We start from the raw sequence: 72,089 nt of genomic DNA, 5'->3' as shown, positions 1-72,089 counted from the left end.
TGATCTGGTGCTGCTGTCTCCCACTAAAGAGGGTCTACAGCAGCATCTAGACCTCCTGCTCAACTTCTGTCAGTCATGGGCCCTGGCAATTAACCCCAAAAAGACTAAAATTATGATTTTCCAAAAAAGACCCAGCCGCCAAGACCAACATCATAGTTTTAAATTGGACAACATGCTCATCGAACACACCCAGGACTACACTTACCTTGGCATAAATATTAGCAACACAGGAAATTTTAAAAAAGCTGTTAACAACTTGAGAGACAAGGCACGGAGAGCTTTTTATGCTATCAAGAGAAATATCCAAATTGACATCCCAATTCGAATCTGGCTAAAAATAATCAAAACCGTAATAGAGCCCATCGCGCTGTACGGGTGTGAAGTCTGGGGTCCACTCACAGACCAAGAGTTTACTAAATGGGACAAACACCCAATAGAGACTCTGCAGACCGAGCTGTGCAAAATCTTGCTACATGTTCAGCGCAAAACCCCAAATAATGCCTGTAGAGCAGAATTAGGATTATACCCTCTTATAATTACCATTCAAAAAAGAGCCATTAAATTCCATGCCCACTTAAAAAATAGCGATGAACAGACCCTCCATCACAAAGCCCTGACCTACCAAGAGCTGAAGCCAGAGAAGAACGCCCTAGGCCGATTGGTCTTAGAGCTCACGTCACAAACGGACAGTAAAAACATAGTAACCCCAAACCAAATAACTAAAACACAAAAAGAAAAATACTTCAAACATTGGACAGATGCAACAGCCAGACAAAGTAAACTGGAATGCTATTTGGCCCTAAACAGAACATATGAATTGGCAGGATACCTGAGTACAGTGAGCGACCCAAAACTGAGGAAAGTCCTGAGCATGTACAGACTCAGTGAACACAGTCTGAGCATCGAGACAGGCAGACACAGGCAGACCTGGCTGCCGAAGGAAGAGCGACTGTGCCCTCACTGCACAGAGAACCAAGTGGAGACAGAGCTTCACTTTTTGACATCCTGCCCCAAATATGCAAACATTAGAAACACTTTCTATCCCCTTTTCACAACCTACCAGAAAGACTTCCATCAGAAATGTAATATGGATAAACTCCCACTCCTACTAGGAGAAAGCCCAGCGAGCTCTAACCTGGCTGCCAGATACGTGAAGTCCTGTCACGAAGAAAGAGCCTCCAGCAGGATAGAGACTACAAACTACACACCTAGAGACACTGTGTAAATATTAGTAGATTGAACTTTTTATTGCAATGTTTATCTCCACGAAGAAAAAAAAAAAAAAAAAAAAAAACTTTACTTTATTTTTATTATTTTTTTATTTAACTATTTACTTATTTATATTCTATAGTGTTCTGAATGCTTTGGCAATGTAAAGATTTCTTTAACCATGCCAATAAAGCTATTTGAATCTTGAATCTTGAGAGAGAGAGAGAGAGAGAGAGAGAGAGAGAGAGAGAGAGAGAGAGAGAGAGAGAGAGAGAGAGAGAGAGAGAGAGAGAGAGAGAGAGAGAGAGAGAGAGAGAGAGAGAGAGAGAGAGAGATGGCTACAGATGGGCCACAGACAGTGGAGACAAACTCATCATGGCCTTCAAATCACCTGATCTGATGAATGACATCTCCATATATGACCAAACTCAATATGTCCCTACCAAAAACGGTGTAAACAAGGCGACTGATGACATCAACACGATATTCCATAAGGCAGCCATCAGAGCTGACCTCATAAAACAGAAACATAAGCCTATTAGAAGACAAAATGTTGAGAAATGGTTTGATAAAGAATGCAAGACCATCAGAAAAGACCTTAGAAATATAGCAAATGAAAAACACCGCCAACCAAACAACCCGGCCTTACGCATTCGATACAATGACATTTTAAATAAATACAAATGTACAATTAGGAACAAAAAACAAAATTATACCCACAGGAAACTTGAAGACATTGAAAACGCCATTAATCAAGATCAATTCTGGAATATGTGGAACAAGTTCAACACAAAACCACAACAAGCATTACCCATTCAAAATGGTGATATCTGGAAAACACATTTTGAAAACCTTTACAAATACATACCAATTAAACAAATTAGACCAGAACAAAATTTTGTAAAAGAAAAACTCCAAATATTAGAACAGACAATTAAAGACAACCAAAACCCTCTCGATTCTCCAATTACTTGGGAAGAATTGATCACACAGACAAAATCTCTCCAGCCGAGGAAAGCTTGTGGTCCAGACAACATTAAAAACGAGATGCTGAAATGCAGCACCCCAGAGATGCAGGCTGCAATGTTAAAGCTGTTCAATATTGTTCTACAGTCAGGATGTTTTCCTGACATCTGGTGCAAAGGGCTCATTTCCCCCATTCATAAGAGTGGGGACAAATCAGACCCTAATAACTACCGTGGCATCTCTGTCAGCAGCTGTCTAGGCAAATTATTCTGCAGCATTCTCAATAAAAGAATGCTAGATTTCATTGAGGAACACTCCATCTTAAGTAAAAGCCAGATTGGTTTCCTCCCAAAACACCGCACCACTGATCATATATATACCTTACACACATTAATTAATAAACATGTACACCAAACTAAAAATGGTAAAATATTCTCTTGTTTCATTGATTTCAGAAAAGCTTTTGATTCTATTTGGCATGAAGGTCTCTTTTACAGACTTCTAAAATGTGGTATAGGGGGCAAAATGTATGATCTAGTTAAATCTATGTATTTAGAAAATATGTGCGCTATTAAAATTGGCAACAAACAAACTGATTTCTTCACCCAAAGAAGAGGTGTTCGGCAGGGTTGCAATTTAAGTCCAACATTATTTAATATATACATCAATGAGCTTGCTGTTGAGTTAGATCAATGTGCTGCTCCTGGCCTCACCCTTCTAGATCGAGAGGTGAAGTCTCTGTTTTATGCTGACGATCTCGTTCTACTGTCTCCTACTAAACAAGGATTACAGCAACAGCTAGACATCGTAGAAAAGTACTGTCAGAACTGGGCTCTGGCTGTAAATATGAAGAAAACTAATATCATGATCTTCCAAAAACGCCCAAGATGTCAGAACAAACATCAATTCACCATCAATAATGATGTCATTGAACACAGCATGAGCTATACCTACCTTGGTATAACCATATCAGCATCAGGGAGTTTCAACATGGCAGTGAATGAACTAAAAGAAAAAGCTCGAAGAGCTATACATGCAATTAAGAGAAAATTCTATAACTTCCAAATTCCAATCAAAATCTGGCTTAAAATATTTGACAGTGTCATCCAGCCCATTGCGCTATATGGTAGTGAAATATGGGGTCCACTCAGTCATCAGAGCTATACCCGTTGGGACAAACACCCAACAGAATCTCTTCATGCAGAATTTTGCAGATACATTCTACATGTACACAGAAACACACCAACAAATGCATGCAGAGCAGAATTAGGCAGATACCCCCTGATAATTAACATCCAAAAGAGAACACTCAACTTTTTTAACCACCTGAAATCCAGCCCCCAAAACACACTTCACTCCAAGGCCCTCCGAACCCAGGAGCTGAGCCCAGAAAAGAGTCCCCTATGTCAACTGGTACTAAGACAAACTGCCCCACATCAGAGACAGTCTGAGCAGCCTCAGAACAACACTGCCGTCCAAACACCAATCAGAGTCAAGCAAATCATAGCACAATGCAAAGAAACCTATCTGGAACATTGGCAAGAAGAAACTAAAAGCCAAAGTAGACTAGAATGTTATCTGACCCTAAAAAGAGAATATAAATTAGCAGAATATCTCTCTACTGTCAGAGATAGAAAGCAGAGACAGATCCTAACCAGGTACAGGCTCAGTGATCACAAACTGGCAATTGAAACAGGAAGACACAAAAAATTGTGGCAACCAAAAGAAAACAGAACGTGTGATCACTGTTTGACAGGTGAGGTTGAGACGGAGATGCACTTTCTCCTAAAATGTGAAGCGTTCAAAGACACAAGGGACCTTTACTTTAACAAATTTAACTATATAATCCCAAATTTCATAGACCTGGATGACATTTCTAAGTTAAACTTTCTCCTGGGAGAAGGAGACAAAACTTATCTTGCTGCCCAATATATTCAAACATGCCACAACCTGAGGGGCAGTGAATGAGTGATCGACGCGCACGCGCGCACGCACACGCAAATATATCCAAATATTGTGTTAAGTGTTTATGTATGTGTGTGTGCATGTGTGTGTGTGTGTGTGTGTGTGTGTGTATATGTATATATATGTGTGTATAGAGTATTTGTATATGTTGTATATGCTTTGGCAACATTGTTTGAAAAACTTTCATGCCAATAAAGCCCCTTTGAATTGAAAAAATTGAAATTGAATTGAGAGAGAGAGAGAGAGAGAGAGAGAGAGAGAGAGAGAGAGAGAGAGAGAGAGAGAGAGAGAGAGAGAGAGAGAGAGAGAGAGAGAGAGAGAGAGAGAGAGAGCAGAAAGCAGAAGTTAAAACAGAAAAATGAAACAAGGCTACACTGCTTCAACAGATGACTTTAATCCTGTTTATTAAATTATAAAGAATCCGTGAGGATCAGGAATAGAGAGTCAAGGATTTAAGCGATTTGTGGATTTTTTTGCAGAGTTATTTGATGAAATGGGATTGTAGTGAAGTAGGGGAGCTTTATGAGTGTGTGACAGCAGACGTGAACTGGGATAAATCGCTTGAGAAACAGAGCACAAACGACAGGATCAGACGCAGGCGTTTATTTGTTCCAAATTCATGAAGTATTAAAGGGAATAATTCACTCACTCTCACACAGAGAGAGGCAGACCCTAGACGCCCTATAAGCAAACAACAAAAATAGCAATAATCAAATCAGAAATCTGCAGCAGGCTACATTTATAATTGAAAATAACACAGGAATCTAAGATTTATTAATGAAAGTCTATGTTTATTAAAAAATAAACTCAGATTTCAAAGTGCAAGCTTAGCACAGGGATGTGCTGAATTACAGAGTCTCATTTAAATGGCTAATTTTCTTGCCACTGATTATAGGAGCACTCAGTTATTCTTTGAGACTTTATATCTCATTGACACGCATTTAGCAACAATAGCGGAGGCAATTTGTGACCCCAGAATAATCTTCAGAGCGCTCTTTGTGATGTCTTTTAAGAGATACTCAGAGGTTGCGATTTGGGAAGATTAGAGCGAATGAGAATTAGCTGGGCGGATTCGCCCGTCACCGTGGCTCTTGGGGACCTCTATGTCACTGATAACTTCTACTGAGCTGTTTGCTAAGAGGATAGAGCGTGCTAATCCAAGTCATAAGACATACCATGTGAATTACATCTCCAAACAGATTACTCCACACAGATTAGGATGAAAGCAATAAATCTTGTCATATCATTCATCATTCTGGTATACGCAGGAATTCAAACTTGCAGATGAAGTTGAAATAAGTGAACATATTCAATTCAACACTAAGCAAAGAGCCATGAGAAAATCATCACATGCAGGTGTGAAAATTTGATTAGTATTCTGAAGGGCAGTAATGTTGGAGTCTCTATGCATAGTAGGCATACTATGGTGGTCAATGGGGAATGAGATCTGTTTGATTAAAACATTCTTCCAAATATCTTCCTTTGTGTTCAGCAGAACAAATAAACACATAGAGGTTTGGAACAACATGATGGTGAGTAAATACTGACAGAATTTTTGGGTGAACTAACCCTGTAAAGGGGTCATTGGATGCAAAATTCACTTTTATATGGTGTTTGCATATAAATGTGTCTTTGCAGTGTGTGGATAGAACCACCATACAATGAAAAAAATCCATTCACTCCTTTTCGTTTGGATTTTGTCATAATATTGATTAGGGCTGGGTAATAAATATCGATTTCTCGATATTAACCGATTCTCATTTTTACGAACCGATATCGATTCTTAAATCTCAAGAATCGATTAGTCATCCTGTTTCATTTGAATGAATGGAACATTGTATCGCGGCTGCGCGCATCCAAAAAAAAAAAAAAATTCGCAATAATCTTTGTCCTTTGTTACTATTGATATGAAACAAAGTCTCAAATTTCAAATTACGTCCATTTTCTTTAGAAATTCAAAAACATAAATAACGTTTTGGCGCTGTGGCGTGAGATCACTCTGGCTCAGCTCAAGAGAAGCAGCAAGCGCTGATCTCTCTTCCGGCTTCGAAATCGAATCGAATTCCAAGCCTGTGAATCGAAATCGAATCGAATTAATATTGCCCTAATTCTGATGATGTCATATTGCTCATGCTCCGCCCAAGACCACTGATGCACTGATCCCATATTAGCATTTTCCACCCTCAGCCATTTGTATACTGTCCACCAAGGCAGGTTGCCAAGGCAGCACTTTATGTGTCTTGTGTGACACACCCCATGGAAGAGAGGGGTTGGGTGTGCAGTTGCTCATTATCATTTAAAGAGAAATGCACCAAAACAGGTTGCTGTAAAAATAGCTGTTTTTGAGGAGGTAAAAGGGTGTTGTTTTACACAAACAATGAGGAATTTTAACCAAAGTATGTTTCAAACTATTCTGTAAGCAGTAGCATCCTCAACAGAAATTTAGAGTCGCCTATAAATGGGGCACAGAACGTAATTATCTTTAGCCTCTTGTCTTCTAACACTCCCGCTCCCCCTTGCCCTTGAGGGTTTGAATCAAGTGAGAAAGAAGAAAAAGGTGTAAGACAGGTGTGTGGTATTGTCTGCCTTGAGCATTTGAAACAGTGGCACCCAGGGAGTTCCCGGTGCACACACTGGCATAGATGAACACAACACATACCCACAATGCATGGGGTCACCTAACACCCCACCCAAAATATAGCTTCACTATTAGATAAACACTCTTTCTTTTCCACCTGTGAATGTGAGGAAGACAAAAGGGGAAGGACAAAGAGAGGAGTGAGAGGAGGTGTCAGATAGGCATGCTATAGGTCATCAAGATTCTCAAAGGCATTTCATCTCAGTCACACCTGGGTCACGCGTGCTGGCATTCTGGGACTGCGGGGAGCAGGTGTGTGCGTATGACTGCTTATGTGTGTTTGTGCAACCACATTGAGCAGATGGCGAGAGCAATAACTGACAAACCCGGAGAGGGAACTGAAAGCACCTAATAATTATCCCAGTGTTTTCTGCCACAAACACGACAATTAGAATACCAGCAACACCTTGCCAACACATATGTTTGTATGTCTGACACTGAAACCATGTGTACAAGGATATACTAAACATGCTATTTTGAACAAAGGGCTATTGTTTACACTATAAGGGACTGTTCTTACTTTCCTTTCTTTTCAGCGTGTTTCGGTCTCTCACTCTCTCGGGTCTCTAGGGGGTTAAAAGCAGAGATGTAGCTGTAGATCCCAACAGATGGAACACTTGTTAGAACAAGAAGTGCACATACAGGACCCACTGGGCTCCCTAGAGATCCTGCTTCTCAGACTCAACATTCAGATTCAGATAACAGCAAAGTTCACACTGCTTGGTTGAATTTAAAGCGGTCAGTATTTTAACATGCATAATTGAAATCTGTTTTTTGTGCGGTCAAGCAGTCATTACACAACGCATAATCAAATATTTGAAATATTGGTTATAATGGCCTCAAGACAACCAATGTCAAAAACCAACCACATGACAGTTTAATGTAATGTTATGTTAACCCATGAAGTTAAGTGGTTTCTTAAGTTTGATACTTAATCTGCTGTCATGTTTTTGACATATTCATGTCATGACAATGTATGTTGTCTTGGTAATGTCAAGTTGTCATAGCCAAGACACTGATGGGTTATGATGTATTGGTTTATGTCAAGTTATCAAAACAAAGACATCTCAAACATATGTCATATTTGCATTAAAAGTGACATAATTAAGTGAATGACACTTAATGACAAAGGTCAAAAACCTCCATAAAACCGCCTTTATAATCATAACATGTGTAATGTCATGATTTTAAAAGCGTCATGTCAGTCTTATGCACACCCTTTCAAGTAAAGTGTTACCAATGTATTACTACAAACTACTACACTACTGTTTTAGTCCAGCTAAGATCAAACTTTGAGGATCCAGCTCAGCTTTTGAAAAGCATTTTAGACCAATGGCCCACTGAGGATAGTACAATATGTTTTTAGTTCTTTTTTGTTATTGTAATAAATCACATATTTAAGCAAATTTAAAAACAGTGAGATTATGTAGTACTTGAAGAAATTTTAGAAGCAACTGATCGATACTTAGTCAATTGAGGCATATAGCAGGAAAACAGCTAGGATAACAGGACTGGAACAGCATTATGGAAAGGAAAATTGAATTATTTACAGACCAATATTGCGGGCAGAGTTATTAAAGATCTGGACTGGTAACATGGACAGTGAACGGCCAGAATGTGTGATAAATATAATAAATAAAAATAATAAAGTCTAAAGTTTCCCATTTATTTCTGGAGTCACACACACACAGACCACCGGTTTTAACCACAACCGCTTAAAAAACCACTTTAAAGTACTTTTTAAATAATTACAAATGCTCTCAGACATTGACACCCACTTAAACAGCACAATCAGATTAAATGACCTTTCAATATTTGGTTTAGTCCTCATCCAACTGAGAATACAGAAATTGTGAGGGGAAATGAACGCTTATTTTAAAAACACTTACTTACAAAATATATTTCAAAACTTTTCTTTGCCCTAAAAACCTCGATTCTTAGTAGATTTAACTTGCATGTGTCTTCTGCGAGGGATTGTTCGAGATTTAAGCTCGCATTAAAAAAAATACTACATGAGTCTGATAGATATAGGCCTACATAGGCCTGACGTTACAAGCTTTTCACTTTTTGTAACGGGCTTAAACCAATGAGGAAATTTAATATAATAGACCTAGAAACGGAAAAAAACACAAACAAGGTTATCGAAGTGGGACACAAGTTACCTGAAGGACGGAGTGACGGAGAATCTCTGCATGTTTCGCTTCGCTTGCCTGCAGAACGTGCAGAACCCCAGCGCCAGAACCGGAAGTGAGGGAGGGGCGGAATTATTATTATTGCATTATACTAGTTATTTTAGCAAGAATGTAAGGACAAAATGGGCCTGAGAGTGAGTTCGTCATATGATGGGCTACATTGTAAGTTAAATTTATACAAGATTGCAGTGATAAAACAGGCCTGCTAGGGTTGAATTGGTCATTTTGTATACATTTTTATTGTTTCGTTTAAAACAATGCCTTTTTTAGATTTTGACATTATTATTTTACACGAAAAAAATGCTGCACATGTTCTTGTGAAATAAAGTATATTTTATAAAAAAAAAATACTTTTATAAATACGTTTATTTTATTTATTTCTTTATTTATTTTATTAGGCTAAACAATCAAAATCATCTTACAAATACATATCTTCAATATCAAAACAATTTAAGATTTTTGTAAACACAATAAATCAATAAATAGAACGTAAAATATCACAGAGGTCTAATCAGTTTGTGAATTTGTATAATTTTGAAAACCTCCAATGCTTGTCTTGTTTTATATCTTTCAAAGCTTTATTAAAAAAAGTTAACTCCTTCACAAAAAACAAAAAACAAAGGTCTTACCTTCATAAATCTACACGAATGTATAAACTGCTTAACTAAAATTATTAAACTGTTATTAAAATACCCATAAGTTTCAAGTATTATTTTTTCACCATCATGATCAGAGAGTAACTCATAATACAACGAAACGGATAACTTAAACTATATACAATTATATTACAGAAAATTAATGTTTTAAAATGCTTATTGTACTATAATGTAGCATATAACATACATACGTAGAGAGTAGGACATTTCATGTTCAATAAAAGCTATTTCATGTGTAAAATACCCTCCAAATTAAGTTAGGTGGCGTTATTAGGTTTCGAACCTAAGCTCCGCCCCTCACTTACGACCCAAGGGGGTAATCCTTCACTTGCATTAGCATTCCCATTGACTCCCATTCATTTTGGCGTCACTTTGACGGCGAATAACTTTACATCTGAGGCGTTTGAAGACCCCATTTGACCTTTATTTATTTCTAAAGAAACACAACAATGAGTAAAATGCTCCATCATGTTGTAGCTTATGTTATGGCCCCGTAGAAGCAGCTTTAGTAAAAGTAAGCTAACGATTGCGTCATACCCACGCGACTCTCTGTCGCACAGTAGAGAGATTACCGTATAGATAGGAGAAGAAGCTCGCGCGCAATCGGGGAAACGTGAAGACAAAATGACAAAATAATTAATCAGAATACCCAGCAAAAGTTTCTCCTGCTCCTAGTTCATGGACAGCTCCTACTCACACTCTCCGCCTCTGCATGTTTGGGAAGGGAATGATTCAGATTTCTCATACCACAGCACCAGAAGACAGACGGGTCGCTCACGTCACATCTACGTCGTCAAGCTCTGTTTGAGTCGGGGGCTGCGTCCGAAACCGCATACTTCCCTACTATATAGTATGGAAAAAGCAGTAGGCGAGCGAATAAGTATGTCCAAATCCTTAGTATCCATAAAAGAGTAGGCGAGAATTACCAGAGTGACGTACTAATTATCGCGAGATTCGGGCATACGTATACTTATAGTACGTCCGAATATTCCTACTTTCGTACTATATAGTAGGGGGAAACAGTATTTGAAAGGAGTAGTATGTCCGAAACCTCAGTACTCATAAAAGAGTAGGCGAGAAGTTCCCGGATGATCTCCTGCTTTCGCCCCGATTTTTGAGTGTTCATCCGATGGATACTCTTCTATCCCAGGAGGCCACGGGAGAGCATACGTCATTATCAACATCGGAGATCAGCAGGGGTTTTCAAATGTGAGTAAACACGGTTTCTTGTGTTTAAATCGTATGTGTTAAACTACTATAGAGTAAACGTTTTAACTGTTGAAGGTCTAAAGGACTTAGACAGTATAGTATAGTTGTGATTTTGCTGTAAACACATGTTTTATTAGTTAGTTAAACTGGGGAGCTCCAGTAAGTACGCTACACGTAAGTTTCTAAAATGGATTTACATAACCATATAACGTTACATCTTAAATACGCTTATTTAAAATGTCTATTTACATCTGAAATGAAAATATTGTTTAAGTATTGCAGATGAGCACATCCCAACATGAAAAATACATCTGAGTGATGTAACGTTATGTGTGCTATTAATATGAAGGATAATTCACTGTTGTCAACACTACTTACATTACACAAATGTACTGTAAATAAGGTAAATAAACAAATCTATAAAGTAACTAAATATGTTATATTTAATTTGTCCCTTATTAGTGTTGATATATTGAGGAACATTTAAGTTGGATTAAAAGTGAGTTAACACATCAACCTCAGCATGTAAATTCAGTGTTGAGCTCGTAATGTGAATCTTGTCTGTATGTTACAGGGACAGAAGAACACGCGTGTGTTTATCCGGTGGAGAGAGGCTCATGATGCTGAATGCTGTCATGAAAGGCTCTGAGTGAGTATACTACAGAAATGGATAACAAAATCTATTCAATCTTAAATTGTAGTTTATTTGAATTATTGTACAAATTTCAAGTAGAGAAATTACAACACTTTTCTGATTCTTGATTTCTGTGCATTTGCTGCATAGCTTTTGTGGTGGAGCAAGACCTGCAAGGAAAGATTATGGCAGCATTTGTTTTAGGGATTTTACTCAAATATAAAGTAAGGTTATTTTTAATACATAAATCAAATGACATTGTGTTAAAATTACTGCTTTTTTATAATGTTTGTGCATTTTTGTAGGATCTGAAATGTCTGCAGACTGGTGTGAGCACTGAGGATGAGGAGCCTAGAGCTGCATCCTGGAAGTGGTGCCATGGATGAGACGCTCCATCTCTCCACCTGCCCTTATGAGTCCCTCCATCTGTCCACCTGCCTTTACGAGACCCTCCATCTCTCCACCTGCCCTTACAAGACCCTCTATCTCTCCACCTGCCCTTATTGCCTCAGATTGTGAAGCGCAGCGCAGCAACAAGCTCTGGGACGAAGGCACAGTCCCCTCTGGTGAATTCATCAGAATAAAGACGCAGAATGGGAACCGCTGTGTTGAGACGGCATTAGGATGTGGTGTTCAGCCCTGTAAATACATGCTTGTAGTTTGAATAAAGCTTTGTTTTATGTGTTGTTGACTTGTATAATGCATTTGTTTATTGTGATGGTTACTTTTATTTGTTCTTTTACTCATTTATTCATTTTTATTATTGTTGTCAGTATATAAAATTGAATTATTTAATTAATGTATCCATTAATTCATCGATTGACTGATAATTGAGATGTTTCACTGCATTTATGAATATAAATTTATTCATGCATAACTGTCATATGACAAAACAAATTACATTTTGCTTGTTATATTAAATTATATTTTTAGTATATAAAAAAGTTATATAATTAAGTATTGGTCAGCATTTAATATTATTATTTTGTTTAAGTTTTGGGGTGGGCTAACAATGCAATTCATTCTGAGGTAATATTAATTTTTAAGGAGTGATACTTACATTTTTCGAGTATAAAATCAACAGTTTTCTCCAAAAGAGATCTTCGAGCAGCTGCCCGTCTCCTTTGTGCAGACATTACAAACGCAGAGGAAAACTGTTCTAGGTTGTGCTGTCGAGTCACTGATGTTATGAAGTGTTAGTACACCTGTCACTCATAATTTAAACTTATAAACGTATTACATACAAGATCATGGAAAGATACCATAATAGTCATAATGACAAAACAGAAAACATAAAGATCATTGGTTTGTTTACATCATAATACAGGAAAAAGGAACAATAACAAGGCTAAATATCTTTAAATAGTTCTTCATAATACATGAAAAATGTTGTTGTTTTGTTGTTATAGGTCTGAGGGATGAAACGAGGTAAATTCATCAAGAAAAGGAGGAAAACTTAAAGGAGAAACGTTTTGGGTATAAAATAAAGAAATTAACAACATATATTCAAGAGGTGACGATTTGGGGGTTTCTTAATAAAAAAAATATCAGCTGTTTCTTCAACAATACCACAACAAAATGAGAAAGTTTCATCAATGTCAAGATATTTATAGATAGAAGAATTAAACGTGTCGCTGTTCATTTCTTTGCGCTTGTGATATGATGATAACGCGTCGTAGTAGGTCACATGATAACGTCAACATGGCAGATGTCCGGTTCTCATTCATACTCAACGAGATTTGGCTATAAAGTACCTACTCTTTTAGCGCTCGTTGAGTAAGTACTTATTGAAATTAAGTACCTACTCATTGAGTATGCGGTTTTGGACGCAGCCTGCGTGTCAGGGACGGAAGTGCTAAAAAAATTCGCCAAAAATGGGCTTCAATCGTCTCAATGGAGTTCCAATGAGATCGCTCTGTCCATTTCTTATACTGTCTATGTTACGACCCTGGCGCTGGTGTTGGTTAGAACCTAAGCTCCGCCCCTTACTTCCGGTTCTGGTGCTGGGGTTCTGGCGTTGGGGTTCTGAAACTAGTGTGCTGCGGGTCTGCACCTGGATACTATTGGGTTCGCATGCCTCAGGTACTAGTCTTGATGTCCATCCTCTTTTAACCTTAAGCAACAAACTCTTTCCCGGCCCTGGATTTGCGGCCGCTACACAGACTGCTACACGTGGCCAAACTCACATACACACACATTTATATTCATACATTTGATTTTTTTTATTTTTCTTTTGGGTTGTTTTCCATTTATTTTCTTTTGGTTAGAATTGACCACGAAGGACTGAGTTTGAAAAAAAAATAATAAACTTAAGACAGTGAATCAAGGACTCTCGTGACTTTGTTGTTATGTTTGTGAAATCTTGAATTGAACTCGAAGCAATCTTCTTACTGTTTTGTCATGTGAGGCAAAGAAAAAAATACAAAGTCTGTGTGATCTGTGAATTCAAGTCAATCTGTGAAAGCCCCATCTTATTGTGGGTAGGCTATTGGAAGCGATTCATTTTTGTCTAACAGTCGTTTGAGCCATCTTATATGTATATTCTTTGACAAGTTTTGACTTGTCTGGCGCCCGAACAATTGAAATTAAATTTACGTGTATTAAAAAAACCCAAAACTTGATTTGGGACAGCCACCGTTACAAGTATGATCTGTAAGAATGGCTTCCCACCACCTAATCAACCCGAGGCCTTTGCGCTGTCTGGGTGCCTTGGCTTTGTTGCTCCCTGAATAGAGGCTAAATATCCTCCCAATCTCCTTCCTGGCTCTGGCTGAGCTCTCAGGACCCAGGCTATTCACATGCTAATGCAGACAGGCTTGATTCCTTAATCACAATCCTGCTGAAATCCAGGAACAAGGAGATGTAATAGGGAACCATTTCCTCATTGTTATTTCATTTTTTTTCCTCTCTGTAATTCTCTTACCTTCTCAGTTTTGCCATGAATTGCAAAGCAGGGCGATGAGAATGGAAAAAGTTGAAGTCTAAGATGAGCCGTTCTTTATTGAAGCATTGGATGCTTAGTGGCAGCTACTCTCCGCATCAATTCAGTGGAGGATTTGATTTGTTTCTGTTGACGAGCTCTGTTAATTTCCTCTCCCGCCTCATTAAGCTCTAACTGCCAATTAATGTCTTTTGTTCTCGGTAATGGCTGCCTCCCAAACAGAGCTACATGCGTGCGCACACACACACACACGGACACAGGCTTACACAACAATAGGGGAAAAGTATCAGTAGTACACCCCTACAGACGGGAAAAGAGAGCGAGAGAGGGAGTCGTTGATTAATTGGGAGCTCAGTGGAACAGCAGGCAGACAGGATCTCTCATTAGCTCCTCTCCAAACTCCACCAACACTCAGACACCACTCATAGCCCCTCAGGACATGAGGTCACGATCTCCCATGGCAACAGTTGGACAGAATAACAACGCCCTAATTGCAAAGACCTAAACAATAACACCATAACTTTATAAGTTTGCACACATAGATAAACACTTTGGACTATAAAAGCTTTGGGGAACAACGCTACACGTAGACATGGTTCAAGACAAAAAATAAATGGTTTGTGTAGTTTGTTTGTCTATGAGAATATTTGTGCACCGCAGCACTTATCTCTGCGTTGAGAATCTCAACTACGGTCCCATTATTAGCAAAGAGTTTTTTGAAACACAAGGCTCTTAGATTGAGTGTGGGGTAGAACCACGCTTCACCCTTCAGTCCATTAAGAAAGAATGGCTGTTTTTGTTCCGGCCAGGGAATAGAGAGAGATACTTTCTGCTAGCGCTCCTATCGGGGCTTTTACGGGAAAATATGATTGTTGTGATTCGGTTTTCAAATCCATCTGAAAGGTTTTTGAACCTTGCATTTTCAAGATGACCTTAATGAACTTTGGTCAGCCCAACTTCTGAAGTATACTGAGAACAGTCATCCACTTTTTATTTGAGTCTGAGGGGGAGAGAGAGAGAGCGGGAAAGAAAGAGAGACAGAGAGAGATCAAAAGAGAGATCATACATTTTTAGAGCATTTTTTATGGACCTCTAAGAACGAAGGCAGTGGTGAATGCGTGCGCATATGTGTGTGTGTGTGTGTGTGTGCACGTAAGTACACTGCTGAAATCTCATTCGTAACATGCTCTCATCTAACTCAACATTCACAAACCATGTTCTTGACAACAACGCTGTAAAATACTGCATAGCCTTGCATGACATTTTATAGCTATACTACTGCATAAGCACCAGCCAAAATGCCTGTATCAATCTTTCCACTATATTGGCCACTTTGACACACACAGTCACAGACAGTCCAGGAGAAGGACTACTTATTAAAAAAATAATGGGAGAAAGAAACATAACGTTCAAAATGGCGGCTGTTTTCCCACATTAACTGGACCAGCTAACAAAAATACAGGTTTATATCGCACCTATTTGCACCCCATTGGGGGTAGCTGAAGAGAGACCCCTGATATGATTGTAGAGCGCTTTGGGTGTAAAAAAAAACATATGGAGTAAATGTGCTTTGATACCACGTGTCAAATATAGTGTCAATGCATCTCCTCACTGGCCTCATTTGATACTATTGGAGACATTAATGAGGCAGAAGTGAGTGAGGCTTCATGTCACTAAGCAGCTGTTGCTGTGTTTACATATCAAACTGCTGTATCATTAAACCCCTCCAAAGCACTCCACGGAGAGACACTTACTGGGAGAGAGGAAGCTTTAAAACAGCCAGTACAGAAGCTTGCATTGGAAATCAAATAAAGGATTTAAGGAAAAAGAAAAAAAAACATGCAGCTGTACGCAAGATGATGTGTGTAAATTTGTGAGAGAGCAATGCAATGTTAATGAATGCTTTGGCAATTATTAAAGAGATAGAATTTCATCATAATTTACTTAAGCTTATGTGATTCCAAACCTGTATGACTGATTTCTCCTGTGGAACTGAAAGAAGATAGTTTAAAAAATGTCTCAGTGTTTTTTGATTGTACAATATTGGGATCCAATTGTTCTGGACACACATTTTTTATATGGATAAAAAAAATATCTTTTAAAAAAAGTCAGATTTGGAACACATGAGAAAATAATACATGGAAAATAGAGACAAATCATTTATGTATAGGCTAACACATACTTTACCACATTTAAATAAAGAAGTTTCTTGGAGTTTTATGGAAAATAAATGGAAGCTATAGCTGCCGAAAGCAAAGCAAAGCCTGCAACTAAATAATCTCAGGCACAAGCATTCTCACATCCAGATATCCCTCTCTCCCATTTCTACCACCGATCAGTGGATTACACTGATCAAATGAGACAGACAATATGCCCAACATGGTGGCAAAGTAGGCATCCTGCTGTGCCATGGACTGACAGAACCCACTCACTCGCCTCTGCCAACCCATAGAGGACATGCAGTCTGGGGCTGGCACAGGTTCTGTGGCCTGACCACTGCAGCTTCACGCTCATTATCTCTTCCTGGGATTCCCTGTTAACACACATGCATGAAGCAAAATGACACTTGCACACTGCTAGCATTAGCAAGAAACTACTTCGGCCTGCTAACAGAGTGTCAACAGGGCAGAAACAGAAATATCCATCCCTCACTTTGTGGAACACACATTTCTCACTTGTTGTACCTGGCTTTATTTACATACAATCTGCACACTCCATAGCACTACTTACGATACAATAAAGCCAGCAAATATTTTGAAACTTTAAAAAATAAAAGTAAAAATTGGTAATTATTAATATAAATATAATATAATTAATTAAAATAATAACATAAAATCATTAAACCTTATTTAAATTGACATTTGGCTTGCGTTCAACTCTGCCAACATTCTCGAAACAGTTATTTTATTCACATAATTCCGTTTGGTGGGATTAACTGCTGTCATCAGATCTAAAGAACGGTCTCCCATCTGTTTTCCATTATTGAAATCAAACAATTAAACTATGCAGTTAAACATTTATTAATTTTGTGGTCCATTACAAATCGGTTCCCTGTGTTACCACTTAAACTAGATAGGTAAAATGCATCTGACAGCATATAATTGTTTTCTGGACATATTTTTTTTTTGCTTGTGTGCAGGTATTTTAAAGGAAAATAATTCATTTTTATTCACATTTGGCTTGGCCTGTACAGTATACTATCATCATACATTACATGTTTGCATAAAGGTAAAGTGCTGGATACACAAAAACAATTCTCTGCCCTTGCAGCCAAATTTGAGATGTAAAGCAGCAGTACTGAAGATAAGCAATTATTCAAGTATCAAGTCTTCATTTGCATCCTCACCTGACAGAGCAAAAGTTCAACCAGAACACAATCAAAAATCTCCTTTTCTCTACACACTCAGAAAAGAGAAGCACTTATCCCAGCGGGTTGCCAACGATCAGTTTATTCTCTTTCTACCACTTTCACTTTGCCTCGTTCACCCTTTCAATCTCTCTCATTCCTCTCTCTGCCCTCTCCTCCCTGTCCTGTTGGTAATGGTGTTCTAGGGATGGAAAGATGTCATACTGTGCAATAGGCACAACAAGTCAAGCAATGGGATATTAAAGCTAAACATATTGCATGATTTCCTTGGCTTGTCTCCAAGGTGATAGATTTCACAGAACACAGGCTTGGTTAAACAAAGGCAAGCTGACTGTACAGAGACATGTTTTATAAGACATGTATGGTTTCGTCTATATGTTAGCATATAATTAGTGAATGTACCAGTGACTCTGTTGGCCATAAATATGCTATTCAAATCAGCAGAAGAGGGATGCACTTCTCTTTCATAGCTTTCACGGATAAGCAACACTGTCACAAAAAAAGGTACGAAAGCTGTCACTGGGGCGGTGCCTTTTCAAAAAGGTACACTTTTCTACCTAAAGGGTGCATATTGGTACCTTCATGGCACATATTTGAACAATTATGGTACCAATATGCACCCTTTAGGTACAAAAGTGTACCTTTTTGAAAAGGTACCGCCCCAGAGACAGCTTTCGTACCTTTTTTTCTGACAGTAAACGTCTTCGAGAGAATTCAGGCGAATTATGTATTTGAGAATTCTCTTGTAAAGACTGTACCCCCAGATATGATATTCCCATTGGGAGGGACTATCTTACAAAAATATAAAGGCTGTGTAAAGACCTATTTATACTGTGTGACAAAAAGATTCAATTTCAACCAGTGTTGTGGACTCGAGACTCGGACTTCAGTTTGCATATTAGAGCCACACAGAATTCGTGAACAGTAATGTTCTGTGAAAGAGCACTTACTGATTGTAACAATTGTGTGGCCTTTTTTACCATTACAGTGCACATGATTCCATGGTATATTTGGTTTACTGTTTGAGTATGGTGGCAATTTTATTGTTACCACCAAATATTTAACATATTCTTGAAGATATCTTTAAGTCTGGTTTGAGACCCAACCTTAGGTTATCCAACCTCTATGATCTTGGTCTCGACTTGGACTCGATTGTCTTTGGTCTCGGCCTCGACTCGGACACGACTCTCTTTGGTCTCGGTCTCGACTCGGACTCGAGTGAGCTGGTCTCGATTACAACACTGATTTCAACCTTTAATATTGTTGCTGTAACAGAGAAGGCTAATGATTAAAATAATGTTATATCTAAGCCTAAACATTTTCATTTCAATTCAAAATAACCTATATACAGTAGTTCTCACAATAAATAATAAATATGGTTTCAATTTTACTGTAGGGTTTATTGTTTCTCTTGTGGTCCTTTAGGGACACTAGACCCCAGTTTAAAAACCCTAACATAAAATGAATGCAACATATAAATATAAACACTTTACTCAACTTGCTGTACGGAGCATGTCATTTAGGCTTCGCATTCATCTGCATGTAAACCTGCGAAATCAAAAGACACACAGTCAAGCTTATGAATGGCATGAAGGTGGAGAGTATATTTACAGACAGAAGCAGTTGTGCACCAACCACCAACTGTGTCTCTCACACACACTAACATCACCATCTGCTCCTGTGCACGCTGTTAGCCTGTTAACATATTAGCATTGTGAAATGTGTGTGTAGGTGGGTCAGCTCAGTCACGGCAGAGATCAGGGACAGAGGCGGTAAAAAAACATCTCATCAGATTAGGAAGAAAAAGGCTTATAGTGTCAAGAGGCATGAATAACAACCAGCCCCATCTGTTATCACTCTCTCAATGTCATTATCATCAACTCTCTAATTATTCTCATTACGACTATTTATTTAGAGTCACAGTAGTCTATCTCACATAGCAGCGTCATTCACAACATAGTTCAAGATCACAACCACTGATGCCCCAATGGGTCTGACATTCATCAATCAGAGCTAGCGTGAGACAAACAGGTCATTCTTTATTTGGACTACTGATGAATTTCATGAACAACACTGAGAAGATGCCCACACTCAGGAAAAAAGGTACGAAAGCTGTCACTTTCAAAAGGTAAATTATTGTCCATTTCAGGTGCTAATATGTACATTTTAAGTGTTAATATGTACAATTTAGGTGCTAATATTTACATTTTAGGTGCTAATATGTACATTTCAGGTGTTAACATGTACATTTTAGGTGCTAATGTACATTTTAAATGTTAATATGTACATTTTAGGTGCTAATATGTACATTTTAGGTGCTAATATGTCAATTTGAGCTAATATGTCCATTTTAAGTGTTAATATGTACATTTTAGGTACTAATATGTACATTTTAAATGTTAATATGTACATTTCATGAGCTAATATGTCCATTTTAGGTGCTAATATGTACATTTCAGGTGTTAACATGTACATTTTAGGTGCTAATATGTACATTTTAGGTGCTAATATGTCAATTTGAGCTAATATGTCCATTTTAAGTGTTAATATGTACATTTTAGGTACTAATATATACATTTTAAATGTTAATATGTACATTTTAGGTGCTAATATGTTCATTTCATGAGCTAATATGTCCATTTTAGGTGGTTATATGTACATTTTAGGTGGTAATATGTACGTTTTAGGTGCTAATATGTCCATTTCATGAGCTAATATGTCCAGTTTAGGTGGTAATATGTACATTTTAGGTACTAATATGTACATTTTAGGTGCTAATATGTACCACTAAGGTACCAATATGCAGCCTTTGGGTACAAAAGTGTACCTTTTGAAAAGGTAAAGTCCAAGTGACAGCTTTTGTACAGCTTTTTTCTGAGAGTGCATGAACATAAAAACATCACCCTTTCAGGATTAAATGACATTTTTGAGGAAGCACTGGCATCCACCCTCAGCGCACCAGTAACCACAGGAAATCATTAGCAGTGAGAGCTCATTTCAGTCCTGCTCCGTCTGATTGAGGAGCTAGAGGAAAACTTCATAATCATGTTAAATTAAAGGTCCTTTCGATTTAATCTCACCCATTCCAATCTCTTAATTACTTATTTGTCCCAATTATTTGCTTTACTGAGCCCATTAACGGCCCTTCTCACCTCAGAATTAACCAGTAGCAGCTGCAATCATGCCAGTGTGAAGTCCTCTTCATTAGAACACACACACACACACACATACACAGAGGAAGCCCTCACACTCTTCTGATGAAAACAGCATTAAAGTCACTTCAGGTGGCGTTTCAGAGGAAGAACCCAACTGTGCTGAGATGATCTGTAGCTGTCACACTCACCTACACAACACAGACACTCATCACAGAATATAAATCATCATCCAATGCTCATGTTCCACTCTTTGTGTGATGTATCACTGCATATGTAATGTAATTTATGTGCAAATCAAATATTTTCTCAACAGTCACCTTCTCAGCATGGTGCAAATCTTTCATGTCTGCTGTGAATCATTCTAAAGATGGCTGCCCCGCTCGCTCTGCCAAAACAGGATATTAACAATTAAAGCAGCACCAATACATCATCATTTCTCAACACCCTAAAATGTTGGTACATGATAGACATTTATCATTGTAAGTATAAAGATATGAACTGCATGTGCAGCAATGATAAATCATTGGCAAAATGTGTGATGATAGCGTAAGCTCTGCAGCGTTAAAAACCAAAGAAAAAGAGGATTAATGTCATAGCGTAGCACAAAACCACTTCCAAAACATTGTCTGAATGAGGATTAAGGGGAAACCTTCCCAACTTTATCGGTCCATCTGTGCAGAACAGCGTGCACTGGCCTCCTGTGGTTATTACATCTGATTTTGTCAGAGAGATGAGCCACAAAATTGTTAAGGGCAGGCCGTTCAAGAATGAACGGTTTGTTGGCACTGCTGCTAAATGACCTTAGCAGAAAGACTGAGCTCTGCTTGTAATGACCACTGCAGGAAGTGTTCCCTTAATCCTGTCTGATTGCTAACGTTATACATTTCCACAACAGGTTCAAAGTTAATGACCGTTATGGACTTACCTGATAATTAACCTCATAGTAGTCACTTCCTGCTTCTGTCCAGTTCCATGATAGATGTAACTGTAGGGTACAACAACTGGATTTAAGCACATGATCCATCAATGAAATGGCAGAAACAAAATTGTGATGTGAAAAGTAGTCACATTTTATTTCCCAACTGACCAAATATGTGCAGGCTTGGTGAACAAAGGCTTCTTCATGAATCTTAATGAAGTGGTCTGTCTCAGACTCAATAAACATAACACTGAACTGAAAAGAGAGGTGGGGAGATTGCCATGTTTAAGTTTTCATCACACATTAACTACTTCCGCCTCCAACTGCAGATGACAGCAAGAAATTCACATACGTGAACATCACATACACACTAAATTGCCCTCTCAGTTCAGTGTCTAATCAGACGGATGAAACTAATCTTCTCACACGGAGTTCTCCTCCAGTTCAGTAGGAGTCTCCTGAAGAGCCGCAGGAGAGATTCCTGAGCACGCTCGTCACGAGAAGGAAAGAGAGAGAGAGACTTACTGTTTCATCTGGCTCAGTAAGCCTGGACTAATTTGAGGCCTGAGTGGAGAGGGCACTTGTGTGCAGGCCTGATGAAAGCTCTTCAGTGGAGAGAAAAGAGTGGAGGATTGTATCAAATCGCTGATCGCTCTCATAGAGAAGTCCTTCTCTCTCTCTCTCTCTCTCTCAACAGAGCCTCTTTTCTCTCTCTCTCTTCCTCTTCAGCAGTGCCACTCAAAAGGACAGCCCTTTAATCTCCACCTATTCGGCTGCTCCCTTATTAAGAATGAACCTAGGAAGAAACAAAAAGAAAAAGAGAAAATAAAAACACACCTTGTCTATGTACAGCTTTTTCACATCAGAGCAAAAGAAATGAAAGAGATGAGAGTGAGCGAGAGCCTGCAGGAAAATCAGTATGCTGGGATTTGGAGTGCACCCCTCCTTCATCCTCTGAAGCACTCTTTCTGAGGAGAACATCAAACTCAGCCAGCTAAGAAAGATATGGTTTAGAAAGACCCAAGGAGGAAACCGAACAAGCAACCAAGAGAGAAGAAAAGAACTGGCTTCTCAAATGCAAAAAGGCACTCCGCCAGTCAAGTTTAAACAGCATTCACAGGAACTGAATTAGTTCTGGGTTTGGGAAATTCTAAAAGGGCTTTTGGACAGTGTGGATAATAAAGACACCCGACTCTAGAAATAGAGCTGGTCAGTCTGTCATCGTCTGAGGTAGACAAACAGAGATTAGTGCAAATCAATAACTCTCATTTGATTAACTGCCATAATGCACAAAGCCGGCGGCTCATTTAACAGCCTGGTACATCAGTCCAGAACTGATTCACGAAATCTGCTGCTTTGCCTACAGCAAGACCAAGTTCATCATCCAGCATGGTTTATTCAGACAAGAGAGCCCATATTAGGAGCTCATGTTCAAAAAAGCATTTCAAAAGCTGCTTGTGAGAGAAGACAAGGTGTAAGGAAAGCATAACAGGGGTCTTTAAGCTACACCGTGTGACTCTTTTAGTTTATTCTTAGCTAAAAACACTTAGTTCTTTCAAAAATATGTGCTCATTAATCTATATTTACTTAGTTCAAGTAATAAAGTATTCTCGTGAGTGTATAATATGCCATTGAAAATACATACGGGTAAGGGGTTCTAATGTCGGTCGCCATGTTGCCCCTCCATCTTGAAAGTACATTAGCCAAAGAGGGACATAACCGTTAATTCAAGCTTCGCCTTTCACGTTTACATTTGAGTTAACACTCATGGACGGGGTCGAACTGGAAGCCGTGTTAATCTTGGACTACACTGGCCACCGTAAGAGTTAAAACGAAATCGGAATTGAGAGGAACAGAAACTAATATTCACTGGATGGTCATATACCCTTTCACTGCTAGATGGGGGTAAAAAAATCACACACACTGTAAAAAAAAATATTTTCAAGATTTGTTATCACAACATTTTTTCTTTTGTCAAATCAACTTAAATAATTTATTTAGTTGAGATAACTTATTATTTTGAGTTTCTTATGATTAAATTAATATCCTTCATTGTATTAACTCACTTTTTCCAGTTCAATCAACTTAAAATTTTAAGGCAACCAGGTTACTTACTTTTTTAAGTTGAACCAACAATATTTTTTTACAGTGCAGTAGCTTTAACACTTCTCTGACACCTGTGGATAATCAGAAGTGGCATCATATAGATGACTTATGCCAACCTATGCTAATTTGTATTTAAAGGTTATTTTTCTGTTTTGACGGCGGGGCACACTGTAAAAAAATATTGTTGGTTTAACTTAAAAAATTAAGTAACATGTTTGCCTTAAAATTTTAAGTTCATTGAGTTAATCATTAGAAACTCAAAATATTATGTTATCTGAACCACATAAATTATTTAAGTTGATTTGACAAAAGAAAAAAAATGTTGTGATTACAAATCATGAACATATGTTTTTTACAGTGCAGTAATAACCATAAAATTGTATGAGAATTGTGAGCACACCAGAGTTATAACGATAATGACACATTAGAATAATATCAATGCAATCACTTTTAGAATGATTTTTTTCCCAGATGAAAAAACAAAATAAAACATTGACAGCCAATCAGGATCCAGCTCGGACATTAAAAGCAGCAGATGACATGATGTTATCGTACACTGGTGTGGATGGACATTAAGAGAGGATCAACAGAGGGAAGAGGTGGAATGCAATTAAAAGCTGGAGTCAAACTCGCATTGCCCAAATGAGCATCACCGCGTAATGTTTTGGAGCACATGCACTGACCACCACATAGACCCACGTGGTTTTATGACCATAGAAAGTGCCACACATGTCTACAGAATTACAACAATATTTTATACTTGCAAGTTAATATATATTCAGCCTAATTTGGGTTATTCTACCAGTTGGCAATAGGCATAAGCAAAGCAATAACATGCCACAAATGAATTACTAGGAGTGCTACTTGGGTGTTACGAGGTGTGTTCCTTTGGTGCTCTTCAGTTTGGAGATCCAAAGTGTTTCCCAGATAAACAGTAATTCTGAGGCACTCAAATAAATATAAAAAGCCTTTATTTAAACTTGGCTATCCATTAAAAACATATGCCAACATGTTTCGGCCTCATTGGCCTTCTTCAGGGCAATAACATGCCACATTTACTAGAGTTAGCATGGGCAAACATTAATAGCCAAGATCATGGGCAGAGGAAGAGTATCAGAGTGCAGGAGCAGGTGAGACAGAGACACATGCTGAAATCACACCCTTAATGAAACCAGTTCAAACCACCGGAATAAATCAATTTACACGAACATGCATCCTGGCCGATAATCCACTTGAGGTGAAGAAATCAAAAAGGTGCATTGTGTATGTCACCAGCTGTGGTTGGGGGACCGCAGGGCATATTTGAGTCAGCTCGGCCTGTGGTTACAACAGATAGCTGAGACAGCAGAAACTACGTCTCTTTTACACACACACACACACACACACACACACACGCATCTCAACACTTCCATCAGCCTCTCATCAGCTTGACACCATGTGGGTGGGTGTCAAGACTAGATGACATATCCAGTGTTGCTGACCTCTGTCATTAATCTCCATACTTTAGACATGTGACTCAAACCAGACAATGGCATTTATGATAAACCAGCATTGACAAATTTTACAAAAAAAAAAAGTTTATTGAATTATTCACAACTGTACATGATCAGTGCTGACACAGTTTGCTACATACTTTGGTGTGAAGTTGAGAGGTTGTGAAAGGCAGGCGGGTTCCGGGTTTGTATTGTAAAGACGGAGTTCGCAGCAACCGGTTCTGCTGTGGCCCCATGAAGCAAACTCCCGTTACAGTTAAAACAGTCCACATTTACACAAAAAGGTTTAAAAGAGCTGCTCTCTTCTCTCTCGTTCGCACACACTTTCACACTGAAGCTTCCACCAAAGTCAAGTGCAGGCAATGAATATATTCATTAGAAAACTGGCTCAACTGGTACAGAAGAGAATCCCCCAAAGACTCCGATCACTCACAAAGAAGGTTTACATCAATCTGAGTGAAAACAGGGCTGCAGGCTCATTAGGGTGGGGCTCTACAGCAGAAGTAAGCTGTCAATCACTGGAGTGAGTCATATCCCGTTTCAACAACAGTGAAGCATAGTGGGGCCGCTTCTGAGATCAGTTGGCAAGTTACTCATCGCAGCGTGCAATCCAGTCAGCATGTTACAAATCACACTTCATTATCTGATTTCCTCTTTCCAACAAGATGCCACACAATGCAAAGGGCACAGAAAAGTAGTACAGTTAGTCATTCTCCAAGTTTAATATCGCTTTCAATTTACAAACGACTCTTCCCTCTCCTCTGGGCTGTTTCCATTATATTCCAACTTCCACAGGATTCCAGTCTGATCCAGTTTCCACTCACAGCACACAGGCTCAAAAAGCAAAAAAATTAAAAGAAAATACTAAGATTATTCTGGAAGGGATTTTCCAAGTGAGCCTTTTAGCAAATGCCCAGCCCAGAGAGTGTGCTTACAAAATTCAAAATGAAAAAGTGTGTCCTAATCTACATTCATCAAGCATTAAGGACATGAGGACAAAGAAACCCATCACAAGTATATCAGGACATGGAAATATATATAATTATATATATTTATAAAACGTCTTTATTACTCCATATATACACTTTTTAACAAATTGTCCAGGGAGCAGGAGGCTAAATTTGAAGCACTGCTTCATATTACATCACATCTTGTTCACTTTTTGTTTGAAGGAAGGTAGGCGAGGGAAAACAAAACTAAGGAAGGAATAGGCACACATAATCCCATGAGCAGACTGAAAGCAAAGGCAAGACAAAATTTACTACATTAGTGCCGTCAGGGAGTCCTTGGGACAGTTTAACACGTTTCTGCTTGGATCTGTAGGGCCGCTCCACTTCTGTAACAATCCAGGCGTGTTAAAAATGAAACCACCTTGGAATCCGATCCCAGTGGACCAACCAATTCCAAACCTGGGTCCCAACTATAAAAGGAGGACAAAGTGATCCCTTGAATCTGTTCAAACTCAGGCCCAAAGCTCCATCCATAGGTCTTTACATGTGGTGAACCAGTGAATTTAGTAGATCACTTCATACACGGTGGCCTTCTTGTCTCCAGATCCCGTCACGATGTACTTATCATCAGCCGAGATGTCACAGCTCAGGACAGACGAAGACTCCTTGGACTGTGGAGGGAGGACAGCAGAAAAACCATTAGGATGACATAACCAAACAGAGACTCGGTGATATCCAAAACCACAGAGAAATGTCAACATCACTCCCTTCTAAATATTAACTGAAGAAAATACACCACTCCAAGAGGCAAATAGGTGTGCCGTTAACAGTTTCAAGTTTAAAAGACAAGTGGCAACGTATGCGAGTGGTGCAGAGTTGCAAGATTAGTGCCTGGAGCAGGGAGACTTAAAACAATTTTCCAGGCTATTATATTAATATTTTGAATTAGCTTGTATTTTTATATTTTGCATTCATTTTAAATTGCATTTTGTATGTTTCTTTATCTATTTACACAGTGCTATTAATTTTTATTTTTTATTCCAGTTTTTATTCCAGTTTATGCATTTCTGGTTTGACGATGTGCTTGAATGGAAGTCAATGGAACAAAAAGTGCAGTGTGACGCCCCTTTAAACATTCTGATCACATAATTAGTTCAAGATCACTTGTGCATTCACGTCATTTTGTGAAGACACAGTCAGTTAGTCATATTTATTTATAGAGCACATTTAAAAACAACAGCTGTTGGCCAAAATGCTGTTCAAAGTGTAAACAAGTATCAATAAAACTACGAATAAACAATGCAATACCACTATTGCCGCTTATGACCATAAGCAGAAGTAAATAAGTGGGTTTTAAGCAACAATTTAAAATCAATTTATGAAGGTGCCTTCTTTATATAAGATGGCAGATGTTCCAAAGCTGTGGAGTGGCCACTGAAAAGGCACAATCTCCTAATTTTAGACATGTCCTCGGAACAGTCGGCTGTAGATTACTGGTTGACCTGAGATTTCTAACATTATGGTGGGCTGAAAGGAGATCAGAGATGTATGGAAGACCCAGTCCATGCAATCCTTTATTAACAAACAACAGTGTTTTGACCTCAATGCAATGTTTAACTGGAAGCCAATGGAGAGAGAACAATACTGGTACTCAGGAACATAATACTGAGTATCATCTGTGTAGCAGTGGTATGATACATTATACTTGGTAAAAATAACATACAACAAAAGCATGTATAAGCAAAAATTAAACAGGACCCAGGATCGAGCCCAGCGGAACCCCATATGAAACTGGTGTACATAAATAATTGCTCTCCTGAGAAGGTTTGATCCATTAAATATGAAGCAAACCAATTCAAAACACAACCTTGGATCCTGATTTGCTGTAAACGATTTAAAAGTATATCATAATACAAGTTATAATATGTTTATCTTGCATAATTAGCTGATTAATCTCATACAGATTTGGTAGAGTTAATTAACCCACTAACAAAGGACTTTTTTTTACTGGTGTTCATTCACAGCTCAAACACCAATGCTGTTATTTGAAATAGTAATATTAATTTAAGATGTTTTTTTTTTAACAAACATACATTAATGCATTATTAATACTAATATGTTAATGCATAATATGGTTAAACAATTTTTTTTTATATACGTTGTCCAATAACTTGTTTAAAGTTCTTGGACTTTTGATTTTGACATGATTTTGTAATCAGGCTTTAAAAAAATTATATCAACATTTTGATTTAGATATATATCGGCCAATATAGTGGTTATAGGCTTTCAAATATAAAGATTTATCCGTATACTGGTTTTCATATTGGTGCATCCCTACATTAACTATCACTCAATGACTATCATGATAGGGATTAAAGTCCCATTGAAAGCCAGAAGAGAGAAATCAATCAAATTCCCACTACAACTCACACAAACAAACATTCATTTCCAATGTAATATGGACATTTGGAGCACCTTTGTAGCAAGGGGGAGGGAATGAGGTATTGACTGACATACTTGGAAAATGCTGGCACCATAGGGAGTCCTCCAGGCATTCAAGAGATTGTCCTTCCCAGTGCTCACAAACCATTTACCTTTAGGAAATGGAACAAATACACACAGACTAATGGGTACAGAGTCAAGGTTGATCTAAATGACCTGATTCACGACAGCTCAACTTATTTGGAAGTAGAATGGCAGTAGAGGTAGAGTGAGAGGTAGAGGTAGAGGGCGAGAGAGAGAGAGAGGTACAAAGTGCAACCTGGCCCCACTAAAATGGAAAAACACCACTGAATGCTAAACTAATTTTTTTTTTCCCCATGTCAGGTCTCAAACATACTTAACAGTAGGTCTAATGCTGCTGCCTAAGCCCACCCGCCCCAAATAACTTTCAGGTGCAAGATGTCCGCACTGCATTTAAGGTAAAGTAACAGTGTCTTACCACAGTAGGCAAATTTGAGGGAGAGGACACAGCTCTCGTGCAGATGCAGCTGGTACTTGTCAGGCTTGGTATGATGAAGCACCTCCACATTACTACTCTCCATTCCCACAGCCAGCCACTCGCCCGTCGGACAGTAGCCCAAAGAGAAGATCTGCATCAGATAGATCATTTAGCATAGATAGACCATTAGCCCTAATCTTTAAAGCAAGTCAAGAAAATACATTTTAAAACATTGTGGCATGATGCTAGGGTGTATGGGTGTATATCACCTTTATATTATTTTATTCAATTAGCACACAACATGAATCAGTTCTTCAAGGGTTCAAACCTACAACGATTGAGTACTTGCCTAGTTATTCCTCTCCATTTATTACATAAAATAACTTGGGCAACATTTGACATTACATGTGCTCATGTATCACAGGGAAACTTAGTCACGTGAGTGTGTGAGAATTTTACCTGTGAAGTGAAGTCATGCTGCTGGAGCTGTCGTCCCTCTCTCAGGTCCCAGGATCGTACTGTGTTGTCCAGTCCACCTGTCCATAGTTTGGTGCCATCATGAGAGATGTCTATACAACTTGCCCCATCTGTGTGGCCCTGGAACTGCCTACATGGACATATACGCATTGTCTTTAAATGCATCAGTACAGTGTACCCATCTTTATCCACAAAGAGACACCATTCAATGTGGCCACCTCAGGAGTCCTTCCTACCTGACAAGGGTTTGGTTATGAAGGTCCCACACAGCAATATTTCCATCACTGCAGCAGGAGAAGCAGACCTTAGCGTCAGGGCTGATCGCCAGCGCATAGCAGGCTGGGGCAGAAGAGGTGAGCTCGGCTTTGATACGGGGAGTCTGAGAGGCTAAATCCCATATGGTCAGAGTGCTGGCTTCTCCTCCAACAATAAGAGTACGGCCATCCGGAAGCAGCTTACAGGAACGGATGTAGTTATCCCTGTTCTGAAGAGAGAGAGAAGAGGGCCACTCATGTTGAGAGACAGACATTTTTGAAATGCTGCCTTAAAATAAATATTTTTTTTTTTTAAAATAGTATAAAATTAAATTTCTTCTTTTGTATTTCACAAGAATGTGTATAAATATCACTCTCTAGCCCCTTAATAATCAGGCTGAAGAGGTAAACCAAAACCAATCAAAATGGCAGAGCTAAAAGGCAGTCGTTCAGCTCCCTGTTATTTGCTCTGACTCTCTAAATCTTGTCTAACCTGTGTTTATGAAGGTTAATAGAGGAGAAGAGGCAGGCGATAAGAGGGCCCAGAATGGTAAGTGGGTAGGGAAAAGCTTTTAAGGGTTTTTAGTTGCAGCACCAGGATGAAGCACATTTTCCAATTAGCAGGAGAATTCTAGATCTGTTCCTGAGGGAGATCAATAACTCCAGGCTTTCAGACAAATTAAATCACTTTATAATGGCCAAACAGCTCATCAAATACACAGCTTTCTGCACTATGGAGCAAGCGCAGGGAGATGCGCACACACACAAAAAGTTACTCTGACTGAGGGGGAGAATGGAGAACCATCATGGTATTTCCTTTAAAATAACTACACGAAGCCTTTAGATTTGGTTCTTTATTTGGCAGGGGGATTAAAAGGGAGGATAATGATTAAAATAGTAATGTTTGAAAAAAATTAAACAGTGGATTTGTACTTCAAAAAGGTTAATTCAGAAAATAAGCCTGGTAATTTGTTTGGACTGATTAGACATCAATTCTTACCAGGCAGTCGAGTTGCGAAACAGGGCTCTTGCTGCCAGGCTGACTGATGTCCCAGATCTTCACGCAGCCCTTGCCACCAGTGTAGACGTGCCGCGTGGGATTGCTGATAGTTACGGCACACACCACCTCACCATGGCTGAGTGTGTTGATCTGGCGGGCATGACGGGGAATTCCTGGTCCAATAAGAGCGTCTGGAGGAAAGGGTACTGGTTGCATCTGGCCATCTGCACTAACATGGAAGGAGTAGGCCCTATTTACCAGGACATGAAAGAATGAGATAAAAGAATAAGAATGATCAAAAATTAATAAGAAATTCTCTTACAGTAATGCTCAAGATTTTGTACGATTTTTAATGTTTTCAAAAGCCTGTTAAACTCTGCCAGGCTGCATTCATTTGATTAAAAATACAGTAAAACATTAATATTAGGGCTGTGCAAAGATTCATTGTGATTAATTGCATCCAAAATAAAAGTTTGTGTTTACATAATATATTTGTGTGCTTTGTATAATTATTTTGTATATATATAAATACATATGCATGCATGTATATATTTAAGAATTATTTGCACATACTGCATGTATATATATATATAAATTAATGCTGTCAAACGATTAAAATATTTAAATCGCAATTAATCGCATTAATGTCAAATTTAACTCGCGATTAATCGCACATTTTAATCTGTTCTATATCTTTTTATCCCATTATTTTTTCTCAATTTAATGCTCTTATCAGGAAAAGTGGATCCGCGTGCTTTGTGCAATTGTATTTTATTGAAAACAACGTTGGCATATACAGTGTTAAATTTCACAATAACATTCTCATTTGGAGCAAATAATCTCTCACACAATGTAACACTGTCCATCAATAAAAGAGTTCGCATAAGGTGGTATTTCAGACTGACGTGTTGCAATGATAATAGCTCGGTTCACAACGACAAAACACAGATAACTTTGGTTGTCAGTGGAATTTGACAAATTTTAAAAGTAAAATTTCCATTAAGAATCTTATTGAATTCTACATCCGAAATGGATATAGAATCTTACATCCATTTCGCCGTCTCGCGCTCGTCATCCACCTAACGTAACGTTAACCAACTATTTGTCCGTCTCGCAAGCCTAAACAAGTGTGTGAGGCGGCATGCCTGTTGTTTTGTTTCCAGTCTAGCTAAATCCGCACACACAAATATATTATGTAAACAAACTTTTATTTTGTATGCGATTAATCGCAATTGATCTTTGTACAGCCCTAAATACTACTGTGAAATATTATAATAATGTAACTCATTTCTGACAGATATATTAAAACATAAGTTGTTTTTTTTTACATTCTAATATGCAGATCTGGAGTTCAAAGAACATTACTTGGTAATGTTAAAAATAGTTAATAATCTTGTGGAAACTGATACTTTATTCAGAATTATTTGATGAATACAAAATTCAAAGAGAACAGCTTTTATTCTAAATTTAAATCTTTCCTTACAATATAAAATGTCACAAGCAATAAGTCAGTAAGTTTTTTTTTTTTATAAACTAATATATTTATTCAGCAAGGATGCATTAAATGCTCGCTGAATAAATGTACTAGTTTCTTAAAAAAAACACAACAAAACAAAAAAACAACAACTTACTGACTTCAAACTTTCTAACAGTAGTTTGTTATACATAGTTATAGACGGCTCAATAACAGCACTTACGGTTTCCCTCCAGGTATAGAGGTCAGACTTGCTGGCAGACCGGGAGCACGCATGTGTGGATGAGGATCAAAGCCCATCTGCAACACAGACATCTTAGCATAAAAAAAAATAAAAATGTAAAAAATACATAAGCCACAAGCCAAACTGAAACTGATTTGACAGTCTAATTTCTCCTGCATCAGCTCTTTTGTAATACATTTTTAATATTCTAGTTGAGCACTTTGTTTCTTTACTTTTGCGCTTTATCTCTCCCCTCAAGCCTTTTTTAGAGACCCCCAGAAACTGTTTTACTTCCCATGCAATCAGCACAAATATAGAGATGCAGAACAAATCATTACTCATTACAAACACAAAAGGCAATATTTACCCAAAATGCTATCCTAACAGGGTATGCAAGCTAAGTTAGACTCTAGATCCTGGGGACCCACCTACCAGAATGTTTTAGATGTCTCACTAATTAAAACACCTGATTCAACATATCAGCTTCCTAGTGTTGATTAGAGAGACATCAAACGTGGTTTTCAAACTTTTTCAAGAGGAACCCTTATTTTTTTTAACCGACCCATAGGCTTGAGCGCAGAAAAAAAAAAAAAAAATCAGCTTAGCACTTTTTTTAATCACTTTTGATGATGCACATGCACTTGAAAAATTACACACAGTTTAAAAGCAAACATATTTATAATTCAAATGAAAATAAAGTTAGTGTTAATTACAATTTTAAGGAAAACAAATATATTAATCTGAAATGTGTATGTAGGAACGACGAGTGTTTGTGTGTTGCTGCTGATGGAGTGAACCTGTGTGCGTTACGGATGGAGCGAATGAGTATGTGTTTTGTGTATATATAAATATATTAATGAGAAGGGTGGGCCTGCTTATTCAGCATAACCATAAATGCTTTTTGACTTTGGTTTGCTTATGTTCAGCATAAAATAAATCCATTACGGGCTACTAATGTCACGTTACAGAATATTTTCATTATCTCATGGGGAAAACAAAATAAAATGGCTGCATTTCAACAACACTGTTTTGGTTTTTGTGTTGCCTAGGGCTACGAGTAGGTCAGTCAGCCGGTCAGGTGACATGTGGATTATTTATTTTGTATTTATTTGATTTTTTTTTTTTAGTGTACTTAATGTAATCAAAGCTATTACATTTTAACAAAATACTTTTTTTCTTTTTTTTTTTTAATCACCGGTGACCCATTTTTTAATGCTCGCGACCCACCCGAGGGTCTGACCCAGGGTTTGAAAACCGTTTGAAAACCTCTGTCCTAGATTATCAGAACAACAGGAGTTGGAGAAAATAAAAACTACAACCATTTAGAAAGGTTTATGTAGTCAAAAAATAATGACATGGGAGTCTAACCATTGGTGAGCGTCCATAGGCCGCAGCGGCTGCAGCGCTCATCTGAGGCGAGATGTGAAGGCCAGGGTAAACACCTGGACTGGTCAATGAGCCGTTCATCTCTGGATGGTGTCCCATCATGGCAAACGGAGCCCCATACGGAGCCGCAATCGATAATGGCGTGCGTAGGGCAGGTGCTGATGGGAATATATGGACAGAAGAAAAGCCAAAGTTGAAAAGCAATAAATAAACACTCACACTTACAAGTTTGGCTGGTTAGAATAGATTAGCTCTATTGGCTCAAAAAGTTGTCCCATGATTAAAAATAGTCACAATCTTTAGGTTTAGAAAAATGGGAATGCTTGATGTACAGATAGCATTATAATCTGCACATTTACTACTTACCCAGCGCTTCCATACCAGGTGGTTTTCCGGGTATGGGCCTGAGACCAGGGGTGTTGCTGGTTCCTGGGGTGGGAGCGTCACTGCGTGGGGTGGGGGTGTTGGACTTTAAACCTGGGGTGGAGGACTTGTCGTTCTGGAAGATGAAGGAACAGAGATGGAATTAACGAAGCTAAAGCTACATAGCACAAATTCTCAAATCCAGTGCGCTCTCTCGCACTAATCCAGTCAAACACTGACAGCTCATTATTGCTGAGGAGGATAAAGCTAAACTTCAGACCGAACCCTTCCCCAAGACCTCATCCTCTCACTCATCTTTAATCACTCGCTCTGCTCTCTTTTCTCCTCTTCCCCTCTGAGGCTAGCTAAGCGCATTGAGATATTAGCCAAGGCTAGCAGCTAAGCCGCTGTTTGTCTGACAGAAGCTGATGTATTCATGTTACGCTTCAAACTGACATTTATGCTGCAGCTATAAAACTGCTGAGAGGAAGAGGGCTTGCAAATGTGCAGAGACTTGACAGCACAAACACCCATCCTCGAGTCCCTAACGCTTACATGTGGGTGGTCCTTCACTTTAGAAGAGGGGGTGCTCCCAGAGGAGGCCACAGAAGCTGGGCTGTTGGGGGCATCTTTCTTCAGTGCTCTGGCCTTATCAAGTCCATTCTCAGGAGGAGAGTGAGATGGGCTGACCCTTGGAGTGGCTGGATCCTACAGAGGGAAAGAGAAAAGTCAGTCACATTCAAAAGAGATGATGTTCTCCAAACAAAAAAGGAAAAGACTGTAAGCTTTTACCTCGTTAGACACATCCACGACTAGATCATCACTTTTGTCGCCATCACTGTCCTGTAGTGTATTTAAGACATTTAAGACAGTTATGAATTTTATACGGTTCAATAATACATTTACAGCAAATAATACAAAAATAAATAAAATGCATACTACAGTTTAAAAGTTTGGAGTCGGTGAGATATTTTATGATTTTTAAGTTTATTATGCTCATCAAGTCTTCATTTATTTGACCAAAATACAGTAAAAACTCAAATTCTGAAATATTATAAATAAAATTAAAATATCCATTTTAAGACAATATACGGTAGGCATTTCACTGGTCAATTTTGAGATTTTGGGATATTTGTCTTTCAGACTTGTGGTGAAAAAAAGTCCGAAATACACATTTAGGTCTTTATTTTACTACACTTTGACTGTTTGTGTGTGTAGATTTCTTAAATTCATCAAAAGTTGGCGATCTAAATCATCCTGCTGCTCCGCGATCGCTGTCTACACCCTATCATCACATTCACCGTTAGAAAGCTTTCTCTCCTGTACAATACTGTCGGATCCAAATATGGTCATTTACTTTTTATCAGCAACCAATCGTGAAAGTAAAAGGGGGGATTGAACTCTAAATGCACTTTAAATCTCATTGGCTGATGCAAAATCTTTAAAGCCCATTTTCTCAAACTGACTTTTCTCTCATACACCAAGTCTGAAATCTCCACTTCAGTAGCACCACACCAAACCTTGTGTTGTCCAAGTTATATTATGAAGACATTTGCAGAGGGATGTGTAAATATATTATTTATAGCCTGATTTATAGCCTGACTTTATTCCAAAAGAACATGGCGAAAATCAGTTTTAAGGCTATTGACAGTATATTCTGATTTACAGGATAACAAAAGTAGATATTCATAAATCCCTATGTAATATTTTTTCTATCTAATATGTTAACACAATGAAAAATGTTTTTTTTTTTTAAACATATGCAAATTAGTACAAATTCAATTAGATAATGCCTAATTTGCATATTTAAATATTAAATTGCAGAAAACTTGTAATCATTTTTTTCTCACCTTAATATAGGTAATCAACTGGGAAAGTTTCATGGTGATATCTGCTAGTTATTACTCCAATCTTCAGTTCAGAAATTGTTCTAATATGCTAATTGGTGCTCACGAAACATGAATTAATATTGACAATGTTGGAAACAGTTGTGCTGCTTCATATTGTTGTGGAAATTGTGATGCATTTTTTCTGGACTTTTTGATTGACAGAAAGTTCAAAAGAACAGCATTTACTTGAAACAAAAAAATCTTTTGTAACAATGTAAATGTCTTTACGGTCCCTTTTGATCAATTGAATACAATTGATTGAAGTGATACCTTGCTGAAGTGTTAATTTCTTTAATAAAAGATTAAAAAAAAATCTTACTGACTACAAACTTTTGAACAGTATTATATGTTTTTGCCAGAAAATTAATTAGGGATCCACAATGTATTAGTATCATTGTAAGACAATTTATTGTAGATTACATTTGCAATCAGGTAAATGAATTGATACAGATTACATTCAGCAGTGTTAAATTACTGTTTTAAAAAGGAATGTATACTGTACGACTGGGGTTGTAAAAGACAAACACTTACATATCGGCTCATGTTGTCCTTCTCCTCCACTCTGCGTTTCTTTGAGTCCAAACTGTATTCAGACGAGCCTCTGTGTTTCTCACTGGCTCTCAGACTGTCTGATGGTGATACTGAATTATTCTATTGAGATAGAAAGAAACAAAATTTGATCAGAAATTTGTTCAGAAGAAGCACAAATAAAGAGCTTTTCCCTGTACACTTGTTGACAAAACAAACTCTTAAATGTCCCCTTGAAATAGCATTACATATTTAAAGAATATTTACATTTCCCACTAGCACATAATCAACATTTCCAGATCCTCCCTTAAAGGTGTCATCTAGAAAAACTCAAATTGAGATATATACAGTAGTCAAAATATGAAGTGAAATCATATATGAATTTTTAACCATAACCATTCTTGTTTTCAGACAACTTTGATCAACTTTTTTTGATCCACATCAAATGTTGACTACTTTATATACAAACACTCCAAGTAAAGAACTTCTTTCTCAGTATAATGTAACAGGCACTTTAGGTTCAGCTCATTAGCTGTAGACAGTCAGCTATGCTGAGAATGGCCCAGGCTCTCAGCAGCACAAATACAAATATCAGAGGCGTCATGGGGCCACTGGTGGCTTTGAGCGAGCAATGTGTGTAAATTCCTCCCTCGTACAAGGTAAACACGGAAAAGCGAGGGGGTTAAGCCCCAGGCCCTGTTAGATCACCCCGTACTCCCTGGCAATGAGGAAGGGAGAGAGCGTGGGGCCTGCCAAGCAAGCCCAGGCCCCATGAAGCGAAGCAGGCGGGACAGCTGAGCAAACTATCCCTGAAGAGTGAAGCCTCTAAACCAGCCTGACCACACCACACTTCAAACATTCTGGGCTAACCCCGCAGCCCTGGGCAACCTGCACCGAGCATTACACAACGCGAATGCGCCAAACTGGACAGCAGGGTCAAGCGAAAACTGATCCCTGCAGCACGGAAATGGGGAGAGAGAAAATAACACGGTGAAATGAACACACTAAACCAGAATAAACGGACCCTCAACCTGAGAGTTAACAAGCCAGACGACAGCTTGTTTTCCTAGCCTCCCGCACATGCCCATCCCAACTAAAACACAGCAAACAGCCACCCTTTCACCACAACTAGTGGGCCTTAAATGAGGCCGAAGCAGAGAGAGCGAGTCCATGCGTGGCCCTCTGCCAAGACCACTCACTATCTTTATTGTAGGGTTGCACGAAAACACAATACGGCTTAGTGTGATTATCAGACTGCAAATGCTGCCATTTAATTAAATACATGCCCTGTGTGTTTCAGAGTGAAGCATGGCACATGACCTGGTGTCAGAGCAGCTTGGTTCGCGGTGAATGCTGCTCCTTACGAAAACATTCTCTGTATAAGCTTTGAGTTTCTGCATTTCAAAACACAACACGTCAACCATCTACTTAAACTTGTGAAGGACTACTAAATCGGCCAATAAAAAAGAATTTAGGGGTCCCTTCAGTTTACCACTAAACAACTTAATTGTATAATATTTAAAAATTAAGAAATAGACAGCCATAAATTTAAGTTAATAATTCTGTAAAACAGAATTATTTTTTATCATTTTCTTCTTAAAAACACGTATTTTACAGTGAAATTTTACAATAGTAATTTATCTTGTTTAACATTTTTAAATGGTAACAACAAACTAATAATATTCACAATATTAATAATAAATAATTATTGTTATTATAGTCACATTGATATATAAATCCCAGTTTTTGAACAAATTGTGAAGCTCACCAAATAAGCACAGCAAATCTGCCTAAATAAGAGTGTTCTTAAAATGAGAAAGTGTGTGCAGATACAGTACAGTAGGAGAAAGTGGAAGCAGAAAGGAAAGGAAAAAGGGAGAGAGCATCTGGAGTTTCATTGCCCAGAATGCACTGAGAATGGCAGCGGCTGACTGGCACTCCCGATGTGAGCACAGCTGGGCAGACGGGCACCATCTCTGGGCCAGAGAGTACGGCCCTGCCAGGGCATGATCTCGGTGCCAAGCCCACACTCTCAGTCTGACTGACAAACCTCTATTCATGCAGAGAGCGAAGGGGAGATAGATGAAAAGGAGGATGTGGCTGGGCCAAAGGAAGTGATCTCGAAGGCAGAAGGAACTCCATGCTCTCCTGGAGATGACACAAAGGAATCCCAGGAGCTTAAATCCCACTCACAAACACTCTACAACAATCTCAGTGTTGCTTTTGTCAGCATTAAGCAGCCAATTTCTCTCCCCCCACCCCCTTCTTCTGCTAATCCAAAAGTAATAAATAGACCTAGACTGCTCTCTCAGGCTGACAGGGAGAAAGCGAGCAACTGAGCGTGTATGTGTGCATCTCAGCTGCGGGTTTAATAGGCTGACCTTTTAAGACAGGCTTAACGTGACTCAATAAGCAAAGTCAGAGCGGTGCTATCAGATGACCCGTGACAACAGGAAGTCCTGGCGGGCAGAGAGCAGGATGGCCACTGCTGCACGAAGCGCTAATCAGCAGCAGAGTCTGATTTTTGCAGGCATGACTGCACTCATTCACACTGCTGCCCATTCACACACACACACGCACACTTGCCCCTTTTCTGCATCTCTAGTTTAAGAGGTGAAATGGGGCAATCCAGCATTTGGGAGATAGAGAGAATTTAAGTGGTTACATGAAAACCTCAAATAAACAGCAAGTGGTATGCACAGAGGGAGAGAACCAGAGCTGTGGAGGCAAAGAGCCAAAGGAACGAATGAAAGAGCAGTTAACAAAACTGTAGAAAAGAGGCACAAGAAGAAACAAAGGAGGAGGTTATGAGATATGGTTGAATGAGTAAGGTTTATCTGAGCCAAGAGCTGCAGACAGCAAGAGTGGGTGAGGACAAATCCTTTAAGATAAGAGAGTCAAAGTCTTTTTTAATTGTGATGAAATTATAGCGCTGCTAATCTCTGGTCTGTGCTTTTGCGCATTTTTTACCTGGATTAAAAGCAGGATTATACAGCAGGCTCCCCTCTCGGTCTCTCTCGCTCTCTTTTTTTTTTTTTTCAAAGCTTAGTGTATCCTAAAGCTGCCTGCTTGGCTCTCTACACGCTGTTAACAAACCACTGACTCCCTTCTTTATCAAACGTCATGACTTACAGTAAAAATAGTTCAATGAATAAAACAAATTTTGCCATGACATACTTCCTCCTTATTCCAAACCACATTATTTATTTTCTTTAGGTTTGGTGATAATTTAAAAAGTTTCACATATTAAGTAATCAATCACGTTTTTGTAAAGAGTCATCTGAATGGTATGAAGACTGTTCTCATAATAGTTTTCTGTAAAAAGCATTTTAATTTTGTATTGTGCAGGTGTTTCACTAAACTTCAAAGAGAATCCTTGCCATCTATGTAGATATGCTAGCAGCATAGTGTTGTTTGGTGTTGCGAAGAATGGAAAATAGTCTCATTCGCATTAAAATTAGCACGTATTATCATGCTTGAACAGCAGAGACAGCAGGAAATCTGACATCTAGCACAGTCAGAATAAAGTCACATGTAACCATGTCCTTTGGAATACATTTGTCAAATCAGGTGAAAATCTCATTTGGATTGAAAGGGGTGGTTTAAACTTTTTCTAATCCAATCAAGAGGACATGTAAACAGTTGATCGGATTGAAAACCGAAACTGAAAAGGACTGTGGATGTGCAATTATGCAGAAATGGCGAAGAACGAGCGGTTGTTGTTAAATGAACAAAGTGACAAAATCTTATCATTCTTAAGTTTTCCTTCCACTCAGCATCTGTGAAGTGGAGCACGACAATGTCCTATCAGTCCTTGTTTCAGACTTTCATCCAAAGAGGCCTTGTTTTGGGAGCAGGAACAGGTGTTTTTACTGCTTGATTAATATAAGCAGCATGGCACAACGGTTGATGTGCTCACCGTCTTCTAATTAGAACCCGAAATGGATGCATATCAAGTCTGCTCTTTAAAACAAAGAAAGCAATGTAGGAGAATAATGCGCAAACAGCAGGAAACTCTGTATACTTGTGTAGTGTACGCATGTTTAAAAAAAAAATCCAATTTGAAGCTTGTGGCAAACGCCCAGATCACTTTACTTTGCATTTAAGTAAACACTACGTTCGGATTCATCAATCGGAATGAATTTATTCCAATTGAGTAAACATAGCTACCGTAATTTACATCAAACTCAAAGATGATTACGCTGATCCGCTTCGACAGATGGCAGTGCAGTGTCTAACGCCATTGTGGCATCGGTACTTAACGGACATGAACAGCAACGTAAACGCTAGCAAAAAGCAACTGAATGCACATTTAAAAAGGACACAAAAGTACCACTAAAATTAAATGATTCATTTGTAAAGCCTTCTGCACTTTTGTTTGAGGAACAAATTACAATTGAAAAAAAATAAAGGCACAGAAATTGACAAAACTCACCGTGCTAGACTCTCGCTCTTTATCCAAGGCAGAACGATGAAGGAGATAAAAGAAACAGAAAGAAAAACATCAAGTCAGCATTTACATTTATTTTCTTACCAAAGCTCGAGCGTACTGCTTCAGGACATTTGTTGTGTTTTTCGCTTGAGTGCATGCACGAGTTACCTCTGTGCTCCAGGTCATGGTGGTTCTTCTCATCTTTGACTGGCAGGTGTGCCTGGCTTCCCAGAGCCCCCAGCGCCAGCAGACCTGATCCTGAGCCTGTGACTGGAGGGATGCCTGGGGGCTGCAGCCCCGAGGGGTGAGGGGGCAGCTGGACCGGGGGTCCGTGGGCAGCATGGGAAAGGTGCTGAGCCTGGAGCTGCTGCTGCTGTCAACACACACATTTACATCAAGTGGGTCGGAGTGAAAGGGCTTGTGGACAGCAAGCACTGAATAAAGGTGACTGGTTAAGCCCTTCTCTCACAGGAAGCACAGGGAGGAATATTGGCACCCTAACACCTCCATTAGTGGCTGGATCAAAGCAGGACACTCTTCACAAGGACATGTCCTCTTTGAGCTCAGCAGGAACAGCTCAATCCAACACATACTACTGATTTCTAAACGTACACACTGCCTTTGAAAAAAAAAAACACACTACTTGACATGCATCTTTTTGCAGCAAACCAGGATATGCACTAAACTGTTAATAAATACATGAGATTCAAACAGGTTTGATTTATACACCCTCCCATCTTACACGAGGCAAAACGCAAAACAGAGAGTGCATGATTTCCAGATATTTGTTCACTGAATCAATGTACACATACATTAATCCACACACACACAAAGTCAAGTGAGTTCAGTGAAATGTTGGTAAACACTGCAGTCACCTCACAACCCATAATATATCTGCGAGTTTACACACAGACCCATGGTTGTCATCACATAGGCTATGCCACTCATCCATGCCTCCTTAACAACAGCCAATGATATGCCATTCTCTGTTTGTGTTACTTTAATAGTAAGTAACACGTGGTGTCAAAGCAGTGGCTGTTTACAGCTGAGAGAGGAAGATGCGATTAAGCAACAGAACAGAATTTGAGAATCATTGTGTGATTTTAATACCATCCGAATCAAACACAGCATGTTGTTCCTTGCTTAATGTCTGAAATAAAACTGTCTTCATCTGATAATACAAAAAGCTACATATCTCATTGCTCTGCTGTCAATCTTCATTCATCTTAATTCCCTTAACTGTACAGTGTTATTATATCATTTTTAACCAATATAATTTTGCTTTATTAATGGTTCTGTGACACATACATGCATTGCACATGAGCTTCCCACATCTACAAAAAACAGACACACCCACATAATAACTGCAAAAAAAAAAAGTTCAAATCAGTTCTAATAACTAATAATAACTGTAAATCAAACTAATTTTGTCCATATAGTGTTAACAAAAATACTGACATTTATTGTCAGATAAAAAGCTGAAATACACTACAGTTTAAAAGCTTCAAACTCAGACTTTTTGTAGGAAAATATTATTTTTGCTCAGAAATAATGCATTAAACTGATCAAAATTGACAGAAAGGGCCTTTATAATGTTACAAAAATATATATTTCAAAAAATAAATACTGTTAATTTTCAAATGCGATAAGAAATCGTATTAGAAATCACGTGAGTGACACTGACACAGCTTTGCCATCACATTTTAAAAAAACAGAGCAATTCCAAGAGGATCCTCACATCATCGGTGCTCGGGGCCTAAATATATTTTTAAATAATAATGAGGTTTCAAAATATTATCATTTCTACTCGTTTTTAGCTCAAACAATTTTGATCAGCCTTTGTAAAAGGAAGTCTTTTGCTTACAACAACTTTTTTTTTTACTTTTGAACAGTAGTGTACATACATATTAGACATTTAATAGTAATTTCAGTTATGCAGAATTGAAGCTCTAAATACAAAAATGTTCTCATGCAAAATGTAATGGATTTAGTTCCCTATTAAGCAAACAAAACATGTATCAAATACATTTTATTGATGTTTCAGCAGTCCTGCATTCTCAATGTAAACAGCACTCATAAATATATAATATATATTTATAAAACTGTGAGCAAGCACTACTATTCTCGCAGTAAAAAGCCACTGCTTTGACTAAAAGCACAATGCAGAACATAAACACACTAAATAACACACAAGCGTTAGGATCTAAAGAAGGTTGGGGTCTCAGCTTCTTTAGCACTGACCATCAGAGCAGGGTAGACAGCATGAGGCTGCTGCTGATGAGAGAAAAGAGATGAGCAAGTCATTACACGCTCACCCATGAATAACATCACTACTTCATAAATCTACCCAGGCACACCATGCTGACCAATACTATTTTAGGAATAAAGGGTGCTTTTGTTTAAAAGTGTTTTTCTAACCTCAACATATAGCTGAACACCCAGGGCCTTAACCTTCCTAGAAAAACACCCTGGTTTCCATTAGTAATCCGCTACTATTTTAAAAGTGGCAAATAACTGGCTAAACATTCGTCATGATTGTTAAGACATGTTTTGAGACAGACTGAGGCCATTTATGCTGCTAGTGTGAAATCTGACATGCAAATGAACAGAAACAGTATGCAAAGTGAATTTGGTGTTCTGTATCAAAACCAGCAAACCAGCAGCAAACCTCAGAGTCAGCCACTAAGGTTTTACATGAAAAGCATTAACATTCACATTGACTTGAGATGGAACATCCAGTTTGGCTTTCTCACACCTGTGCTAATATCAATTTCAAGAGGTGATTAGGTTAACAAATTCCAATTTCTTTGATGTATATTGCATTTATAAATTGCATTCACAATTTTTAAGCTCCAGGCTTGCTTTGCCTGTCTGCAAGACTGCATAATTTGGTCAAATATTTTGAGATTATATATCAATATGACTAAAATAATAATAGTTTTGAAATGTATTATTACAACTAATTGAAATTAAAAACAAAACAGGAGGTTACAACAGTGTATTAGTCCTGAACTTAAAGCCACTGAACAAAAAGAACAGTGCCATGCCTCACTGTGAAAAAACAGTGTCCATTTAATTATAATTGCAGTCCATACATTTTTTGATAATCGCACTAAGACATTTTTCGTTTCCAACTCTATTTTGAATAATCGTGCAGCTCTAACGCATGTAACATGCAAGTGTATGTGTGTGCACGTGTTATTCAAACCATTTCTACAGCATCAACATAAAGCAAAACCACATACATGTACGGCACCTACCACTTTAACAGGTCAGTCGGGCGTCTCTATCCTCTTGCTAACCCACTTATTTGCCTCTGCCCCTCCCTGTGGATATTATTCCCTCTCACAATGTCTCTCTCCTTTCACAATCTTCCTTATCCTCTTTCTCTCCGTGCCAAACACTGCTGGCTCCTGATTAACAGTGAATCTTTAATGACCCCCCCCCCCCTCTCCTCTCCTCTCCTCTCCTCTCCTCTCCTCTCTTCACCAGGGCTCACAGATTGATCTCCTGCCATCTTCACTAGCCAACAAATAAAAGCTTGTTTTTTCCCCCCCAAGCCTATGAGGATGTGTGTTAATTCCTGCAACAGTGTGGCAAGTGTCTGCCTGACTACATCTATTTATCCACTATCATGATGACCATGTGACTGCTAAGTGTGTGTATGTGTGAGCAGAAGCAACAAGCCCAGCCCCCACGCCTCCCCCACCTCTTGCCAAGCTGCTCTGCTGAATGGCTAGCTGTTAAATGATGGAGCCCCATCGACAATAGCATTCAGGCAGATTCAAGGAAGCAATTACCTTGAAAACAGGGGTCAGAGTCTTGGCTCATTTGCCTTAATTGAATTCCAATATCTGGCTTTGGCTGTCCTGACCCAGCTCTGGACCTCCTACCCACTAGTCCAGCCAAGGCTAATCAAAGCTGAGTAACCACACTCACCACAGGAGACACGCCAAGAACTTTTACATGCACATTCAAGGTTCGATTGAACTAAAACAATAATTTGTCTTTTTAAATTAGATGAAAACGCTTTAAGGCCTGCTCACACTCGGATGACATTTATCCAGCTTATTTTTCAATGCGGAATTAAGATATTTCCTGTGAATGTGCGAGACTTGATTCATCAGCCACTCACTATAGGAAAATACTAGAAGAATAAAGTGCAGTAAACAGTAAACTTTTCGCTACAAAACACCAATGTGTTTAATTAAATAATATATTAAAACAATATGATACACCAGTTTGAAATATCAAGCAGCATAATGGATTGTTTTTGTACAGCTGATATAACGATGTAAATGAAATGACGTAAATTACAAGCAACAAAATGGCAGCATAAGCTTAAATTAAAAAATAAGGTGGGTAATGTAAACTATATAAGGTTCAAAGTGTGGTAAGTCCTTACCAGAGTTATAATGATGACACAAAGATATATTATACTGTTGGAATCCCTTTTAGATCATTTTTTCCCCAGCTGATAAACAATAAAAACATTGACAGCCAAAACAGAATCCACCGGAATTTAAAGAGGTTGAGCATTTAAATCAGATGGCGGCATAACTGTGTGCACTTTTATAATAAACAGAGCATTAGTTGGTGAGGACACTAATATTACACTAAAGTTATCTTTACAGTTTATGTTTTTGGTGTGAATCATCTTTTATTCTGACAGAAATTGTACTAGTTTGTTTTTTGAACTGAACGTGCGTGTACATCCTTGACAGTCTAGATCTGTCTACAACTACACTTGCTCTGAATGACAAAGACAACACACATCTTCAAATATTCAATTACAAATTGTGTCATGTATAGACCTTATGTAGCCCCGCCCCTTTTCAACACTGCGCTCGTTGTCTTTTGATTTCCGGTCTGTATTTTCACAGCGATCTTGCATAGATATGAATGAACTGCTCGTAAAAAAAATTCCTGGTTAACGACGTTAAGACATCTGCTTTACAATGCTCAGGATAAACATTACAATGCTCATGATAACTTTTGTTAACTCTACAAATCCACTTCACCAGCTAATTACTCCTTGACAGCGATGCCATAGAAATATACAGAGTGACCACAAAAACAGAAGTTCAAAGACAATACTCTAAAGATGACGGCGCCCACGTTTCTCTGGTGCATAAGGTCTATATTTGGACAGAAAGATGAAGACTAGCTGTTCGACTATGCAAAAACCTGCCGTAGCTTGCTTGACTGCGCATGTAAGAGAACTTCGGTTTATAGTCTACTGACCTAACAGAAATGCATAATTTTTTATATATATATATATATATATATATATATATATTTTCCATTCATAGAGTTATCTCTGGATTACAATCAAATATTGTAATTCAGGTCATTTTTGTGTTGCCCAAGTGAAAGGCTTCTCAATGCTCCTTAACACAAGCTCTTTAAAGTATTTAACATGGCTAATCACAGACAACCCTGACAGAATTAGACTTCTCCCTTTGTGTGATCAAAACAAGAGCTTAACTACACAAGCTTAAACATGTCTCTCTCCACAAGCCTCTTAAAAGATGTGACAAACAGTAGAGCTGCACGATTATGGCCACAATGATAATCACGATTATTTTGATCAATATTGAGATTACTAATAAATATCACGATTATTTGTTGATTTTAACCAAAACAAATTTTATGGTCTCATAGGCTAATAATAACTGCTTTCACATCCTTATTGTGCTATATTTCTGCTAATGTCCAAATATGTGCATCAAAATAAAACAGGTCCTCTTATTCACCTAAATTCAGTGCATCTCCTTAAAGCAAAATAAAGAAAACAATAAAGAAAATGTAGCAAAACTATTTTACATTGTGTAAATATATTTTAGGAAGCAAAATATAAACTTGCATTGTACCTGCATAATGGATGTGAATAAAACTCAAAATATACAATCAAATAACAGACTGTAACCAAATGAGAAAATTTCAAGGCAGAACTATGCACTATGAAAGTTCGATTAATGGATAAAAAGGCACAGTGTCAGTGATTTAGTTGTGAAATCTTACTGCATAAATTGAATCTTATTTAATCCCTCATATGAAAGTTTATGTGCTCGAATTATTTCTATTTATTAAACAATAGTCCAAAACAAGACATTTGTAGTAGGCTTCTGATTATTGGAGTCCATTAATCGGATTTCCATGCCTCTTATATAGTAATTATATATTACTATGTAGAATGTACCAATTTATTAACGCTCACACTCGGTATCTCTCGCGTGTTGTCGCTCATGGAGGCACGTGATCAGACAGGGGTTTACAGAGCGCTAAATTGGCTTTGCAAAAAACAAAAACACTTTGATAAAGAGCGGTCTATGAACGGAATGACGCATTTTAAATATCGCTCAATCACGCGAATTTAATCGTGGGAAGCCACAATTGTGATTAAAATCCAATTAATCGTGCAGCCCTAACAAACAGACACACAAATCGGCACATATTGATAAGACAAAAAAAATGGCATAAAAAAGGCAAACAAAATGGTGTAAACATCACATTACAATTTGAAACAAAGTAAAAAATAAGACCATGAAGGGCAGGAGCAAATCTGCAGCAAGAGACTGGTGGGACTAAGACACACCAACAATCCTGATCTCCTCCCATAACACTAGAATAAATAGCTCTAGCAATCACGGATTTGCCCTTGGACTGTTTAGGAGCAGCTGAGGTGATGCATGTTGGATTGAAGGTTTTACACTGGAGGATTACAACTGACGCATCACCTTTGACCCCACCTGTGGGAGTAGGCTAATTTAGCTGCTTCTTAGAGAGCAAATTTGATCTTTATTACCACAGACTATAAATCCAATTGTCATTTAGGAGCCAGGCATGAATGCATTAGTACACTGAGCCGCTTGTGTGCAGGTTTGTCCCTGGCCCTGGTCAAATGAAGGAGAAAGAGGGGTATACACACGGTGAGAGGCAGATTGGGAAGTCCACGTACCCCGATGATAGCATTCAACTCAGTCATTGTCACTTGCTTAGCACGTTCAACAGCCTGTGCGACCTGCTGTTGGTGCTGGAGGAAAAAGAAAGGACAAATTAACACACAAAATTAGCATGGGCTTACAGAAATAAGGGCAAACAGCTCATTTTATGAAGAAAGATGGAGAATATTTACCTCTTGTGACAAAAAAGGCATTATTTGAGCAAGAATTGCATTTAGCCGTTTGGCAATCTCAGTCTGAAAGAGAGAGAGAACAAAAGGAGACATAGAAACAGTATGTTATTGAATGTTGTCGGCTCTTCTCTAATCACTCAAATGTACTTCATTTCCAACAGCATGAACTCAAACACCCTCACGTTACTGAATGCTCTAATCAAGCCTCCGCAGATCTAAACGAGGCATGATGGGATACCTCCAGAACTCCTGATTAATGAAGTAAAAACTTCAGAAACGTCTGTTTTTGCTAATGTTGCCATGTGTCTGATTCGGCGCATAGTGAACAAGAGGCTCTTTGAGGGTTGATATGGTGTGTGTGTGGCTCACAAAGCCAAACGGTGCTCCAGCACACTGCTACTGAAACAGATCTAGCCAAATCCACAGCTTTGCCAGGCCAAGATGGGCAGAAGGCCTGCGGTGCCCATCTGGCCAAGAGATGGAGAGAGAGAAGGAGAGATAAAGGAAGGGGAGGGGGGGTTGTCTGGCCTCAACACCCCCCCACCACCCCCTCATTACCCAGACAGATTATTTCATTAAGATGCTGAAATATGCTAATGCTGATTTGGTGCTGGGAGATTAACGATGGCAATACTGAGCAATTACCATTTTTCCCCATGCTCCCACTCCAGCAGCGCAGGAGGCGAGGAACTGGAGCCCTACAGCAATATTCAAAATGACTTTTATTGATATGGAGAGACGGACAGGGTAATCAGCCAACATGCTCTGGTTCTCCTGCATTACTCACAGCTACCTGAAGTCCCCAAGAGCTATATTTCTTCATGAGCTATGCTAACGCTTCAGGTTGAAAAAGGGAGAGAAGGGAAAAAGAGAGCACGGGGGAGGGGGGAGAGGAAGTATGGGGCGGTGAACAAATTGATTATAGGTTGGAGCAGATGGCCCAGCAGGTGAGGGAGGAGAGAAATTTCTCTTTCTTTCACCGAGAACCACATTCCGTTCATTTTTTGGCAGTGTGACCTCTGTGCCTGTGGGAGGGTGCTGACCCTGGCACTCTGATGGATTCGGTCTCTTTAGAGCGGGTGAGAGTGGATGTGTTCTGACCTGTGATGAACTGTCTCTAGGGATGTGAACAAAGGATCTAAGCCCTCTCCACACCCCTTCAGAGTCATTGAGCTATTAATGCTTTTTCAGCTCAGCTTTGCTACACAAACACACACTCCTTCACAAAACAAAACGCATGCAACAACAATCTACAGTTGGCATCTAACTAAAGAAATATTACAGCATAAAAACGCTGCCTGCCCTCATACACAAGCCATACCACTGAGGTTATTTTTCCTCGCTCACTCTATCAGTTCACACACCCTCCCCTTCGCCTCCATTCCTGTATGCCACTCTCAGGTTGCCACGGCAACCAGCCCACCCCTATCTCTCCCTCAGATCATTATGTAAATTGGAGCTCTGCTTGACCATAACAGGCAGTAAAATCATATTACGCGCACAGGGGCAGGTCATTAAATTGAATTTTCGGCCTGTCGATCAGATCAACTCAGCAAATTAATGTGGGATGAAAGGGAGCAGAAGGGGGAGGGGGGAGTAACGGCTTGTCTTTCATGGGTGGGGTGAAGCGTGTGTGTGTGTGTGTGTGTGTGTGTGTGAGAGAGAGGGAGAGGGAGGCAGTATTGAGAAACACAACCCCTACATCTGAGCCAAAAAACCCTGGTGACTGTCCAAAGGAGAAGATATTCCACAGTAATTATCAGAAGAGACTTCTAGTTCTGACTTTTCCTTAAACAGCATACAAGACTTGTTAGTACACAACACACCACAGGATTCAAATACAGTAGAGCATCTGTTTAAGCAAACAGCCTCCTGTTGTGATGCCGGCTTGGATCAAGCAATGTGGATTGTGGAAGATATCTATATTCATAAAAAAAAAAAAATTAAATTTAAGCGAGACATGACGCAAGGGATACTGTCTTATGAAAATAGTGTCTATGTAGGGCTGCTCGATTATGGCAAATATCAAATCACGATTATTTTTGATCACTATTGAAATCATAATTATTTAACAATTATTGCTGGAGTCAGTATTTCAGAATACGAGTCATTTTAAATATCAGTAAATTTTCAATGATCAATAGTTTAGCAAAAACTAATACTACTAATGTAAGATAAAAAGGTCCTAAAATAATTACAAAATACAAGTAAACAGACAGCAATACATTGAAAACAAATTACAATCAAACCAAATAAATACAACAGAGCAAAAACACAAATTAAATAAGCAGTGTTCAATTCATAAAGTAATAGCCTACAACAACCATCATATTTAATAAGCAAATGTAAAAATAACAATGCATTGTCTTACTGTATACATTAAATGTAGATTAATCCTTATTAATGCAACTTAGGCAAATTTACTAACTGATCTTGACTGAATTACTTTTGGCATTTGTCATTTGATTATCATTAATTACAGAGACTGCAGATGAAATATTAGGCTACATTTACTTTAAGAGCTAATGCACAAATCCAATATATACGGTTACACGCATTATATTTCTCAACTCTGTATGTTTACTTGTATGCTGACATAACCCACTGTATGTGAATACTCTCCAAAAAGGCATTTTTTAATTTGAGTGTACTTGTTTAGGCACGTATCTGAAGCCTACTTGCTTATCCGCATGCGCACACAGGAACAGTCTCTCTTTTGTGGCTTAATGCACTTTAAATAATCGTCTAATATCAAATACGTCCCGCAGTTTAGCAATGGCAGACTACACGCTTATTTGGCTGATTTGGACGTTACATTTGGGCTTCTAGGGAGGAATGAAAGTGCACCACAGTGAAGGAAAGGAAGATGCGCTGGCACAATAACTGGTTTACCTCGATTATCTTGTTTTCATAATCATTGGAAGCCAAAATCAGAATAAAAAAAGAGCCCTATATCTAATTATCTTAAGACTTTAGTATTGTGACACATTAACAATTAAATCACTTTTTATCCTTTAATCTTATTATGATGATACAAAAATACTGCTATTACAGTAAAGACATTTATGATACAATTTAGGAAAGATAAAACAAGACAAAAGGTTTTTAATCCAAATCACTTCACACAAACTAAACTACTACATACATTAACCTCAGATTAAACCACTGCACCATAGTAAGAGAACAGGAAGTGTGGAACTGCTGAGTGCCTTAAGCTACCAGAACAGCTCCCACACAGGCTGATAAAAAAATAGAGCCAGGGAGTGAAAACAAGCCCCTTCAGCAGAGTGAGGCTTTCTGCTCAGCTTCACAATCCCAGGTGCTCAGTGCTGTCAAGCAGTATGTGAAGAGCTCTCACACACAGTCCAATGTCAATGGCACGCCAGAAGCCATTTACCTGTTGCTGTGGGTGCGAGCTGAGTGCAGAGAGACACTGATGAGGATTAAATATGCTGCAAAACAACTGCACACTGAAAGAGAGCCACTCACTGATAAATGAACACACATACAGCTGCACTCTCTCTGTGACTCAAAGAACAATTACAGACAAGAGACGGAGAGAAATTAAAGAGTCATGTTGGATGGTTGAACTTACATTTACATGCTCACTCAAACATAAAAAGCTACATACACTCACCTAAAGGATTATTAGGAACACCATACTAATACTGTGTTTGACCCCCTTTCACCTTCAGAACTGCCTTAATTCTATGTGGCTGAAAGCATACTTTAGAAACGTTGGCCCATATTGATAAGATAGCATCTTGCAGTTGATGGAGATTTGTGGGATGCACATCCAGGGCACGAAGCTCCCATTACACCACATCCCAAAGATGCTCTTATTGGAGGCCATTTTAGTGCAGTGAACTCATTGTCATGTTCAAAAAACCAATTTTAAATGATTTGAGCTTTGTGACATGGTGCATTATCCTCCTGGAAGTAGCCATCAGAGGATGGGTACATGGTGCCCAATCAATGGATGGACATGGTCAGAAACAATGCTCAGGTAGGCTGTGGCATTTAAATGATGCCCAATTGTCACTAAGGGGCCTAAGTGTGCCAAGAAAACATCCCCCACACCATTACAACACCACCACCAGCCTGCACAGTGGTAACAAGGCATGATGGATCCATGTTCTCATTCTGTTTACCAAATTCTGACTCTACCATCAGAATGTCTCAACAGAAATTGAGACTCATCAGACTAGGCAACATTTTTCCAGTCTTCAACTGTCCAATTTTGCAGAGCTCTTGCAAATTGTAGCCTCTTTTTCCTATTTGTTCCTAATAATCCTTTAGGTGAGTGTATACATTCTTCAGTCATAGACAAGTCGCGCTAACAAATAAATGAACGAAGTCAATGGCATTTACAGATTTGAGTTCATTCCTTCCCGCCTGACACAGACTCCTCTACCCCTTGGCTTCCCTCGGGCTGAAAGGCTGCATTGAGCAGCAGTCGTCTGTACAGGGTGTCTCTGTCTTGCCCTTGCTGCATATGCAGCACAAATCCTGTTAGAACTGTTTAGTGATGTTTGTGTCTCTCTGTGCATTCATCTGCTGAAGCCGGACACAAAGGACACAGACACGACCACCTGGTTCAGTGAACAGAGCTGAGAGACAGATGCGGCCTAAAATTACAAAAACACTACAGTATCTATATCCAACACTAAGGATGCGATATGGCGAGCAGCTTAAAAATCTCCTGTATGTATCCCATTACATATTACACTGTCTAATAACATAACATATTCAATGTATCTATTTCAAGAGATTAAATAAACAATAATAATAATAATAATAGGTTAAACGTTTAATATTAGGGACTTAAAAAATTGATCAGGTTTGGTCTCCATTTAAAATGTATTGGAGGAAATATTGGATTTCTCACTGTGATAAAAAAGGTGCTAATAAAGTTAGTCCTTAAGTAGTCCTTAAAAATACCTTTATTAAATTAATTAATAAACGTTTAATATAATTTAATACAAATGCAAATTTCACGCTGAAAATTATGTTGTTATGACAGCAAGTTACTTGTTTCATTTAAATAAATTGATTTTACCATTTATTTTTGTTTAGATAAAATACAAGTTGTGTCCCAACTTATAAAGTTGGGCATAAACTGTGTAAGTTTGGACACTCGGGAACCCGTGAGTCAATGCATTATGACACTTACAAGTCAGTTAACCGTGTTAACAGTTAACAGTTAACAATTAATCGTGTCCAAGTAAGTAAGTATGCCTTATTGTCAGTTCTACTCCATGTACAGTACATACATTGAAATTGCGTTACTCTCAGACCTATGGTGCTTACAAGTAACATCAAATGACAACGCAGCTGGTACACGGCACGACTTCAGGGCAATCGCACGAGCTATTACGCTAAACACGTTGGAGACGGATACTGTAAATTTCAATGCTGCAGCTATAGGTTCGGATAGAAAAAAAGAAAGAAAAAAGAAAGAAAAGAAAAATACTACTGAGCAAATGATTTGGTGAAATTTAATATGTTTGAAAATTGACTCTGTTAATTCCGCTAAAACAATGCGAGCGTCAACAATTTTCACATGATTTCTCCAGAGAGAAAAATAAATAAATAAACAAATAAATCACCTGCGAGATCATACGACTGCAAAAATCTTATTGTGTACCCACACAGATTAATACCAATAAGCTAAAAAAAGAAGAAAGAAAAAAATGTCTTTTTCAAACCGGTCCAAAAGAAGAAAAAAAAACTAGCATTATAATTAGCAGTTAAAAAAAATTAAAAATTTTGACGGCCAATGTCTCAGAGAACAGGTTGGCTGTCTATTTATAATTGATATCATTTAATTCGAAATAAAAATACATTTTGTTTGGGTACTGGGAATCATATGTTTTTCAAAAACAGACAATGTAACACTAATTTTACATTCAGGACACAGTGAAAATGACATATGACAGTGGACAATTGAATACAGTTAAAATTAAGGGTTTAAAGTTGGAGAAATGCACACTTCAGAAGATCTCACAGATCATGGATTTAACCAAGTCTGTTTATTAGATATTCAAAGTTATGTTTAAATTATAAAAATGCGTATTTGCTGAACGTTAACGGTAAATGATAAAGTATTATAGGGTTGTCTTTCTATTATTAATAATATAAAAGCAAACACCACAATACTTTTTCCGTATACACTTTACTTTCTTTTTTTTAGCAGTTCTATCTAATAACTTAAACAGAGACCATAAACTAATGAAGACAGAGAATGAGAACACTGTGTGCTTTAGGCACACTTCTCAGCTCTGTCAAAAAAATAAATATTCCTCATTTCTGAGTCCGACACATTGGCCAAATAGAAAACTTATTGGGCAAATCTGATATCTGATATACATATGTATGTATATATCAGCTATGATGGTCAATCACAAATTATAAATTTAACCGTCTGTACTTTTTGATTTAAGCAGCTCATAATTGCCTTTTAGGAATTCACTGGCCTGCCATAATAATGTGGGTGCACTTTGTCACCACTAGACATCTCACTCACATGTACACAAACACTTTCTGAAGAGAGTCTGCAGTGTGCTCCGAGTCAGTTTGCTTTGGCTCAGAATCAAATCGACCATCATCACCTTGGCAAACAATTCCTGGAATCCTGAATAAATTATTCATCTGAACAAGTTCCCTCCCCGCTGCCTGTCTCAACCCCCCTCCTCGCTCTCTCTCTCACCCTCTAAGGCCACAGACTGAGCTTCACTTAATGAATCTGGCTTTGTGTGTGTACACACAAAGAACTGACCAAATACAGCCACACCAATGATAACACACACTAGTTCTGCATTAATTCAGCCGCAAGTACTTCAGGACAAAATGAGGAAGAAAATGAAGACAGAGGAAACTGTGTTAAACACAGAGGGACAGCAGTTCAGGGGCCTCTGAGGCTCAGTAATTTAAGGGCTACATTGACAAGCACGGCTGCCCCCACATGGCCAGCCCTCCCCTCACGGCCGCAAAACTCACAAGCTTGTTTACATAAAGTTATTTAATAGTATTCTGAATCTGGTGGATCCTGAAAGCACATGGCAAATCTGGCACCTATGAGCATTTTCTTTCCGTTCATTTCCAGCCAAAAGATCTACATGAAGGGCAGACTGTGTTATCAGACTGCAGTCATCACTAACTCCAGAGAGAACAGGGAGTCCATGCTCCAATGAATAATTCATGCATTTGAGTCCACTCAGTCAGGGCTCTATTGATAAACAAAAGAGAGGGTCTACAAAAAAAAAAAAGGAAAGAAAAAAAAACAGTCGATTAACCTGTTTGCGCAAAGCCCCAGCACCTACCCTTCCCTCCCTTTTCATTTTCTCTCAGTCTCTCTCACAGCTGGAGATAAGTGCCTGACAAAACCTTTCAGAAAATGCAGTGTCTGTGAGAGAGAGACATGTGGCCCAGACACACACACACACACACACACACACACACACACACACACAAACACGGACAAGCTGATGGATCATGCATACTGTTCCAATTCACCACCCTCACACTGATACCATTAACCTTGTGAGGCCTCGGGGTGAGAACCATAAAGGGCCTCTTCAAACTGAGCCCTCCTCATATGACTATACATCATATACCACTACTAATGACATAGACCAGCCAACACCTCTATTTCCTCTATTTCTCTTTCTCTCTCCCTTTTAAAATGCACAAAATGCATTTGTTACAAAACCAATCGATCACTTTGAGAAAGAAAAAAAACAAAAAACATACAAGCTGCCAACAATTAGGTCAGCCTGTGATGGCTACCATTCACATCAATTACTAAAAATGGTTAAATAACAATTCCTGCTAGATGAAGCTGACCTAATGACCTTTAACTAAGCCACCCTCAGACTGTGCCTCCATCTTTGTCTTGATTTTCTCTTTTTTTTTTTAGTTGTTCTGTTATGTGCAGACACCTCTTTTGGCTACTTATTTATAGGGGCAGCATTCAAACATGCACAAACCAGATTCAAACTAGGCACTAACCACTATGCCTCTGACCACTGTAATCATATAATCTATATACATCACTACTCAAAACAAATACTTGCACGTTTTTGTGCATGCGCCTTTTGCAGAGTCTGACAGACAAAAAAAAATAGATATTAAGCTGCAGAACATTTCAAAACCCCTGCACTGTCCAATAATGTCTGCAAAGACCCTGCTGTGTTATTGTCATCTCTTTGACCAGACAAATTTGTTGACCGCCATGGCAGAAGACACATGCAAAAAAAAAAACAAAAACAAAAAAATGAAGCAAACAATGCAAAACGAAAAGAATATGGTGTCAGAGTACATCACATACCTGTTTATGCATTTCAATGTTCAGCCCATAGGACATCTCATAGTACTGCAAGAGAAGAGAAATGCACTTAGCACACAAGTAATAGCATTATGATATCGCCTAAAGTAGCACCTCTCTCCCTCTAAAAAAAAATGTATTTATTTTAAATGCACACAATTTATTTTCTAGTTTAACAGACAAGAAAAAAAGATAAGAACACAAAGCTAAGAAACAGATCATTGCCTGATTATAGGAGTAGAGAGCAATGTTTATGAATCTCTCTGCTAACACTTATTTAGCGACCACTTACTATTTACTCAGTCAGCACCACTACCATTCATGGAAGCAGAGTTCTCAAAATAGATAAACAGCTCTTAAAAACAAACTAAAAAAGATTGACAAATAAGCATCTCATCTGTTATCCTTCACTCCCTTTCTACACCATTTTCATCTGTATTTTCCCTCACAGGCATCTGTGTCATCTCAAGATAAAAGTCCTTTTTCTACACTCAAAACAGTCGATCAGACAATGTTCATCCAAACAACTAAGGCAAACATTTGTTTTTCTTGGAGCATGTCTGTGTATTTCAGTTAGTTTATCTGGTAGTGGCCTTTTTACCACACGGCATTCCTCCGAAAAAATAATATTTAACAAAGGTGCCAGCATGTTGAGTCAATACCTACTGCATGCTCAAATAAGATAAGAGAGAGTAGAGCTCAGTTAACACAGTTCAACCTGTGCACTATTACATCACATCCTGATGGAATTCAGTTTCCACTCACTGGACTTCTAATAAGAGGTGTTCTGTCACACTAATATTGGTGATTCTTGAATTGCACACAAGAGCCAACATAGACTGACTGAAATCATCCTGAAGGTTGATAACATTTCAGCTGGGTAATAATTTAAGTCATAAACAACTATACACCTTAAAGTGCATTATTACATAGATTGTTTGATTTTCAATTGGCTAGCAGCGAAGATCAACAATCGTCAACCTTTACATTCACTACACGCAATTATCGTAACATACTTATATAATCTTGAAAATTTACTTACAATAGAGTGGACCCTTAAATTCCGTTAATAACAAAAATCTAAACCTGATTAGACTGAGCAAGTCAGCCTTTTTTCTTACTCGAGTCAAGAAACAGTCAGCACCTGGAAGATGGAACAAGTCGAAACTCCCTGTCCACAACACCCTCCGGGCATTTTACAACAAATAAAAACACCCACACTCTTATAATATCACCACTGATCCTTCAGTGCAATCAATGCAAATGCTATTACACAATAAACAGAGGTAGTGGATACTAAACATTAGCTCAGATAGCTGGCTGGTGGTGGCCCTATTGATGTTTTCAAGGAACAAAAGAACAACAGATATATAGCAGACCTCAGATTAAAAACAAACTTGCTCTTACCATGACATAATGTCGCTGCATCTCGGTCTTTTCATTTGCCAGTTTGTCATACTCCACTTTAAGACTGTAAGAAGAGAGAAAGAAAAAGAATGAGTTCCATTCAATCATTCCTGGAAGGCAAAATCGCTAGGTGGTCACATACACAAGGGATTTATTGGCACAAATACTAATGTTGTTTTTATAGTCATTTACATGAAATTACAAATAAAACATTAAACCACTATTACAGTTACTGTATATAATGGTAAATTACATTTAATATGGTTATAGTTACTTATTAACTCTGTTATTACAACTGCGAGGCATGTTGCACTGACGCTGCATTTGATTTACAGAGACTTAAAGCAGCATCAGAACCGTCTCAGAGTCTACAAGTAACCGGTTTGAAATGCATCATCATAAAGGTTATTAACAGCAATATTTACCTGTGGTACTGAGCTTGAAGGAACTGAAATTCATCTTTAATCCTGTCACAAGATTCTGCTACAGTGAATTTGAAGCCTGGCTGGCCAGGCTGGTGAGGTGCCTGAAAAATAATAAAAAATATAAATTTTATATCATAAAACTCAAATTATTCATATAATCGAGTCACTGATGCAATATGCTATTATACCAACTTTGTTTTTAATGTGTCATTACAGCTTTTACTTCCTACCACCATTACCAAAACAAACTACGACCTACTCCATTTTACAGCAGTCCATAGGTCTCAGGTTTTACTTTCACTGCGATTTTGAGCAAGTCATGGGTATAACCACGGGTGTCAATAACACATTTCATGCTTCCCGATTTTCAAGGAAATTATATTTCATCGGAGCTGAATTGCGGTTTGTCAGAAGTGCCCAGGCGCTCCCTCGAGCTCGGCCTGTCGGTGGTTTGGACACTCTGTGGGAACAGCCTCCAACACTCAGCAGCACGACACAGAAGGGTCACTGCGTCTAAACAGCCCCGGAGAAAAACTAGCAACCGATTCCCCTCCTCCAGTTTTTTTTTTTTTTTTCAAAAGCAAGTTAACGGACATCCAGAAGAGCGCGTTATTGTTAAGTTTAAGCAGAAATAAAGGACACTCCGCGCGAGAGAAACGTCACGCGACACAATAGTGTGCGAGGATCACGAGCTCAACGGTCGAAAAGGTAACGCGCTCTTGCGGCGCCGGACACAATGCATCAATATAATTTATGTTACTCACCGGATGCCGGCCCTGCGGATACATCTTGAATGTATCCTTTCTGAGGTGAAGATCCAGAGGATGTGGCGTTCTTCAGTAATCCGAGTAGATGAGCGAGAGCCCGTCCGTCACCCCTCCCTGCACTCGCGGACACACAAAGCCCAGTCGGTCCACCCGATCCACGCGCTTCTCGCACTCCTTTCCCCCGGTTTAACCCCGTTATCCTTCACAGAGCCGATGAGCAAAACAAAAACACATCGCGTTGGCTCATTATCTCCAATAAGAGTTAAGCATTCAGCTGCGCGTGTGCTGTAAACACAGAATAGTTGTGTAGAGTGAGTCAAACACACATTTACTGCTTGTCATCTGCGCTGCGAGCTGCGACTAACAAGCTGCTTACAAGTCTTCTCGCAATAACAAGATTACCTGACTGCTGTTTGCTTGAATGTGACCCGACAAGATTACAGAACAATGTCAAAAACGCGAGATAAGAAATAACGTTACAGCAACCGAATCCCAATCAACTTATAGCAATTCCTCGATAAACAGATGAAAAAATATAGGCTACTCATTCCGTTTGACCCAATCGTGCCTCGAAGTCTATACGAAATAATTAGCAGCTTTGCAAATTGTAAAACAGGAACAGAGTAAATAAAGCACGAAGAGCGCTCATTTGCTAAATAAACAGTCTAGATTACAAGTGGATTCTTTTTGAAAGTTATCTTCCGCGTTACCTTTAGTCTCCATAAAATCCTTTCCCGCGAATGTAAATACAGCATTAATTCCTTTCTCCGCGGAAACGTCGAAGTCCTCCACTCGTGACCTTATGCGATCAGTATTAGGCGCTGGTTGGGAATCAATCCCAACCCTAGAAAAGCAGCGCCTACAAGCGCTTCGAGAATGGTTTCCTCTGTTAAGACTCGTGTCTCGCTTGAACACAATTCGCAGAAATGTGGTTGTTGGAAAATTCCCCCAATCCCTGTTTGCTTGTTTGTTAAAAAGGTCTGGTTGTGAAAAGTTTGCCTCGTACAAGCCAGCCGCTCTCAATCGCTTTGCCTAGTTTCTCCAACACTCGCAGTACCACACACAGACTGCCCACTGACACGCGGGCTCAACTACCGCGAGAACAACCGAACGCGACCAATCAAATCTCGAAAAGGACTTCACCAAGACCGACCAATCAAACCTAGGATCCCACGTGGGTCACGCCTGTTCTGCGCGTGCCGATTGGCCAATAAAAATCTGACCTCATGTTCGCCATTTTGGCTCTAAAATAGGTTGCTTTCCCCGTAGACAAACAACTTACATGAGCGACGATTGTTCGAAGTCTAGCCACAAACAGAAATCTCTAGAGATAGATCGCAGCTTAAGAAATACATATTACACGCGAAATTGTCTGTTGCGCTTCTATTCACTGATTTATGGAAATTGCTGCTGCGGTTTCAATGAAAAGCAGTTGTAAATTTCATTAAATCTGGCTGTAATTACTTTGACGTTTCATAAATAATGTTTTAATGACACATTTTCAATAAACTGCGAGCTCGTCGCTGATTTTAAAACATTGAGACTGCTATGTGTCTAAACATCCTTCAAATGTCCAGTTTTATCCCTTCCAAGGACGCCCATAACAGTGATGCGAGAGGGCACCCTCATTGCCAATGTATAGTAATGCTACCGATTCTGAATGTAACTCAAATTAACAGCATAATCTGTGAAATCAGCCCTCATTACTTGATTCACGCTGTCTGCTCAGCAACACCCTCTATGATGCCCACGTCTGCGACCGAAAAAAAAACCCCAACCTATCATGTGTTTCTCAGACCCACGTGGGGCGCGGCTCGTTGTTCTGCGCCCGCCGACCAATCAGAGCGCTAGCCTGCATCTGATTGGCTTAGAGCGACACGGGATGTCAGTTCGAGACCTAAGTTGTCAATCAAGCCCACGAGGGGTAGAGCGCTGACAAATGCCTGTGCCTCTCAGCCTCCCGCCTGCGAATAGTGCTTGGAATGGCTGCTTAATTAGCTTCGAATGGCTTTTCCTTCCAGCTCAAACAATCTGTCACTACCATGTGGTAAAAAGAGCCCCGCGTAAAACAAAAGAGGGAAAAGCTAGTAGGGGCTAAATATCAGTTTGATTTTTTTTCTCTGTGTATGCAAGTCGCATTACCACAAAACAAAGCATTTATTCCACTTAAAAGCTGGTTCATCATAACCAACTGTTTCTGGCTTTATTTGATTTCATCAAATAGGGATATAATATGATGTTTAACAATGCTCCATTGTTATTTATTTATTTTTAGTCATTTAAAAAATAACAATATTAGACATTTGCTGTATAAAACAGAAATCTGAGATATCACGGAAGAAGGCATTATTAAACCGAAGCTTCTGTCTAATTGGACACATTTAAGATGTTTGCACTCGGGGACTTCAGTGTAATTTCAATACTAAAGATCTGTGAAAAAGCCAACCATTGTTCGATTAAACTGTAAACTTTTGGTTATTGGCCGGAACAAATGTCAGGAGTGGAATTGGGGATGGAGCATGGAGTCACAAAGAGAGCCATAATTGATGCATTACTGTTTTAACACTTAAGAAAATGGTACATCATCATTTTTGTCAGTGCACAAATGTAATATTGATTGTTTTTTCTCTCCTGGACTAGACCAGAAATGTTCAAAATGCTAAACTGGGTTAATGGCAGACATCCTTCTAGGAAGAGTACGCTATCCTCAAGCCACTTGTGTACCATTGGTGTGCACATAGATAATAGAGATTTCCTACTTGCTCAGTGACCCCTAAAAACGGTCTATAATACAACAAAAGGGAGAGTCAATGAGTTTTCAACCCACAGACGAGGGCTAACAAAGTCCTGTCAAGTCTATTTTGATGACCATAGTAACAGCTGAAGAATACAGACTGCACCCCACCCCTCTTTTCAAATTACTGCCTGGGCTATAAAACAAAGTATTTGTCGTATACCTGCAACAGTTTAATTGCACTGTGTATTTATGTGTTGCTATATAACAATTGCTAAAAGATCAAACTTATTTAGTAGCAATTTGGAGAGGAAACTCGCAACGGATTCATACCCAAGTGCCTGTTCATTCGCACCTTTGTTCTGACAAACACGCTTTGTATTTTCATGCTAATGTATCTCCAAATGATAGCAGGCAGGATTATCCTCAGTATGTGAGAAATGCTTCTTTCTCATTCTCTGCTTTCCTGTTTTTTTTTCCCATCCACACACAACCCTCCTCTACCTACCTCTCTCTTCTTTGCTTGATTTCCCTGGTAGTGGAGCAGAAAACTAGGTTTCGACTCTGATGGCGTGCATGCATTGGGGCGCCTCTGTCTCTGGATTATTGACGTGCTTTCATACGTGGGATTGGAGCCTGAAAAGAGACATTCCTGCTTACAATAGCTTCAGTGTGCAGCGCTCGGCTGAATGGGCCATGATGTATCAGAGTGACTTGTCAGGCTGTAATCAATGCAAACAGGATGAAAGGCCTTATCAAAAGAGACAAATGCAGACATGAGCACTGTCGCCAAATGAAAACAAGAGTGAGAAAGATGGAGGTTTTGGCAGTTGGCCCTAGCCTGTTGTATGTGGAGTGTGTGTGTGTGTGCACGAGTGAGAGAGAGAGAGAATAAGCATTTAGAAATTCTGCTTCTGTTCCAGTAAAAGTATCTTCCAATCAGGAGACTCGCCTCGTCATAACCATTCTGACTCACACACTGCTCAAAGAAATATCATATATTAGATGATAATGTGCAGGTAATGAATGATATATATCTATATAAAAGGACTTAGTGCTTGTGGATCTGTGACCGTTAATCCAACACTTTGATTGTGGAGCTGCCAGAGATGATGGGTAAAGAAAAGCTTCTCTTTAGGGATTCGCCTCCCAATCCAATCTGCATCTCTACTGATGGATTCACTATAATCTCACCATGAAGAAGAAAGAGATTCCACACAGGAACCTGTGGCACATAAGCCTGTTGAGAACTCAGCTGGCTGTCACAGTGTGTGCGTGTGTATAAGCCTGTTTTGAGCACAGCTGAGTGTGTGTGTGTGTGTGTTAGGAGAGGGTGTTATATGTTCATAAGCCTGTTTGGGACACAGCTGCCTATCACAGCTATTTGAAAAGCTCTGGGGGTAAGCCACAGGGGCATGAGAGCTCTCTTGAAAAAACTTGGCAGTAATACTTTGCTGAGTTTTTCTCCATGTTGTCAAAGGAATCAATAGCTCTGTCCACTCTTAGGTTCAGAGACACGTTAAGTACACATTTAAAGAGAATCTGGATCATTTTTAAGGCTTAAACATTTATGGGGCCTCTTTGTGTGTGTTAGACTCCATTAAAATGGGGCTGGAGAACATTTTATGATCCATAAGAGTCTGACGTTTCATTGGTTATTGGAGAAGGACAGCTCAATAAACAAAAAGCTAGGGATATGTTCACAACCCGATTGGTCAGCTTGATAACAAATCAAAACAATGCACAAATGCTGTGTGCTGGCCTAAATGTGCCCGCTGGATGTGTGGAAAATGTGTAAAGGATTAAAAACAGCAGCAGGAATCCCTCTGTCACACACAAATGATGAAGACCTGCTGCGAGGAGACGCTGTTCTGATGCCTGTACATTACAGGTATGCTTGAGGATTCTGTCCTTTTTAGGGTTGCAAACTGTGACATCATGTTTTTGATTCGTTTACATGTCTTTGTTCCGTGTTGCGTTCACACTTCAGTCAAACCACACCAAGGTTTGTTTGAAAGCAACACCCGTCACCGCTTGTTTGGTGCTCACCAGGGTTCGGATGGCAGAATATACTTATCATATCATATATCATATACACTATCAATTGTGTGATTGCTCACAGAGCAATAGCGCCAGAGCTTATTTTAAATGAACCAAACATGGCAAGTATGAACACACCCTTAGTTATTTTAGTACATCAGCTAAATGAAAATGAGAAGTGGCAACCACTGTAAAAAATAATCGTAATTTTAACGGTAAAAGACTGTAAAAATGCTACTGTGCAAAACTGTTAATTGCTTTAGAGAAAGTTCCCGTACTATATACGGTACATATTTTTTTACTGTAAAATACCGTTAAATTTACAGTTTTCGAAAGTGAAAAAGAACTACTCCTTGTATAATTTACAATGCAAAAACTTAAATTGACATTCCCACATTTTTGTTGAAATAACTATGTTTCCTCATAATTTTCTTGTTTTTTTTCTAATCAGTTATGTACATTAGGGTTTTATGTTACATTTAATGTTGTTCCATTAATGTTTATTGCATTTTTTAATTTCATGTGTGTTACCATGATGGTGTTTAATGTTTGTGTGAATGATGTGCAGCAGCTTCTAAAAGTATAATTAATTTATATACAATTTATTAAAAGGTTGATATATCAACAGATTTCAGAAAGTGAAATACGGTTTAAAGGTGATTACAGTTTTAATGTATTTTTTTTACAGAAATGTGTAAAGGTGATTACAGTTTTAATGTATTATTTTTACAGAATTGTTCTGGCAACCAAAGTTGCCATATTATTCCGTAAAAAAATACGGGTTTTTTTACAGTGTATTATTACTATAATAACTAATGTGGAGGGTCTCAGGGCCACGGCAACTTACTTTCAGCTCATCTGGCGATGTGTGTTGCAGTGGCGCTGTCATATATGGGTTGTGGCTAACATCATATAACATGCTCACATGTTTATGTTTTAAAAATTTACATATGTGGTTTCAGCAACCATGCATAGACTTTTCCAGTTTCATCTGGAATGCGTCTCAGACCACCTCCTGTCGTTCGAGTGATCGGATTTAAATCCGATTTAAATTACACCTTCTTTTCACAATCGTATAGCCATCCAATCAGAGAAAAGGCATAAAGTGACCAGGTGTAATTAGGCCCTTAAATTTTAGACACAATTGCAGGTTGCATTTTTGCCCCTCCAATGTTCTAAACGAAGCCACAGCAGAAGTGACATTATCGAATTAATCAATGTTCTTGACCGATTCAGTTGTGTGATTGATTCAATGTCTCATTTCATTCCCGAATGAATCAATGTGTTTGAATGAATCAGTTAAATGAATGAATGAATAAATGAATCAGTAACAAGAAATGACCAGAGGACTATTATATCGCTGAGACTTTGACTCGACTTTGATTTGTTAATAAGTAAACATTATATTATTATTTTTTACTAAACTAGTAAACGCAGTACATAAGTGCTTTCACACTTTGAGAGAGAAAGCGAGAGAAACACAGAAAGCAGCAAAGAGTTCTTCAGAGGGGTGCAGTTATTTTTGGTGATTGAGACACAAGTGGATAGGTCAACAAAGTGGCCAGGTGCTGCAGGCGGAGTGTGAAAGCTTGGGGAGGACGAAAAGTCAAGCACCTCCTCAACACCGCCAGTATCTGTAGTGCCAACCAAGCTATCATCTGACAGAGAACAGAGGATGAGAGGAAATATAGCTGGCTTTACACCTACACACACACACATAAAAGCCCACCGATATACTTGTCCATGCTCACAATAGCTGTGGAGTGGGTATACAGAACGCTCTCGCACATGGCACCTCTCATTAAAAACTATTAACTGTTTAATGAGAAACTATGTATGTTTCCTAATAAAAAAAGACAACAGCTTGATCTGTAAGCTGATGATGGTAAATTCAAGGCTTTTGATTGTTGGAAACATGTATCCTTTGTTCTCAGCTCCTTTAGTGAACAATTTGACAAATCACAAACACCCAAAATTTCCCTGGGGGAGTATTGTTCTCTTAGGAAGATTTCATGCAACTATTCCCATATCCTTTGACACACACCTGTCTACATGCAGTATTGTATCAGGTCCAGTGTACAACAAAGGTTATCACCTCACCTCAGATTAGGTCTTATGGGAGGCACGCAACAAAGAGCAGTAGTCCAGCCCAGCCCTGCCCTGAGGGTCTCATTAGCATGACACAGCTGTGATCAAGTTAGCACACCCAATGTGCCCAAGCTATCATGTATATCATGCACCCAATACCACCCCCTCCCCCCCATTGCTCATTATATCATGCCATTATTTTGATAAAGATAAGACACAATTCACATGGCAAAAGGTGTACATACAGCAACGTAAGTTTAGAACTGAAATAAACACAAAAGTAAAGACCTATGTGTATACACACATACAATCAAATACATCATGCAAACAGTTCTGTCTTGTGCAGACTTATCATGCACTGTATAACATCTCTCTCTTCCTTACAAATCTAAACAAAATGGAAGAAGATATCATCACATCCTTGACCTGGAACTCCAGTGAACTCTATCATGCTTTCAACATCTATATCCCCCTTGCTCTCTCCTTCTGTTGACTTCACAGAGTGCCGCATACCTTGTTATCAGCGTCTCCCTGTAGTCCACTTAGAGAAAGGGTTAGGGAGCTTCCCAGGTCCACCTAACTCACTAGAGACTGCTGACTATTCTGGCACTGCAGTTCTCTCTTTCTTTATCCATCTATCAGATAGTAACTCATTTCACAAACTCTTGGATAAACTCCATCAGTGTGTAGCCAATCACACTGTGAAACTCAGATAAGGTTAAGTACTCTTTGATAGTATTATTGAGTGAGTTTGACACTTATGCAGAAGGAGAGAGCTCACTGTCACGGCCCAAAACCCACCATCAGGCACACATTTCTGCAGGCATTTTGGAATAATGATATTCATAACCTCAAGACTCAGAGGATGGGTGAATATGTGAAAAATAGATCGATATCTCTTGTTGATGGTAATATTTTGTTAACTGTACATTCAAAGAGGGCGAGGGTGCTTTTGGGCCTTGGAATATACTATGCTAGTCCTCTAATATGTTTTCAGAGTAAAATAAATGATCTATTCAAATCATGATTTACTAAATATCAAAGAAAAAAGAAAATATAGTTGTCGTCCTTGACAAAGGACTTGAGCACAAAACTCGCCTTCAGCTTCTTAATCCAGACTAATTAATGCTATCATTTTATTGCTAATATAATTTTTAATACATAATGAAACTATTGGTGCAGGGATGCCGGAGGACTTGTGACAAGTCTTTACTTCGTCCTTAAGTTATTGTATCTACTGTAAAATACCTATTAAATCAACTTTGTCTCATTGGAAGCAATTAAATATATCAAATATCTGTTTGCATGCTGAACCCAAAATATGCTGTTTTCATTTACCAAATTATTATTTCAATTATCACTTCATATACTGTATAGAGAGATTGTTATATATTAAGTAGAAATCCTTTAATTGTTGTTAATTCACAAAAAAATATTTTATTTTATGAATATTTTTCTCATTTTCAATACTTTGTTTTAAATTTAACATGATTCTCACAACAAAAGTCTGTTATTTGTTCCTGCCACTTGCATTCATCATAAAAGGACTATATCAATGTATAGACAAAAACATGTTAATTCATCAATGTTTACAAAACATTGAAAGCATTTACATTTCAAAGTAAAACCAGAATTCTCAAGTTTTCCTTTTCTTTGATATTTATGGTTTAATCCCGTTAGACTGGTACGACGTCCTGGGGCCTGCTGCTGTGTGCTGGGAATCTGTTATTATAGCAAGATATTTTCCTCAGGGATCAATGAAGTTCTATCATATCCTACAGGGAATTAACATGACCTCTTACCAGTGAGAAAGACAATTAAGTTTAGAACAAGGTTATGAGATTGAAACAAAATGGATTCTTGATCTCAATGTTCTTTTATTTCTTGCAGTACTTTCAAAATCTTCAGTTCCTTAAAACACACCAATCTTTTTTCTAACCTGCATGTACTGCTTGCTTCATAAATGACCATAAACTCAGCTTGAGTGCTTTTAGAAAGCTCAACGTGCCATCTTGACCTAATGAACACTGCTGGAATGCTGTGTCTAATGCTCAAGTCTTAAGAGGTTTGTCCCCTTCTGTGAGGTGATGGTGTTTCAGGGAATAGGCTACAAAAACGCTGTCTCTGTACTTCTATGTCAATGCCACTGCTTTATTCAACTCACGTAAAGTTCTGTATCTTTCTTTCTTTCACTGCAGAAAGCTTTTTACTCTGTGTACAGTTTGCCGCCAGCACTGAAAAGTGATGAGCGTGCCATAACCTGTTGCTTTTAGTGATTACCTTCCATTTGCATTATTTATTCAGTAAAATCCTTTTGGTTGCTTTTTAAAGCATTATGTTAACAAGAGGACAGAGTCACACAGCAGCCACGGTTCACTACCACAATAAAGAATTGATCTGAGCAGGATGTGCTGCTTTTAACCTTCCTTTTTAAAGGCTCCATTAATGCACTCACAGAGAAGAGTGGCAATCCCAGCATGCACTAGTGTTAATGGCACTGTGACAGAGGCCTGGGCGGACAGTCTGGATTGTGCGTCACTGACAGCCTACAACCAACAGGGTGTGAAATCTCTCTCTCCTCCTCTCTCTCAAACATACACATACACAAACCTGACTACACACACAAACACGAATTACTCAGCAGCATGAGGTGGAGTGACTGGGTGTCATCACAAGCAGAGAGAATAGGAAATGGTTTCAAAGGTGAATTCAGGCAACCAGATCCAGCAAACAGTCGAAACAAGTAAAGGTAAACATCACAGGCATTGTGTGTAAACCACAGTTGATGGATTACAACTGCACACTTGCTTTCATTATAAAGAAGGGTGATTAATATCACATTATAGGCGTAGCCGGTGTCATCACAACAGGTATTTGCTAAAGTAAGTCACAAATATCTGAAGTCAGAAGAATAAGGAACAAGATCAGAGGAATAAAATGAGAACAATACATTACATTCACTGATGATGTAAGTGTCGATGCAGACTGACGTGTGAGGAAAATGTTTGTATAGATTTGAGTAATGTCAGTTACAATATTCCCACCAGGGTTATGTGCCACATTTAAAATCGATTTGAGAATGATTTTTAAATTCCATTTTAATTGATGTGTCAAACATAATTATTTTTTTGAATCGAAATGTAAGGAAGGTAAAATTGAAACTAAAAGAAATAATTATTTTTTTTTATTTTTTAAAAGACATTTTTCACATGAAAAAAAGATGATGACAGATAGACAAAACAACAGAACAAACGATATAGCGAAAGAATAGAACAATAGACAGACAGACCACCCTGATCCTCACAAAATAAGACAAGATACAATTCTATTTGACTATAAAAGTTGAACAAGCACTTGTGTTGTTAGCACATGTTCCTTCAAGGCAGAGGGTTCAGTTTATGCTGATGCGCAGAGCAATCAGACGGTCTGTGTCTGCAAATGTGAAAACTCGAGTATCCGCAGGGATGGAGGATAACAATTAAAGAGCATCTGTCAGAGTCAAGCACCCCCTCTCAGCCTTTTTTCCCATTAATTGGGATGTAGGGAGGCTGAGGGCGGGCAGGTTCAAGAGGCTCCATGTGAATGACAGACCCACTCAGGGGCCTCTTCAGAAACCATCCAGAGCAGATGAGTTTCTGACAAAACGTGATCAACAGCATACGGTAACAGCTGAGGTGTCCCACCGTCCTTTATGTGTGTGTGGATGGATGGATGGAGACATACAAACAGGCGGACGAGGGATATTTTATATTCCTACAGAAACTCAATTTGCTTTCTATTTAAGCTTATTTATGTGTACAAAAACATTTAAAAGGATAAAAATGAAATTTCGGTCAGTAACTCATCCTGGTCTTCGATAGTTTTTGTCATTGTAAATAAATAAAAAAACTGAACGGAGTATGTTTTATTTTCCTACCTTCCTTCCTTATCATCCTCCTATATGCATGTCGCTAATCAGAAAAGTTGAAAGTCTGGTATTTCATGACATGTGGAGAAAGCAAAACAAACACTCGACTTTCTTTGTAACTTTGCTATGGACAATGAGCAGAGCAGAGGGTGAGAAAGGAAGTTAAGAGCACTTGTTAAGAGGCCAAGAGTGTCGGCATTGCGGATGTGATTTATCAGTTCAGTGCTAAATGGGTTCAGTGTCCACTGTCACCTCCCAAGACCTTGGACCAAATGCTTGAGGCAAGAAAAACTGAATACTGCAGTGTGTAACACAAAAGAAATCTCTTATCCTAAATAAAATGAAACCTTCAATGCAGCAAAATGATTGATTCTAGGATTTAGACCTGTAAATCCTGCCTGTTTCCTTTGATACAAACACAGACACGCAATGTTCTGTTCACTCCATGTAGTTCACACACTTTCTGGAAGGAGCGGAGAGGAGATGGGAGCAGGCGGGCTTGCCTTGACAATACACACCACTGTGTTTTCCTGTTGAACACAAAGGCTATCTGTCACAGCAGGCCTCTTCTGACTCACTCCTCCTATATGCTAATTTCATGACCTTCCCAGAAAAAAAAAAAAAAAGGAAAAAAAAATTGCTTTCTCTCTGGTACTCACTGCAACTTAAATCTCCCTCCAGGCGAAATTGACTTCACACAAGTACTGCCATGCTCGCTGAATGACACAGTCTTTCTAAAAATACCCCCTTCACCAGCATTGGATTGCTGTTGAGCTCTATTTCCTGTCAGAACTCACTAGACTAGATGGTGAGATGGAGAGAAAGAGAGAGATGAAGGGAAAGAGCAAGAGTGAAGGCACAAAAATGCTTCAAACATGGCGTTATCAAAAAGTACTGAGCAGGGGTTGCGATAGCTACACATCAAACGCACCCCAGGCTCCCTGTTATCATGCATACATTAACACCCACAACCTCTCTTACGCATCCTAATAAACAGAAACACACACACCTCACAAATGTGTTATGTTGATTTAACAATCATAAAAGCTCAAAACACACACATACACACAAGAGGTGTGCTACTGTAGCTCAGAGCAGTCAGTTACTCTGATTAACACTGATCAACCTCCTCAAGGATCATGAAGTCTGTCGTGGCCTGATACAGGATTCATCTATCGTAACACTTAGCTGTTTCTTCCGGACGGAAAACATCTCTGAACCCAAAACCTCGTAATCATCTTTTATGATCTTACACACAAGAGAAAGAAAGCGATTAGCCAAATCAACAGAGATTAATGCGCTAACCGTGTGTGTGTGTGCGTGTGTGTAAGAAATCCATTAGTCTGCTTTTCCAAAGAAGATTAAAAATGGACTTTCTTTTAATTCTCTAATTATCAGACTGCTTCATGTTAATGTATCTCCAACAAGGCTGCGGCTCTCAAGCAATTATTATGAGTATGGCTGATGGCAAGCTAAAAACAAATAGCATATTTAACAGTGCTAATGACTTAATTACTGTACAATTCGGTGCCTGTGAACTTACTTCGTATTTATCCACTTCAAACTCAGAACAATCACAGAGAATGTATTTCACAGCAGTCTTCAGGGTCAGTCTTGTTTAATTGCTACCCTTTGAAAAGATTGTATCTACTATTAAACCTACACTCTAAAAATTGCTGGGTTGTTTTAACCCAACTTTGGGTCAAATATGGACAAACCCAGTGTTTGGGTTAATCTTTTTAATTAAATTTTTAACCCAACGTTTGGGTTTGTCCATATTTGACCCAAAGTTGGGTAAAAACAACCCAGCATTTTTAGAGTCTATGTGTTCAGGTAACATTTCTCTCACGTGGGGAGTCAGGAAACAGTTGAATGTGAATTTTTTATTTT

General features: G+C 38.7%; 1 protein-coding gene and 1 long non-coding RNA gene across 15 annotated transcripts; one reads left to right on the top strand and one right to left on the bottom strand.

Annotated features, from left to right (window-relative positions):
- The first annotated feature begins 10,440 nt into the window (after window positions 1–10,440).
- On the top strand, window positions 10,441–12,154 carry LOC148998462 (uncharacterized). The gene is made up of 4 exons (XR_016161649.1): window positions 10,441–10,835; window positions 11,410–11,484; window positions 11,620–11,693; window positions 11,775–12,154. It is a non-coding gene; the product is annotated as an uncharacterized LOC148998462 (long non-coding RNA).
- Window positions 12,155–25,516: 13,362 nt separating this feature from the next.
- tle3b (TLE family member 3, transcriptional corepressor b) lies at window positions 25,517–60,520 on the bottom strand. Of its 14 annotated transcripts, none has more exons than XM_039653530.2 (22): window positions 60,141–60,520; window positions 59,428–59,715; window positions 58,664–58,764; window positions 58,239–58,302; window positions 56,835–56,879; window positions 48,506–48,568; window positions 48,299–48,403; window positions 43,609–43,641; window positions 41,536–41,740; window positions 41,371–41,387; window positions 36,939–37,058; window positions 35,311–35,361; window positions 35,074–35,226; window positions 34,522–34,654; window positions 34,138–34,313; window positions 32,770–32,861; window positions 31,073–31,322; window positions 30,055–30,302; window positions 29,801–29,948; window positions 29,342–29,492; window positions 28,918–28,994; window positions 25,517–27,071 (listed from the first exon to the last, which is right to left on the bottom strand). In XM_039653530.2, exons 2-22 carry the CDS (start codon window positions 59,449–59,451, stop codon window positions 26,964–26,966), a joined length of 2,364 nt encoding a protein of 787 aa, XP_039509464.2. In that variant the 5' UTR covers window positions 59,452–59,715; window positions 60,141–60,520; the 3' UTR covers window positions 25,517–26,963. The 14 variants fall into 14 exon arrangements, with proteins under 14 accessions (XP_039509464.2, XP_039509463.2, XP_039509465.2 ...); XM_039653529.2 differs by having other exon boundaries at window positions 59,428–59,630; XM_039653531.2 differs by having other exon boundaries at window positions 32,770–32,846; window positions 59,428–59,630.
- Window positions 60,521–72,089: the final 11,569 nt, after the last annotated feature.

Source organism: Pimephales promelas, chromosome 1 (genome assembly GCF_988280905.1).
Source record: "Pimephales promelas chromosome 1, fPimPro1.hap1.1, whole genome shotgun sequence".
NCBI lineage: Eukaryota > Metazoa > Chordata > Actinopteri > Cypriniformes > Leuciscidae > Pimephales > Pimephales promelas.
This window is presented reverse-complemented; position numbering and strand designations above follow the sequence as displayed.

Excerpts from the sequence above, each read along its gene's own strand:
- tle3b (XM_039653530.2), bottom strand. The coding sequence starts at position 59,451 with ATGTATCCGCAGGGCCGGCATCCG. Across the intron at positions 32,862-34,137 it reads CCTATGGACGCTCACCAATG|ATGTCTGTGTTGCAGATGGG; the intron begins GTTAGACTCCCA and ends TTTTATGCTAAG. Across the intron at positions 31,323-32,769 it reads TCTATACCTGGAGGGAAACC|GGCCTACTCCTTCCATGTTA; the intron begins GTAAGTGCTGTT and ends CCTGGTAAATAG.